The sequence below is a fragment of the Primulina tabacum genome, chromosome 14 (genome assembly GCF_025594145.1).
Source record: "Primulina tabacum isolate GXHZ01 chromosome 14, ASM2559414v2, whole genome shotgun sequence".
NCBI classification, from domain to species: Eukaryota; Viridiplantae; Streptophyta; class Magnoliopsida; order Lamiales; family Gesneriaceae; genus Primulina; species Primulina tabacum.
The window spans coordinates 7,484,866-7,556,954 of NC_134563.1; the positions used below are offsets into that span (position 1 = coordinate 7,484,866).

Consider the following 72,089-nt stretch of genomic DNA (forward strand, 5'->3'; position numbering starts at 1 on the left):
ACTCGTGGAGTCTTCCTGTATAAGCTACCATTGGCTGCCGCATCTAGCATGGAACGCACAGACGGATCAACTCCGTTATAGAAAATCTAACTTCTTCAGATGAAGAGAAACCATGTTGAGGACACCTCCTCAACATCTTTCTAAATCTTCCCCAAGCTGTACGTAATGTCTCTCCATCCTTCTGGCGAAAAGATGAAATATCCGTACGCAGTTGTGCTAGCTTGGTGGGTGGAAAATATTGATTCATGAACATTTCCACCAAACCATTCCATGTAGTAATAGAACCAGCTGGTAGATCTCTAAGCCATTCTGCTGCTTCACCATGCAAAGAGAAAGGGAATAGTCTCAATCTTATGGCATCCGTGCTCACTCCTTTGAATTTGATTGTGTCACAGATAGATAGAAATCCCTCCAGATGTGCATTAGGATCCTCGGTCTGCGATCCTCCAAATCTCACTTGATATTGTATCATTTGAATGATGGATGGTTTCAACTCAAAATTATTTGCTTCCACAGTAGGACGAGTAATGCTTGAACCATAACCTCCAGTAGTTTGTCTAGTAAGATCATAGACAGTGCGATCATCTTCATCATTATCCATTGCTTCAATCCCTGCTGTTTCAACTTTCTTCTCTTGTTTTAATTGTTCTTCAACGTCAAAGTCTCGAGAATTTCTCCCTTTGTGCTCTACGTCTCCGTCGAAAAGTATTCTCAATCTCTGGATCAAATGGCTCTAATTCTGTGTCTCCTATAGCACGGCTCATGCACAGCTAGATAAATCCTGAAGATAAGAAACAAACTTCAAACGTATGAATATGCGTAGAATCAAAAATTAAATAAAAACCTAATCTCAAGAAAATAATAAATCCTAATATTAAACAATTCAATCTCCGGCAACGGCGCCAAAAACTTGACCGACGATTTTGGTTGGGAATAAATCTAGCAAGCGGACTAAGTCAAGTAATAGTATTTGGAGATGAGTCCAGATATCGTACCCACAGAGATCGATGTTTAAGTACTAGAATATGAATTATTTTTCCTAATTTAGGCAATTTAAATGATGGGAGATAAATTAATTAAAACTAAATAACACAATTTAAATAAATTAACTAAAGCAAAACTAATCCAAAATATTAATTTAGACGAAAATTCAAATTATTTGGAATTGACTAAGGCGCACAACGGTACCGAGACAACTTATAATCTACATGTCAAATTCATATGAATTAAATTAATTATTTAATTCACGACGGAATTTCCAAAATTATTTATTAAACGATTTCTCGAATTAATAAACCTAAATCTAACAGTCCAATTATTCCTAACTGAATTTAATTAGATTCAACCGCCTTAGATCACTGTGAAATTCCAGTTTTCAACCTAAAGTCACACACTGAAATCGAATAGTATTTCTAGTCAATTTAACAATGTGTTGATTGATGTGTGAAGCAAATATTAATCTATCGACTTTCGGTTTTAGATTAACCAACAAATATTCTATTTAATTGGCCAGGTTAAAAGAACACGTGATAAATGACATCAATCAATGAATAAAATAAATAATCGACTTGAATCAAACTTAAAACATCAAAAATAATCTGTCTCGTCCCTATCGTGGCCTTAGTCCTATAAAAATCTACTTCATAAGCTTAAAATAAAAGTCAAAACCAGTGTTTAAATTCAATGAAGAAAACATAGTTAAGAAAGAAGGAAAGAATTCTCTGTGATTTGTAGCGTGTGTGAGGAATTCCTCCAGCTTTTGTCTTTTGTCTTCTTCCCTCCTTTCCTTCTTCCACGCTGGTGCTACTTCACAGTAGCATTCTGTTCCTTTCTTCCGCGGTCTTCTGCGCTTCTTTCTTCCTGTACGTTCTTTTATCCTTATCAATGAGCCTCTTCCTCCCAATCTTTATAAGGCCCATCTCAACTAAAAGGAAGTGTAGATAAGATCTTTATCAATATTTTCATAGATTTTTCAAGATTTCAATATCGTCAAGGAATAAAAATATTTTATTTCCTTTCTTTTGATATTTTTTCTTTGAAGTCTTGTAAATTTATTTTATCTCCCAATTTAAACATTTTTTACTCTTATTCAAATCTACAATTATCAATTCAAACAACCACATAATTAGGAATAAAAATATTAGATAAGGGCAAATATTATTAAATCAAATCCCTAAAATATTTACAAGATTTGGCCATATCAGTACTCTCCTCCTTCTTATTATACTGCCCAGGAAAATGAATTCAATAGTCTGCAACAGGGAATGATGACTGTTGCAGAATATGCTTCAAAATCTTCTACTTTGTTGAAATATGCACCTCATGTAGCTGCAAATGCAAAAGAGAAATATAACAGGTTTGTGAATGAATTACATCCTGCTATATATACTTTTGTCATTTCTGGTTTGCCTACCAGCTATGCAGATGCAATTGAAAGAGCCAAAGCAGCCGAAGCTATATTAAAGCGAGGAGGTCCTCAGTACGTTCCTCCACCTCAAGTGTCAGCTCAGAAGCCTACCTTGCGCCCAAAAGGAAAGAAGTTTAAAAGGACTGGTTCTGCTGCGTCCTCATCTTCTTCTACTTCTCGTGGATCCCAAAGAGGGAGTCTCGTTATTGCTCCGTACTGCGGCCATTGTGGAGGCAAGCATACTATTGAGTAGTGTCGGGGTAAGTTTAGTACTTGTTATCATTGTGGGCAGGAAGGCTATTTCCCTCGTGTATGTCCGAATAGGGGTACGACTTCTTCCCAACCCTAGCCAAGATTTAGAAGTGGCTCGAGTATGATGAAACTTGTTGTTCCTGGTCCCTCTTTTAAGCAGTCGAATGTTCCACGATATCGAGGACTTGGTAGCCAGACTGTCCAAGGCCCTCCTCAAGTTAGAGTGTATGCCATGACTGAAGATCATGCAAAAGAAGCTCCTGGTGGTGTTATTGCATGTATCTGCATGCTTTGCGATTATCCTGCATGTGTTTTATTGATACAAGAGTATCTCACTCATTCATTTCTCATGCATTTGTTGCATCTCATGATATTTTGTGTAATCCCTTGTATGATAAGTTATCGATAGCCACGCCAGCAGGAAAGATTATTTTATCTGAGAAAGTTGTGCATAATTGTGTACTAATATATGATGATAATGTGATATTTCTGAATCTAATTGTCCTTCCAATGCACGACTTTGATTGTATTGTTGGCATGGATATCTTGACAACCAATCGAGCTACTGTCGATTGTTTTCATGGAGTGGTTCGATTTCGACATGTTGATGGACCCAAGTGGAACTTTTATGGCAAGGGTTCCCAAGCTAAAATTCCTTTGGTATCCTCTTTGGAAATGTCTCGACTTTTGTGTAGTGGGAATGAGGGTTATCTTGTCTATGATGTTGATGTTTCTAAGAAGGAGCGCTCTTTATCTGATATTCTTGTTGCGAAAGAATTCCCGATGTATTTCCCGATGAGATTACTGATTTTCCGTCTCATCGAGAATTTGAATTTAGTATTGATCTTATGTCGGGGACTGTGCCTATTTCGAAAGCTCCTTATCGCATAGCACCTTTGGAATTAAATGAATTGAAAGAACAATTGCAGGATCTATTCCGAATTGCACTAGAAAATTTGGAAGAAGTTTTAACATTGGAGATCAAAGTATGAGAGACGGCTCAAACCTTTTTGGAAAAGGGGTTGGCCGAAATTTTCAACCCTTTTGGGAGAGGGGATTTCGAAATTATGGTGGTGGAGGCTAGGGTTATGCCATGCTAACTCCTATTTATAATTAAGCAATCACCTAATAATCATAATTAACATTAATAGGCTTGATTAATTAATTGGGCTAGTCTAACTAGTTTAATTAATTAATCAAAGTCCATTAAGAAATTTAATTATTTAGTATGTTGGACTTGTACTCCTACAAGCCCATTAAACATATTTCCCACCAATTTTAATTTAATATTTAATAAACTCAACTTTTGAGCTTAATAAATTAAATCGATTATAAATTCAACATTTGAATTTATTGTTTAAATTATAAATTCAACTCCTTGAATTTTATTACGTCCAAAATTTAATATTTAATAAACTCAACTTTTGAGTTTAATAAATTAAATTCTCATATTTTATAAATTCAACTCCTTGAATTTATTCTTCCAATATTTAATGGGAACAAACGATCAAGTGCTTGTGTGACCCTCAATGGCTCAGGGATACAGCTAGCCGTGAGTTCATAACTCTTTGTGATTCAGGACATAATCCTTTATTCGAGCTTACGCTTATTTGCCCCATTCTATATATCAACAATTGATCATGAGCATGTCAGAAATCATATTTCTGATTAAACCCATCGAATCATGGTAAGAGCGTCTAGTAGTATCGCATTATAATTCCTTAGCTATCACTGATAGTGCCTGCAAGAACAAGTCGATTATGATTAGCGTACAATACGGTCCCTTCATCTCATATATCCCGATCGAATCTGCAACCATTGGTTCATCGAGGGTTGCATAATAATTCGATGACTATGTGATACATATAAATAGTGGCATCACATGTACTATTGGAGAACTCCTTCTCTAACGTACATCTCATATTCTGGCCAGAGATTCCACGCATTATTATTTCATCAGATCAAATAGGATATCCACACCTATAGGTGAGCGGTGAATCCCCGACTACAATGTACAGGCTCCTACATGTGTCGCAACTGTACCCAATCTCGCCACCTGATGACTCTCCTGGAGCCGATAAACGAGTCAAAGCACAGCCCTAGCATATAGAGCCTTAGTGTTGTCCCAAAAAATGAATTTATTCTCTGTGTTATCTTCCAATTGCCATCTGCTACACGAATATAAATTTACAGGTTGAAGTGCTAGGCACTAGCCTCAACTAGTGCATATTGCATAGTGATTTCTTAACATTCCGGTGGAAGTTAATATTAGAGTAGATGTCCTGCAAGTTAATGCTTGACTATAGAATTTATTGACTCAAATGTAATAAACAATCTTTATTTTAATATAATTTAACTTTTTATGGTTTCATTTTGCTTTATTTGTATACTCATGCAATCAGTATAGATAAAATCCATTATTATACTTTAATACAAATGAATCGTAATTCGATCTTGAAAGGGGTTGGTTTGTTGGGTTGATTGGCACTCATTTGTAAACATTGTATATTCTAAATTCGTTACTAGATTCAGCTGCTTAAAAATAAGGATAAAGCCGCTTGAGCTTGAGACTAGCATATGTGATGTTGTGTACTGTGTTTCATGGTAAGGGTATAGAAATGTCCAATCATATATATGGGTAATCATATGATGATTGTATCGAACAACCCTTCCTCTGACTTTTCAAGTGGTTATCATTCATCGAGAGAAAAAGTCTGTGATTTTGATTGTACATGATTAATCCTTACGACCTGATACAATACTGAGACTCTACATACTAGGATTGTGCTTTGAGTCGTTTACCGACTCCACGAGGATCACAAGGTGACGAGATTGGGTGCAATTGCGACATATGTAGGAGCCAGTGCATTGTAGTCGGGAATTCACCGCTCACCTACGGGTGTGGATATCCTATGTGATCAACGAAATAATAGTGCATGAAATCTCTGACCAGAGTGTGGGATGTACATAAGAGAAGGAGTTCTCTAGTTGTGCATGCGATGATATTATGAATATTTCATGATTATATCATATAGCTATCGAATTAATATGCAACCATCGGTGAACCAATGGTTGCAGATTTGATAAGGATATATGAGATTAATGGACCGTACTGTACGTTAATCATAACCGGCTGGTTTTTGCAGACACTATCAGTGATTCCTAGGGAATCATGGGACAATGCTACTAAGCGCTCTTACCATGATTCGATGAGTTTATTCAAAAAAAAGTTTTTGACATTCTCATGATCCAATGTTGGTACATGGAATGTGGGCAATTAGGGTAAGTCCGAATAAAGGAAATTGTCCTGAATTACAAAAAGTTGTGAACCCACGACTAGCTGTATTCCTGAACCATTGATGGCCACACAAGCAATGATATACTTGTTCCCGTTGAGATAATGAATTCAAGGAGTTGAATTTATAAGAAATAAGTTTGATATAATCAATCGATAAGCTTATAAATAAAGTTTATAAAAGCTTATAGAAATTTTGAGATCTTGACTGCTAAAGACAGTCAAAGTGAGTGCACCTGCCTTATTTAGACAGTGGTGATCTAGATATTAAAGTTTACATCATAATAACAAATAAGTTGAAATTGTCACATCGATGATGTTTATCGTCGATCAAAATTATGATGATATTAATGTAGTGGGAGCATGGATCATGGGCTTGTAGAGCATAAGCACATCATGCTAATTTATTAAAGTTCATATGTGATTTAATAATTAAATTATATTTTAATTGAGTTACAATATAGCCCATTAAATTTTTATAAAATATGGTATTGATTTATGTAATATGGAAATATTATGATACCATAATTTTAGTAACTTGTACACAAAGCAAAATAAATTAACGCATGGTATTCTTGAAAAGATATATGTATTAAACGTCGAGATTGGCTATGATTTGGGCATGGATTTTAAAATATTTAGTTAATTTAATTAATTAGAGTAATTAAGTAAATGAAAGATTAAAGAAATAATAAGAATTTTTATTCTAATGGCATAGCATTTTTCGAGACATGCAAGGAATTTTGCAAGAAAAACCAGCTCTCGAAATCCTTTTTCAAAGCAAGAAATCAGACATTTCAAGTTTGAGAGTTGTATCGGTTTTTAGTGTTATATATCTACGTAAAATAACTTCTAAATTTCTAGTGCAAGTCAGAAGAGATACAATTAATCTAATCCTAGACCTGATTAGAAGATTAAAAAAGAAGATTTGAAGAAAATTCGTAGAGATTCTCAACAACAGCTATATCCGCTAACACCGGAATAGTTGGAGCCCAGTAAATTATTCACTAAATGTATTTTCTAACTCTCTATGAATGTTTATTTAATTTAAACCATACTAGTATCCAAAAAATATTTTGAATCTCAAATAAAATTTTAAAACCCCCGCTGCCATTTGGACACGAGAAAAACGATGTCCCAACAATTAATTTTGCGAATGCTTAGGAAAAAAGACTTTTGTAGAGCTTCTAGAGGCATATTCAGGGGGTGTTTATTGAATCATGGATTTGCAGTTCTCATGGGATTTGGAACACTGCAGAATATAGGTTCAAGCAGTTTTGAGACAGATGGTAGGAGGGCCAACTATACAATGCTAGGAGTTTAAAATTTCGGAATTATTGGTGTAGGAGAATCTCAGCGGACTTGATAATTCACTAATTATATTGTGTTGATAAAGTCGGAAGCTTTTGACAAAACGAAACTTGTTCGTGTTTTTAAGTTGAGATCACTAGGTAGCATGTCAATACTGGCATCCTTGCACACAACAATGAAAACTGCAATGGAAACAAACAAATTACCATCCCTAGAGTTTCTTTGCTGCTCAATTCTTAGTTCTTAACACCACCAAATCATTATTCACAAAACCAATGTTGCAGAGTATCAAGATGCAGATCTCCATTGCATCTCAATCTGAATCCTTCCATTCTTTGAGTCAATAAGATGGTATCTCTCATTGATTCGCTTGTTGTTGACAACATCTGATAGGTGTATGTTCACGTAACCCAGAGTTTCCTAAGAAACAAAAATTCAATATTGGTTAGTTGTATCGGAGCATTCTGCTTTCAGACTTTAGTGATATAAGTATTATGATCTTAAATAGTCGGCCGAGATGAACATTTTTTTGATTGTACTCCAGAAAAGTCTCGCAGAGGGGTGACTACCCTGTCACACGCTAAATTTTTGGAATTTGTGTGTAAATTTTCTAATTTCTCAAGTTCTGCCCTCCTCAAATCAATTGAGTCAATCCACTTCCCACTCCCCTAGATTCAGTCTCACTCTTCTTTTGAATGAATTCCCATATCTGCTCCTATTTGTTGTCCATTTGAAAGTATGTTAATCTGCCTAAACAAAGGATGTAGATTTAATGCAGGAGACGTTTATTGGTCACGAGAACTAATTTAATGTACCTTGGGGTGTAGTAGACCCATTCTTTTAGAAGTACTGATCACTTCGACATGAATCTTGTCATTGGAGGGTGGTTCATCTAGCATAAACTGAAACTCTTCCTCCCATCTCGGATCTCTGCTTTTCTTTATGGTCTGCCAAATTCACAGTATAAATAATGACTAAGAATAGACCACTATGATCCAAACCTTCAAACACTAGCCTTTTGATATATAATCTTTCATCTTTTATCCTCACCTATTTTATGTCAGCCTTTTTTAATTGGTTATTCAGATTGTTGGGAGATATCCAATCCCATAGATGTAGTTTACCTTAGTTTTTCTCTCCTCTCCTCGAAAGAGCAGACGTGCTGATGGATTTGTATGGTTCTTCCCTTCCAAATCTTGAGCTTCGTGGAATATTATGACCAGCAAACCACCTTCTTTCAGCGTTCCTTTTGGAGCCTTCTGCACTGAATTTGAATCTTCAACATTGGTGGGCACCTCGTTATCTTTGAAAGGTTTGTATTCAGCTTCAATTACAATCTGTCCTCGTGATTTTTCATTCTGAGCATCATTTGGGTTCAGATTTTTAAGAAGATCAAGTGTCAAAACCTTTGGCTCCTCTGGAGTCAAATCTTTCAATGGGATTACATTCAAGCCCATCTTGTCATGAGATCCAACCTAAACATATGCAATCAACATGGTAAACACATTTCTCTACAATTAAGGCCCTCTATATGCTACAACGGAGGCAGATGTACATCAAACATATTTATCACCATCAAATCATGTAAACTTGTTTAAGAATTATGAGGGAGTAATATGATCCAATACCTGTTCCCAGTCATAGACTGAAAGATGTAAAACTTGAGCTTCAGGGTCCTTGACGACAAAAGTGAATTCTTCATTCCATTCGGGGTTCAAGTTTTTATGTTTCACGGTTGTTATCTTGGACGGAAGCTTGTCGTCGGCGAGTTTTAACTTCACATAAGGGTCAGATGCGCCTAAAAGGTCTTTCTTCTTGAGCTTCATTGCTCTGAGAACCTTCACATTAAGTATTCCTACTGGTTTCTTCATTGCTCTGTCAGTTCGCAAAAGCCGAATCTCATTAGAAATCATAGAACTTCAAAGAGTTGGAACACTTTTAGCTACAAGTCATGAAAACACGTCGTTCGTACTTTGTGGGATCCATGATCTGAACTTCCAGTCTTTTAGGCCATAGATACATATTTGCAACCTGATCTTTGATAAGTTCCTGAAGCAGCATAAACACATATGACATACACATCACAATACCCCCTTACTTTGTCAGAAAAATCGCCAAAGATCTTGAAAAATTGTTTGAGAGAGAAATAACAAGACCTGGACAAATCTGTATAATCCAGGAATAGACATTACATCTACACCAATTAGCTTTACTCCAAGGTCCACATGAGGCTACAAATTCCGAATTTAAGGCAAAGACAAGTTATCATGAACTAGATTCATGTAATTGATAGTTCACTTGATAGGCGTTAAATCTCGCCTACAATACTCGAATTTTTCAAGAGAATTAGCAGCAACAAGAGATGAAACCTATCATGACACACCTTCTCCATCAGGGAAACATGTATATTTGCAAAACAAGGAAAGCTTGGAACCAGCGGCTTTAAAGTGATCCGGGGGTTAGCAAATACTTGCAAGTCAATAACCTGAAATGCCCAGAAAGGAAAATCGGATCACTATAGCTGGAAGTCATGTATCATAGAAGGAAACGAACAGAGAAATTTTTAGTAGTTCGTAGAAGAGACAGTACCTGGACTGTAGCTTTCAACCCGAATGCTTTGGCAGCAACGAGGATGTTAGGATTAGCTGCCCATTTGAAGCCTAGCTCCATTATCAGTTCTTTCTCTTCTGTATTGTACACTTTCATTCCTGCAGTTTCCAATTTTATATTTGATGGTAATAAATCACATACTTGGAACAAAAAACTAACTTATGGCGAAAACAAAAAAAAATTCAACTAATTAACGATTGAGATCTCCATATGAACCAAATTTGGTAATACAGAAACCATCACATTGTTGACAGTGTTAGAACCCTATAAACTGTTTTTATGGATCATATGCGGACACGGTTGCTCATCGCCTATTAATATGATGTTAGAGTAGATGCTTTGTAAGGCAACGGTTGATTAAATAATTTATTGACTAAAGTGTAATAAACAATCTTTATTTTAATATAATTTTCTTTTCATAATTTCGTTTTACTTTAATTGTATACTCATGCAATAAACATAGATAAAGATCTTGATTATACTTTAATACAAATGAATTGTACTTTTATCTTGAAATTTATTTGTAAACAGTGTATATTCTAAATTAGTTTTAATTGATTCACCCGCCTAAAAACAAGGATAAAAACAGTTTGAATTTGAGACTAGTATCTGTGATGTTGTGTACCATATTTTATGGTAAGGACATAGAGATGTTCAATCATGTAGATGTGTAATCATATAATGAATGTACCGAACAACCTTCCCTCGAACTTTTCAAAAGGTTATCATTCATCGAGAGGAAAAGTTCGTGGTTATGATTGTACATCATTGGTCCTTACGACCCCAAGATAATACTAAGGCTCTACATACTAGGATTGTGCTTTGACTCATTTACCAACTCCGTGAGGGTTACAAGGTGGTGAGGTTGGGTTCAATTGTGACATGTGTATGAGCCAGTGCATTGTAGTCGGGAATTCACTACTCAGTTATGAGTGTGGATATCCTATGTGATCTAATGAAATAGTAGTGCATCAAATCTCTGGCCAGAGTATAAGATGTACATTAGAAACAAGGGTTTTCTAGTTGTGCACGCAATGACACATGATGCAACCCTCGATGAACCAATAATTGCGGATTTGATCAAGATATATGAGATGAAGGGACCGTACTCTACGTTAATCATAATCGATTGGTTCTTACAAGCACTATTAGTGATACATAGAAAATGATGGGGTAACGCTACTAGACGCTCGTACCATGATTCGATGTGTTTAATCAGAAAATTGTTTCTGACATTTTCATGATCAAATGTTGGTACTTAGAATGTGGCAAATAAGGATAAGCCCGAATAAAGGACAATGTCCTGAATCACAAAGAGTTGTGAACCAACGGCTAGCTGTATCCCTGATCCATTGAGGGTCACTCAAAGTACGAGATCATTTGTTTCCATTGAGATAATAAATTCAAAGATTTCAATTTATATAAAATAATGAGATAGTAAATTCAAGGAGATGAATTTATGATAATTAAATTTGGAGAGAATAAATTCAAAAAATTGAATTTATGAAAAGTTGAAAGTTTAAATATTAAACTCAAATGTTGAGTTTATATAAGATTAAATAAAATATAATGGAAGTATGCAAAATGAGCTTGTAGGAGTACAAGTACAACATGCTAATTAATTAAAGTTCTTAATGAAATTTGAAGTATTAATTAATTAAACTAGTTGGACTAGTCAAATTAATTAACTAAGCTCATTAATATTTAATTAAAGAAGTCTAAACTTATAATTAAGGAATTTAAGTTATGGACTCATGATTAAAAAAAGAGACACAAAACCTAGCCTCCATGGGTTGCAATTTTAAAAAAAGTCTCCTCCAAAACCTCTCAAGTTTTCGGCCACCTAGAAGAAATTTGGGGTTTGAGCCGTCATCTTGGTATTCGATCTCAACTTTAAATTTTTTCTAAATTTTCTTGTGAAATTTAGAGGAGGAACAATTATTCTAGTTATGGACTTGATTGGAAATAGAAGAAATAAGATTTCGAGAAGATCGTTCGTAGGGAAAACTACAAGAGCTATCTCTGTCAATCTTGGAATAATTGGTGCCAAGTGATTTATTCACTCAAGGTATATTCATAAACGCCCTATGAATTTTTATTTTGTTAAAACATACGAGTGTCCAAAGATGATATTTGAATGTCAAATAATTTTTTTTTAAAAAACTTTCGCTACATTTTGGACACGAGAAAATCGATTTTCAATAGTGGTATTAGAGTCGGGTTCTCTATATTGTATGGTTTAAGTTTCATGTTGCGTATTTTATTTCTAACCTCACAAGAAAATTTTTCAGAAAATTGATGCACCATTAACATTTCGATTTTAATAAGAAAACAAAAAAAATTTCGAACTACAACTGTGCGCGGAGATTGCGCATAGCTTCCGCAACTGTCCGATCTGATCAGGTAGCAAGGGCGGGTGCCTGGGAACATCTCGGGCACCGTGCTATGTCATGGGCTTGAATTTTTCGGGTCTAAGGTGTGATTTTCTGATTTTACAAAAATTTGGATGAAATTAATATTTTATAAAAAAAATTTCAATTTTTTCTAAAAAATCAAATTTTGGTAAATTAATAATTTTTTTAAAATAAATAATTAGAATATGATTTTAATTTTTTATGATAAAAATACGTTTTACAAGAAATAAGTTATTTAATAAATTAGAAATTAAATAAAAGGTGTTTATTTGATTTATTAACTTCTTCAATAATTATGGTGGATAATGATAAAATTACTAGATGCAGTTATTATATAATATTAAATGTATGAAGGATGATCGAGAGCATTGATCAATATGATAGGTGTATGTTATGATATTTTACTTTTTAATTCATTTTGTTAATATATGATATTATTAAAGTGGACCTGGTTTGTGGCTTGTTTCCACCCCCGGAGATGTGTCTCTTATGTGCTATGGCTATTCAAATGTAATTATTAGAAATAGTGGGAGATCAAGACCGATGAGCCCGATGCACAAGATGAATAAATGTAAAATATTATAAGCTCTCGTAATAAATTGCATCTTCATCCCTCTATTCGCCTAGGTTATGGGCCTGGATCCATGTTTAGTTCACATGGATCTAATAGCATTGGTGATCGATCATCCTTATTTATTTATATTATTGAATGTAATATTATGATATATATGCGATATATAGCAGTATGCATGTAATATTATGATATATATGCGATATATAGTAATATGCATGTATTTATATTATTAAATAAAATATTTGCATAAATCATGCAAACATACAAACTCGTGGGTTATAGATACATCAGAATTTTTTAGTAATATGCATGTATTTATATGCATGTATTTATATTATTAAGCCCTTGTTTCAAAGATTTTTAGTAATATGCATGTATTTATATTATTAAGCCCAATTGAAGTGGGTTATTACATTTCATTGTAATGAATCAGAATTTTTTAGTAAATTCATATCTTTGAGATAGAAGGGGTGACATAGGAGCAGTTGAAGTCTCCGAACATCCATAAAACTCCTCGTGTCCATCATTTTATTCATTTGGAGTAACAAGTGCCAGAAGAGCTTTGATACTTTGAAGCAAGCTCTTATCACAGCGTCAGTGTTAGCCATGCCAGCAGGTCAAGGAAATTTTGTACTATACACCGATGCATCTAAGCTCGGTCTAGGCGCAGTTTTGATGCAGCATGGTCGGGTTATAGCTTATGCCTCTAGACAGTTGAAAGGGCATGAGAAGAATTATCTGAATCATGATCTTGAGTTAGCTGCCGTTGTCTTTGCATTGAAGATATGGAGGCATTATTTGTACGGCGAGAAATGTCAGATATTTACTGATCACAAGAGCCTCAAGTATTTATTCACGCAGAAAAAATTGAAAATGAGACAAAGACAGTGGTTAGAGTTAGTGAAATACTACGATTGTGAGATTAGCTACCATCCGAGGAAAGCTAATGTTGTGGCATGACGCCTTGAGCAGAAAGGTTGCCTTCGTAGCACAACTGTCAGTACAGAGATCTCTTCAATCAGAGATTCAGAGTTTTGGGTTAGAGGTTTATCCTAAAAGCAGAGCTCCTAAGCTATCTAATCTGAAAGTCCAATCTTCTTTGTTGGACCGAATCCGTAGAGTTCAACCTTCAGATGAGCAGTTACAGAAATGGCGACTGAAGAATAAAGCCAAGGGTAGTGTACTCTACACAGTGTCCGATGGTATTGTGAGGTATAGAGGAACGATTTGGGTGCCTAGTGTTGATTCGATCAGAGAGGATATTCTGACAGAGGCACATGCATATCCATATTCCATCCATCCAAGAGGTACCAAGATGTACAAGGATTTGCAGATTCTGTATTGGTGGTCAGGTATAAAGAAAGACACCCGCCGTTTTGTGTCTGAATGTCTCACTTGTCAGCAGGTGAAGGCAGAGCATCAGAGGCCAGCAAGGATGCTTAAGCCACTACCTATCCCCGAGTGGAAGTGGGAGAATATCACCATGGACTTCATTGTGGGTTTGCCGAGGTCAGTCAGAGGATCCAATGCCATTTGGGTTATAGTGGATCGACTTACTAAGTCGGCACACTTCTTGCCAGTGAAGACGACTTTCTCCATGACGCAGTATCCAGAGCTCTATATCAGGGAGATAGTTCGATTGCACGGGATCCCAGTTTATATTGTGTTCGACAGGGACCCGAGGTTCAAATCATTCTTTTGGAAGAGTTTGCATGCATCCATGGGGAAGAAGTTGCTATTCAGTACAGCTTTCCATCCTCAGATAGATGTCCAGTATGAGCGAATGATTCAGATTTTGGAGGATTTGTTGCAAGCTTGTGTGATCGATTTCCATGGGAATTGGGAATCGAAGCTACCTCTAGTGTAGTTTACCTACAACAACGGTTTTCAGTCGTCTATAGGTATGGCTCCTTACGAGGCACTGTATGGAAGGAAGTGCAGATCGCCGATTCATTGGGATGAAGACTGTGAGAGACCAGAACTTGGTCCAGAGATTGTTCAGCAGACTGCAGAAGTGGTGGTCAACATCCGAGACAGGATGAAGACCGCCCAGAGTCGTTAAAAATGTTATGCTGACAAGAGAAGAAGGGATCTCGAGTTTGCCATAGGTGATCATGTTTTTGTGAAGATAGCACCTATGAAGGGTGTTATGAGATTTGGGAAGAGAGGCAAGCTCAGTCCAAGATTTATTGGACCTTTCGAGATTCTTGACAGATTTGTGACACTAGCTTATCGTGTAGTCCCTACCGCCGAATCTGGCCGGTGTACACAATGTGTTCCACGTCTCGATTCTGAGGAAGTACCTAGCGAATCCTTTGCATGTTTTCAGCTATGAGCCGTTGCATCTTGCTCCAGATCTGTTGTATGAGGAAAGAGCTGTCCAAATCCTAGACAGACAGAAGCGGAGACTTCAGAACAAGGTGACCAAGCTGGTCAAAGTCCAGGTGGCTGAATCAATTAGTGGAGGAGGCCACTTGGGAGACCGAGGCAGATATGAGAAATCGCTACCCGGAGTTGTTTGGCAAGACTTAATTTCGAGGGCGAAATTTATTTAAGTGAGGGAGGAACTGTAGAGCCCAAATTCAGTACATGTAAACCCATGCATTTATTTAATTGTTAAATTATTTATTTAAGTTTAAAATGATTTTTAGCAATGCATGATTTATTAAATTGCATTATTTTAATTATTTATTTTTATGTGATGCACGTTAAAAATATTTTCTTGAGTTTCATGTTTCAGGACGATTATTCGATGCGGGATCGAGGAAAAGAGATCGGAGACGATTTTGGCAATTTTAAAATTTGGTATTTTATTTTAAGTTGGGTTTGGGACATTTTAAAAGGTTTATTTAATTTTTTAGCATTTTAAAAGCCTAAATTAATTATTAGGTGATTTTATGACTTTAAAGTTTTTAAAGATTTGTCACTTGTACATTTTATTTTAAATTAAGAGATGTTATTTAAAGTTAGAGGAAGGTTAGTATTTTAATTAGTTGTTAATTATCAATTAAGCACATAATTTCTCCTAATTACCTACACTAACTCACGCATACACCCACATTTACACACACACACACTTACGTTTAACACACACACAATTCACTACCCTTCATTTTAGTTTTTTTAAAAGAAAATATTAGGGTTTTTGGAGAGCAAGAGCAGCCGCCCCTCCCTTTTCAAGAATTTCAGCAATTTTCATTAGCTTTTCTTCAAGAAAATTGTTCCACGATCGTACCGGATCAACCCTCGCACCATTCCCGCTACGGTATCGTCGGTTTGGTAATTTCAATTATCAAAAGGCATGTATATTCTGTTGTTCCTGCGTCGATCTCGTCATAATATGTGTTGTGATGTTTATTATGTGTAAAAATCTATGTTTGATGTACAAAGTTTGAGCAGAAATTTGTTGAATCGATTTTGAAATAATGTTTAGATCTAAAACTCTAATTCTACTGTCATTTAGTGTGCTGCGAATTTTCGGTTGCTTATCTTGAAAAACTTTCAACATATAACACGTAGAACTTTTTGATACCTTCGATTTGACAGTAAATTCGTAAAATTTTGACAAGAAACGAGTGATTTATGATTGTTTTTGTGGTACTGCTCAAACTGTGATTTTATAAAAAAATGTGTTCTTGACATGTTCTTGAGTTTCTTGTTTCGCAGGCTTCGTTGGAAATCGCCGAGTGTTCCTTGCTATGTTCAGTAGTGTCCAATTGGGTGATCATGTGAATTTTGGGGTGTTGTCTCGGGTTGGTGAGGTTGTGCATGCATTAGAAGTCATAGGGAACTCTTGGGCATAATTTTGGGTTGAGTTGCGAAGAACTAGCACCGCAACGCCGCACTGCGGGCGCCGCAGCGCTGTCAATACGCACTAGGCAGCACCGCAGCTAGGCGCCAGTCTGGCGCTGCGGCCAATACGCACTAGGCAGCACCGCAGCTAGGCGCCAATCTGGCGCTGCAGCGCTGCACTGCAGAATTTTAGGCTTCGAATTTAGGTGCTCTTGCTTCTTTTGGGTACTATTAAGTCGTTATGTCCTAGTATACTAAAATTTAATTTAGATGTTATGAAGTTTGATTGGGGAACGTTTAACTATGTTTTAAGCAAGGTCTGCAGGTCTGCACCGTCTATTGTTTGGGGACATTCATACTTCTTGACAAGATTTGTTTCAGGGTCGAGTCGGGAGTTAATATGTTGTTTATCACGATCAAGTCCCGAGCATTTCCAGAAGGTCATAAGTTAGTAAGTCAATGGGTGATGCATTCGATAGGCATGATTAAATTGTGGAAGTTAAGGTTCATGGTAGCGCATTAGCATGTGCAGCAAGAACTCGAGCGAGATCCAACGAATCCTTCAACGTCATGTAAGTATGTTCGGCGTGCAAAAAGAAAATACTTTTAAGTTTTTGCAGGCATGCTAAATGTCTTGTGACCAAATTATGAATGGGTTTGAAAGTCGGTGAACGTGGCCGAGGACCTCTCCAACCCGGTAAAGCATGACCGGGTTTAGATCAGGATTGGAAAACGGCATGACCAGGGACCAATCCACCCGTTAAAGCATGAACGGGGATCTCATGTATGTGGTAGTGGAGTTTCTCTGCCAGCCCAATACTGTGGTTTAGTCTGATCAGGCACTTTTATGTATGGGTCACTTGCTTCGAAACATATCTCTACGAAAAAAATGATAAAGTTTATGTATGTTCAAGTATGTATGATGCAAGCATGTTTAAGAAAAGTTTTACGTTGATGACACGTCTATGTTATGCATGTAGGTTCAAGCTTCTGTATGCATGTTCAAGTTTCAAATATGTACGCTCTATTTTAAAGATGCATGTGGTTTTATTACGTATTACTTGTTTCTTCCAGTTTATACATGTTGAGTCTTTTGACTCACTAAACTTGATTGATGCAGGTGAGGATGACTTTGAGGAGACGAGGGGTGGGGACCTGTGAGCCGGCTTGGACTGAGCAGGAGGCTAAACCCGAGGACCGCCCATGTTTTTTTAGAAATTATGAAATGTTCAAATACTTTGATTTCACGTTATAGTTTACGATATTTAGACAAGTGTTCCTAGCAAACTTCATTTATGATCTTTTTGTTGCAAATGTTTTGAATGATCGGTTTATCAATTGATTGTGTACCAAAATTTGAAAGTTTATTTTGTATTTAAGAAAATTTTTAATTTTCCGCAAATTTCAAGTAGTTCAAAATTTGGTACGTTACAGTGAGAAGCATCATAAATGAACTGAATGCACTTGAAAAAGTGCATTCAAACAAAGAAATTGATCTAAAGGTGATGTGTGGCCTTCCCAAAGAATTGGATGTCAAACTATGGCCATGCGGGAATCAAAAGACCTCAACCAGGAGGTGGAACTAAAGGATTTGTTTGCTGACATGTAAGCCTATGAATTCGAAATGCAAACAAGATAGTCCTACAAGTCAAAAATGCCCTCAACGCTCTGATACTGGAGCCAAAATTTTCAGTTGAGAAGACAGTTGAACAGCTAATCTATGAAACGATGTCATTGTTCTTCAGAAAATTTGGAAGATTCATGAAAAATAATCAAGGATCATTCCTAAGAAATTACCGACATGAATGAATCAAAAGAAGAACCAAATGCATGCTACAATTGTGGAAAAATTGGTCACTTTATAGCTGACTATCCCAAATAAAGAAGGACAACAAGTGATTAGTTGAAAAGGGAAATGAGCCATTTGAGCACATGAGAAGATCAAAAGATGACAAGAAATCATCCAGGAAGAAGCACGAAGCCCTAATAGCTAAATAGAACAAATCAAAATGGGCAGAAACTAATAGCGAAGCATCAGAAAATGAGATCAAGCAGCTCCAGTGATGAAGAAGAGGTGATGCTTCATGACTAATGATGCTCAACTTGTATCTAGTAGGGAGCAGGTATTTGATTCAGCTCTACTGATTTTGCATTGGTATGATTTATTCAATATTTGACAAAATGTTATGAGTGTGAATTTTCCGTAGTCGAATACGCGATGTACGGCCAAGGCGAGAGAACCAGGGACGATTTTGATGAGATGTCTATTTTTAGAAGTTTAGGAATTAGAAACTCGAGATTTAGCAACCCAAAAAAGGAAAGTGGAAAATTTATAAATAGTAAGGGACGAACTTAATCGGTAATGAACTTTTGCTAGAAAATGAGAAGTTTCAGACTTACGATACAAGAAACGAGTGGCACCAAATATTTTTAGAATATTTTTTGGACTTCTAATGGATAAATTTTGGATTTAATTAACTCCTTAATGGGCCCAGAATAGTGGTGATTAATTAAATTATTATAGGGCATTTTATGTAACATAAAAGCCCACCTAGCAACTAAATAAAGACCCTAGCCTACCACCCGTAATCACACGCCTCTTACACCTTCAGCACACACCACACACACTCACTCAAACCCTAGGGTGGCCGAAAGTTCATAGCTAAGGAAAGAAGGAGGTTTCGTGTCCCGTTCGTCTCTCGTCGCACCGTCGCTCGTATTTCGTAAGAACAAATGATCAAGGAATGTTTTCAAACCTTTCTTTATGCACCAATCAATCCATAATATTGCACGTATTTGATTTTGTGTGAAAAGTTCATAAGGGTGATGGCTTTAAACTTTTATGCATGTGTACCTCATGTTTTCATAAATAATTCTTGTCGTTTGTGAAAACTGTTGGAGGAAGGATACAAAACAAGAGATTTAAGAGTCTTTATAAACATCTAATAGTAAGTTTTGAAGGGACTATAGTCGAAGGAGATGCCTCAAGGGCAGCACCACAGGCACGCAAATTGCGTGCAGGCCGAAAGGAGAAAAGAGGGTCGGGTTGGGGCTCCTCGGCCAAGGGGGTAGCATGGTGTCCTTACCAAGGTATGGATGGAAGTTTTAGAGCCCTAGGAAGGTCTATGACGGGTTCGGTCAGGGCTTGGACAGGCTGGTATAGAGCTGGAACCGAAACTTCAAAACCTGCACGTATTGGGCTACTTTGGTGTGTCACAAATCTATGGGCTAGGGGATGGTGTAAAGGGCAGGACCAGGGGATTGGGACATGCTTAGGGTCTTGGTGAGGGGCTGGGATAAGCCAAGAGTCAAGCCAAAGGCTACGACAACCACTGAGTGTGAGAGGGCTGATGCTGCGCAAGGGGTACGAGCGATGCCTCGCTGTTGCGCAAAATCTAGGGTGTATGGTTCTTGGTCTATGGGCAAAAGAGCCTTATCATGGTCATAGTTAGGGTCTACAAAAGAGTTCTACGGCCTGTTTTGGGTCATTTCGAGCCATGGTCCGTTCGGAGTCGTAAATTGTCTGAACGTGTCAAAATAAAGACGAAATGGACCTAGGTTAAATCCTTTCTTCAAATTTTGGTTTGGCTTGGGTTTGGGAAGTTTCAGCAGCTTAAATTGGGTCTTAAGATGTTAATAATGGTCTGGTCTCAGGTTGGTTCAAGTTGGAAGAGTAGTTTTGTCATTTGTTTGCCAGAAAATGCAAAAACTGGGCTAAAAGAGTCATTTGGTAAGTGAATCGAATCGTTCTCGAAACATTGATCCTAAGATGAAATCTCCAGCAAGTTTTTGGAAATTTTTGGTATTTTTAAAATTGTGGAATCGAATCAGTACCCCTAAGTCAAAGTCCTGAGGTCGTCCGGGTAAGTATAGGGTTGAATTGTATGCGGACAGTTCGAGGAAATTCGAGGGCGGTTTGCAACTTCCTAAAACAATTCCATATCATGTTAAATGCTATTTTTGGAAATTTTAAATATATGCATGATATATTCTATTTTCATAAGTTTTAACGTATCTGCATGTTTATGCTATTTTTAGCAGTCTCGACGTATATGAATAATATAAACCATTTTTGGATGTTTTAAAGAATATGGAAATTTTATGCATATTTTTATGAAATGATAAAGTAAAGAAAAATATTTTTGAGAAATGTGAATTGATCGTGACGTGGTGACCTTGCAATGAAAAGGGAGTGAACAGTAAAAAATGATGGCTGGAATCTCAATAATAATGAATCTATTTAAAAAGTGAACGGTGAAGTTATTTTATGATAGTCGGAGAGATCGTTGAAGAAGTGGACGTTGAACCCGACAGCCTAGTAATATGGTTTATGAATTGATCAGTCGACTGAATTTTGTCACTATCGAGGATCAGACTTTACTTAAAAACTATATTTTAATGGGAAAGTTTATATTTAAGTATGGCTTCAAAAGTTTCATATTTTGAAGGTTTCGAGTTTGCATGACAAATCTATTTTTAGTCAACGTAATTTTTACACACGTGATTGTATACTTATGTATTTGCTATATTAGGGTTGATCATGATGAGTCATTAGAATCACTAAGTTTGAATAGTTGCAGGTGATGATGATGTTGAGTCGTGAGGTGCGAACTATCGAGTAATCCGGGAGGCGCAGGGCATACCTGAGGACCTAAAAATTCTGCATATGTTAGAGATTTTAAGGATTTTACGGATTTTGACTTTTATTTACATACATATAGGATGCTAGAATTGATTGAGTTTAAATTTAGACTTTTATTGCTTATTTTACTCATTCCACATGAATGGTTATGGATATTATGGAATTCATTAATTTGACTATTATGCTAGTTTATTTCTGATGAATTAATTATGCATGTTTTAGGAATTACGAATATTGTTTTGAAAAAAAACTAGTGTAAATTAAATGAATTTAGAAGTAGGATCGTTTCAGTCAATATCAGAGCGGTGGTTTTCGAAAAGGGTTATGCCTGCTGCCGTTTCTGAGGAGCTCGAAAAGTCACGCCTCAAGTATATGAGTTTTATTGCTTTAAAGTTTTTAATTGTTTAGATATATCTGCTTACATGACTATCAGAGATAAAATTTAGACGCATTTTATTTTAAAACTGCATGTTGCTTACGTTTTGGGTTGGACGAATTGTACATACATGCCTCCTAGACGAGTTCTTCGCAAAGATAGAGAGGATAGGTTGGGAGGAGGATTCAGGCAGGAAGAGATTCCACCGACTCCACCTAATCAGGATGCTAGTGCTCGTGTGCTAGCTGGTATGGATCGACTACTGGAGCGGTATGTTGGGAATGCTGCAAGGAGTGAATCTGGCGACATTGACGTGGGAGGGCCTTCAAGCGGGTAGTCTTTACGAAGTATTTCACCGTCGATGTTCGTTCGAGGTTGAAGAGAGAGTTTATGAGTCTACGTCAAGGGGATTCGTCTGTTGCTGACTTCGTCCAAAAGTTTGACCGGGGCTGTTACTTTGTGTCCCTGATTGCAAATGATGATGCAGAGAAGCTACGTCATTTCTTGGATGGTTTGAGGCCGCCAATCCATCGGGATGTGTTGTTGGCAGATCCGATCGACTATAATGCGGCTGTTGCCAAAGCCTTTCGAGCTGACAGTCACTGAATGACATTGAGTGGGACATGTTTGAGAACTTGTTATGGCACAAAAAGTTGAACCACCTAAATTTCAAAACCATTGTACAACTGAGTAACCACGAACTAGTAACTGGTTTGCCAAAGATTAGGTTTTCAAAAGATAAAATCGTGACTGATTGAAGCTTGTTAAGTTAGAATTATTCAAATTTTATATCTGATCCCGTTTTTGCATAATTGCTTGATTTCAGTTTCTCAAATAAATGAAAATGGAAGAATTACCTGAATTTATGGTCAAACTACTCACGAACTTACACATGTTTGAAATTTGAAATTTCATGAAACATATTTAGAAAATACCTTTATGAGATTTCACTTTACAGTTTCTAAATTTCGTAACTCCAAAATCTCGAAAGCAAATCACTTGCACTCCCTTTCCTTCCTCACGGATAAATAAAAATTAAATTAAAATGGCAGCCAAAACTCCCGCATTTTTCTTTAATGCTGTTTCAATCTACTTCGACTCCATTTCCATTGTCAAGGATGATGTAGTTATCATAGTATTTCAGAAGATTGAAGAATTTATGCTTCGTCATTTCTTGGGGTTGGCTACTCAAGAAATATATTCATTAAATCTCCTATCTATCTACGAGTCCAGCTCAGTGTCTGATGATGGGAAGATTCAGATGAAAGTCAACAATCACTCGATGATTGTTGATGAAGAGTTCTTCAAGAATCTGTTCCAACTACCAGCTGAAGGACTCTCAAGCTTTTCAGAAATAGCTGATTCTGATACCGAAGAGATGCAAACCCTACTACACAAAGCCAAGACAACCTGTGACGGGACGAGCGTTCGTGATGCAAGCCAAGAACGCATATCCAGACACGACGTTAATCAGCGGTAGCCTAGTTGCTTAACGATTTTACATTTTCTTAATAGCATAAAATGTTAAGTTGGTTAGTAGAGAGCCTTGGGGAATAAGGAACTTAGACGAACCTAGGTTGAATGCTCTAAATTTACGAGTTTAAGGGATGACCTTGAATTTTAGTAAATTTGGGCATAAAATGTAAACTTTATCAAGAAAGGGTTAAATTGAATTAATTTAGGGAATGATTTTGACATAAACCAAAACTATGAGGACTAAATTGCAATAAACCAAGAGCCTATAGTTTAATTTCTAGAAGCCGAAAATTCCAGGGACCAAATTGTAATTCTAGAAGTACAGGGACTGAAGTTTAGATGGCCGAAACTTCTAAGGTGAAATATGGAATTTTCAAAAAAATAATTCAGGGACTAAATTGCGAAACCCAAAAATTTCATGGACTGTTTTCCGGATTTTGGAATTTCCAGGGGCTGTTTCGAAAATTTTTGTGAGTTCAAGGCTAAAACAGATTTTTTTTTTCAAAAGTTTTAGGGCTTGAATGAATAAAACTGAAAATATTATGGACTTAATTGCATTAATTCGAACTTAAGAGGGGTGAATTTTTATAATTTCGAACTTTTTTGCGTCAGAATGCGATAGGTCGATATTTTTGGGGACAAATTGGAGTAATTTTTGAGAATTTTGGGTTATTGTTGATGGAATTTCATGAATTTATTTTGTTTGAATGGTTACGTTGGTATATTTGTCACATGAAAGATATTTTTATCAAGTGTAGCTACATATGCACTGCTAGATTCTGGAGCTACACATTCATTTATATCTGAGATTTTTGTCAAGTGACTGGGAATTGTATCAGAGGCCATGGATTCGGGTTTCAGAGTTTCGAGTCCTTCTGATGATCAGATGTTTATTTCGAGGATAATGAAGAATTTGGAACTTCGTTTGTAGAATAATGTTGTTCAGACAGATCTGATTGTGTTACCGATGTCTGAGTTTGAAATCATTCTGGGCATGGACTGGCTTTCGTCGAATTGAGATTCGATATATTTCCGGCAGAGGTCAGTATCTGTTTGACCGCCCAGCGAGAAATCTTTTATTTTTGAGACAGCAAGGAACAAGCAGATGTCGCACATCATTTCCTGTATCCGTGCAAGGAAAATTGTGAAGAGAGGCTGCCAAGCATTTCTGGTGAGTATTGTGTCAGTATCTGAGCTAGTCAGTCAGAGACTAGACGATATCAAGATTGTCAGAGATTTTCCTAGCATCTTTCCTAAGAAAGTTTCTGGCATTCCACCAGACAGAGATGTGGATTTCTCTATTGAGCTGATACCGGGTACATTGCCAATTTCTAAGAAACCTTATCATCTAGCACCTGCAGAGATGAATGAATTGAATGATCAGATTCAGGACTTGCTGGACATGGGTTTTATTCGATCGAGTTTTTCTCCATGGGGCGCACCGGTATTGTTTGTGAAGAAGGACGGCAGCATGCGACTCTACATTGATTATAGAGAGCTGAAAAGAGTCACCGTCTAGAATAAGTATCTCATACCTAGAATTGAAGACTTATTTGATCTGCTGCAGGGAGCATCAGTGTTTTCAAAGATAGATCTTCGTTCAGGATCACCAGCTGAAGGTGAGAGTGGCAGATGTTCACAAGACGGCTTTTAGGACTCTATATGGGCACTACGAGTTTATTGAGAGGTCTTTCGGGTTGAGTAATTTACCACCGATCTTCATGGATCTCATTAATCGCGTATTTCAGTAGTATTTGGATCAGTTCTTCATAGAGTTTATGGATGATATACTGATATACTCGAAGAGCAGGGAGGAGCACAGTCAGCGCTTGAGAACAGCACTGTATGCATTGAACAACAAACATTTATATGCCAAGTTCAGCAAGTGCAAGTTTTGACTCGACAGAGTTGCGTTCTTGGGCCACATTATTTCCAGAGATGGAGTTGAGGTTGATCCCAGCAAGGTCGAGGCAGTCAGAGATTGGCAGGTGCCTAAGAGAGTGACGAAGATCAGTAGTTTCTTGGGTCTAGCTGGGTACTACTGGAAGTTCATTCAGGGCTTCTCGACTATTGCGGCACCCATGACTGCCTTGACGAAGAAGAATGCTAAGTTCATTTTGGGATCAGCTTGTCAGGAGAGTTTTGAAAGTCTGGAGCAAGCTTTGACTTCAGCGCCAGTTCTAGCGATGCCATTAGGGCAAGGAGAGTTTGTGTTATACACGGATGCTTCGAAGCTTGGTTTTGGCGTAGTTTTGATGCACCATGACAGAGTGATAGCCTATGCATCCATACAGTTGAAGGTGAATGAGAAGAATTACCCTACTCATGACCTCGAGTTTGCAACAGTAGTATTTGCTTTGAAGATCTAGAGGCACTATTTGTATGGGGAGAAGTGCAAGATATTCACTGATCATAAGAGTTTGAATGGCTTCTTCACCCAGAAAGAGCTGAATATGCGACGACGGAGATGGTCAGAGCTGGTTAAGGACTATGACTGTGACATTAGCTACCACCCCGGAAAGGATAATGTGGTCGCAGATGCACTGAGTAGGAAGACTGCAGTGGTTGCTCAGACGACAGTTCAGAGGTCATTGCAGGCAGAGATTCAGAGATTTGAGCTTGCAGTGTACGCCAGGGGTGATGCTCCTAATCTTTGTTCTTTGACAGTTAAGTAGACAATGAGAGACAGGATTCGAGAAAGTCAGTCATCTGATGAGCAGTTGTAGAAGTGGAGACTGAGAGATGAGTCTAAGGGTCTGATATTGTATTCAGTCAAGAATGGCATAGTCCGATATCGTGGCTGACTGTGGGTTCCTAGTGGAGATTCACCGAGCGAACATATTTTGAAGGAAGCTCACAATGCCCGTATTCTATCCATCCAAGGAGTACAAAGATGTATAAGGACTTGCAGTCCTTGTATTGTGGCCGGTCATGAAACGAGACATTTTTCGTTTCGTGTCTGAGTGTTTGACATGCCAGTAGGTTAAGGAAGAGCATCAGAGACCTGCAGGAAAGCTTAAGCCACTCCCTATTCCCGAATGGAAATGGGAAAACATCATGATGGATTTATGACAGGGCTACCGAGAACAGTTGGAGGGTATAATGCCATTTGGTTGATAGTCGACCAGCTTATGAAGTCAGCACATTTTCTATCGATTAAGAAGACTTTCACAATGACTCTGTACGCAGAGTTGTACATCATAAAGATAGTCAGATTGCATGGGATTCTAGTGTCTATTATTTCATAGAGAGACCGAGGTTTACATTTTCATTCTGAAAGAGTCTGCATTAGGCATTGGGTAACAAATTGATTTTTAGTACAGCTTTTCGTCCTCAGACTGACGGCCAGTCCAAGAGGGTGATTCATATTCTGGAGGATCTACTCAGGGCTTGTGTAATCGATTTCCAGGGTAGCTGGGAGCCAAAATTATATCTAGTGGAGTTCACATACAACAACACCTATCAAGTGTCTATAGGTATGGCTCCATACGAGGCACTTTATGGGAGGAAGTGTCGATCACCGATCTATTGGGATGAGGTAGGGGAAAGAGTAGAGTTGAATCCAGATGTTGTCAGACAGACTGCCAGAGCTATTAGTCAAGATCCGGGATATGATGAAGACTGCTCAGAGCCGTCAGAAGAGTTATGCGGATAAGCAGCGCAAAAATCTAGAGTTTGCAGTGGGTGACCACATGTTTGTGAAGATAACACCTATGAAGGGTGTTATGAGATTCGGCAAGAAAGGAAAACTTAATCCGAGGTTCATAGGGCTGTTCGAGATTCTTGAGAAGATTGGAACACTTGATTATAGAGTGACGTTGCCACCAAATCTTGCCGGAGTGCATAATGCATTTCATTTCTCGATGCTACACAAGTACATGTCAAACTCTTCACATGTGCTGAACTATGAGCCTCTGCAGATTACCCTGAACATGTCGTATGAAGAAAGGCCTTCACAATTCTTGGATCGACAAGAAAGAAGGCTTCAGAACAAAGTTCTTCGAATGTTCAAAGTCAAGTGGCTAAATCATTATAAGGAGGAAGCTACTTGGGACACTAAGACCGATATGAAGAGTCGCTAGACAGAGTTATTCGGTGAGTTCCTAATTTCGAGGACATAATTTTATTTAAGGAGGGGAGGAATTGCAATGTCTGAAATCCCCATGCATAAAAATTTATAAATTGCTAATTTAAATTAGTTAAATGATTTTAAATGCATGAATACGATGTTTTATTATTATTAAATGCTTACATGTGTTTTGATGCATGATTTCAATTTTTAGGGATTTTCCAGACGATTATTTGATGTTTGGTGGAGGAAAGGAGACCGGGGACGATTGAGATAAATATAATTTTTTTAATAAATTTTTTTATGCTCGAAAATGTGTTTTAATTAATGTCATTTTTATTAAATTGATAGGAATTGAATTATTTTTCGAATCTAGCCGTATTTTATTTTAGAAATCAATTTTTGTCAAAACGTGGGACTTTTTGAAGGCTCGTAAATTATTTTTTAACAACTTTTTAAAACAAAATTTTGACGTAGAATAAATTAGGCCTAGTTGGACCTAATTAATTAATATTAGTGTATTTTTAACCCACGAAATAATTATCCAAAAAGGCCTAGTCTCCAACTCAACCCTATTTTCAAAAATATTAGACAAAAGCTAGGGTTTGGAGAAGCTGTTGTAGCCGTGTCTTCAAGCAGTCCAAAGAGGAGAATTTCGAAGGATTTTTGAAAAAGAAAGCATAGGAAATCATCTCCCGATCGCCTCTACCGTTCCATCGCACCAAATATTGAGTTTCAGGGTAGTTAAATCGCAAAGGCACGTCTTTAACCTATCCTTTATGCACCATTCAGACTTTATTATGCGTGTTGATGTTTTTATGAATGAAAAATTATAATTCTCGATTTATACATGGATGTTCTACTTTTATTTCCCTGATCAATGTTTTCTTGCATGTTTCGGCTTATTTCAATTGCTTGTGGATTGGTCTGGTAAAGGGCTATCATGGTATGTATTAAGTGATGTCTAGGAGTCCTTCGCGTAGATGCATGGTCTGGTTTAATGGCTCGTGCAAGGAAGGGGTCGTTCGGGCCACCCTTGATCATAGATCTAGGGTTCGGCCGAAGAGTTTAGGGCGAGGGGCCGTGCATGGGTCGTGTCCTTTCTGTTGTGTGGCACGTGGAGGTCAGTAGGGTCATAAGGTTGTATTGTTGGGGTCTGGTAAGATCCAGTCGAGAACTGGTCGAGGGATGATCGAGCTAGGGGTCATGGCTGCTTGGTTGTTAGCGGAGCCGAGATTAGGATGCTGGTACAGCTGGTTTCTTTGGTCTGGATCGAGTCTAGGAAGGTCAAGTAAGGTATAGTTGAGTCATGGCTCGAATGTAGGAAATTTTCGTTAAGTTTCGAATTAATTCAGGTTAAAAACAAGACTTCGGTTTAAGTTTTTTTAGTCGAATTGTAAAGTTAGGATTAAGGCTCAAGTTGATGCTTGGGAAATATTTTAGAGCAAATTTTAATCTTATACGATAATTTGGGTTAGGCTCGAGTTAAATTTTAAGGTAAAAAATCAAATGAACAGTTAGGGTTTCATGGGTAATATGGTCATTTTTCTGAGGAGAGTTAGAGGTCTTGGCAGCTTCCTGAGCAATTATTTCATTATAAAATGATTATTTTAAACGTTTATGAAATTTTAATGTTAAATGATAAATTATGCATGCTTGGTAAAAGAAAAATGATGTAGAGTGCATGATATTTTTTTGGTATAAGTGATGGAAAGGGAAAATATTTTTGAGGGTTGTGATTTGACTGTGACATAGAGGATACGTGGGAATACCGCGAGGAAGAAGGCCCTCGAGGGAGCCCGTTTACGGGAGAAGGCCCCGGAGGGAGCCCAATATCGGATTTCAATTTTATCCAGCGATGAAATTTGCTGACGCCCCGCCAACATGTACCATAGTTTATAGATTGATCAATCACATAGAGGATATAAGTTGATAGCTAGTCACATTCAATTATTAAACTTCACCCAAAGGAGTTTATTATTTATATGATGAGGAAAAAGATTTATGATGAGGATTTCCTTTATGCTCATGAAAGTTGCATATGCGCATGATTTTTAAATGAATTGTATTTGAGTGAAATTGTTTTTATAGACGATTGTGCATGTATATATATTACTTGTTATTATGGTTCGGATGTGTTGAGTCATTATGCTCACTAGATTTGAATGGTTGCAGGTATGAAAATGAGGACGATGGTGGCTTTGACTCTTGAGGCGGACTGGGCTGGGCAGTGCATCCTGAGGACCTTGCATTTTCCGCATATATGGTAAAACAATATTTTATGATATTTGGTTTATGAGGTGTTGTACAGGAATGTTATATTTTAAATGATTGATTTTTTGTTGGTATGGTTGAAAGCATGGTTTTCGATTGGTTTAGCGATTTCTTCATTACGAAATATTTGGATGTTTAAAGGATTTTTAGTGCAATTGCATGTGCACTTTTAATTATAGTGTTATTAGTCGAAAATTATTTGTTTGTGTGTGGGTAGGTTTCGTATATTAAAAAAAAATCATATGTTGTATATTTTAAAGTATAAAATGAGTTTGGGATGTTTTAAATGGGTACAGTTTAGAACTGTAATCCTTGCCAAGAAGTTGAAAAAAAAATTAGTTCTCAAGTGCTTCATTTCACTGGAGTCTGTAGTGATGATGGCAGTACAGGCTACTTCAGTCGCCCAAGTTATGGAAAGAATGATATAATTTTTGATTTAATGATAATCAAAAAGCTGACTGAAGTAATGGCTGAGCTGAAAAAAAATTAGGATCTAGTTGGACCAACTGCGTATGCCAACAGGGCATTATTTTTGCAACTGGACTGTGATCTCATTTCCCTCCAACTCAAGGTCATGAATTGGGAGATTGGATAGAAACTGCACATTCAAGTTGACACCAGCAGGTCGAACTGAGGAGTTTATCTCAACTGTTGTTGAGTCTGCCGTTGAATAAGCTGATGTGGAATCAGTTCGAGAACCATTTGTCGAAGAAACAATAGACACTGCTCTTCCATTAGTATCTGAATTAGCTCAACCTTCATCCTCCACAACTTTAATCACTATACCAGTTTCTGAACCAGCAGCTCAACTGACCACATACACATAAGGAAAGCTATCCTTAGCAAATTTGGATGAGCTGTTGTTATCAGTTGCTGAAGAAATTCAGCAAGAGCATAGGGAAGACCAAGCTGCTAATGAAGATATAGTCGAACCAGTGGCTGAGGAAGTCAATGGATCGAAACCTGAAGCTGTGGTACAAGATGAAAGAGTTCAATTGGGAACTGAACATATTACAATTTGTAGAAGCCAAGTCATAAGTCCAGGAACCATCAGTCTTATTAGAACTGATCTCCAATATTTTCATGATTCCAGAGACTTTATTTATTTCAGAAGCTTCACACAAACTGATCTCCACAAAGAAAACTTGTGATAATTTTGTCTCACATCTTAAAAATTAAAGATTTAAAATGAGTTTATAATGAGTTACACTGGATTTCTATAACAACTTGAGTTAATCATTTTCGTAAAACGAGGATGAATACGAAGTAGTTGCTATAGGAGCCCATTGCGCAGTCACGCAGGCGGGGGCACGGGCTCGGGGAGTGACAAAACTGCTGAGGCACCAAGTGGTCAACTTATCACCAGGATCAGTCTCAGAGTTTATTTGTACAAGAAGAGGCATTAAATGAAGTAGCTGAAGACGTGGACCAAGATGATTGCATATGAGCACTAGCAGTTGTAAATATCAGTGGGAATGGAAAATGTAAAGCCCCAGCTTTTGCTAAAGAATTCTCTCCTGAACAACCAATTGCGACTAACATAATTCTTGACAGCATACTATTCAGCTTACAAGATCTTGGATCTACAGTCTCACAAGTCAAGTCTACAAAACTTCGGCATTCCTTAAGTCTTGACACTTTTAAATACCCTACTATGAAAGACTTAAAGAAGCTGATGAAGTATTTATCTGCTCCATTCTCAACAGTTAAAAAGATGAAAAGAAAATCAGTTACGACACCTAAATTGATCATCTCCAAGGATCTACCTAGAAACGAGATTGATTTTTTGCTTACAAGCCTGTCAAAGAAAATTGATTTTGTACAAAATCAGTTAGCTAAAATTTATGCTCAAGTCAGTTCAGCATTCCTTCTCTTTTCCATAGTGGTGGGTGTTGACAAAAAGGATGAAGAACATAAGAAGACAACAGAGACAAGCAAGAAGAGCAGTGATCCAGATAGTACAACTAACAAAGTACCAGTTGACAAGAAAGTCCAGAAATGACCAAGTGTCTGGCATCAGTTATACAATCTGAGGAGCATCTGTATATACATTATAACTTTTATTTTGAAATATTTATGCGAATATGTACTTACCTCTTTCAAAATTAATGAAAATTTCTTTCTTATTTTGTACGAATCTGTACATTTCTGAAGATTTATTTTATCTACAGTTTCAGAAAATCAGTAAATATCAAGAATATCATGATAATCCAGTGAAACAGTTCAGAAATATAATTATTGTCAAACACCGAGAAGGGAGAAATTGTTGGAATTTATAAATTTTAGACTTTGAAAAACTGATCAGAAAACTTGAACTAAAGCAATAACTAATATGAAAGAATGTAACTGAATTAAGGAGATTTATCAATTATGGACCAAATAGAACTGAAGTAATCAGACTAAAGTTCCCAAAATATTTATTAAAGTGTCAATCTACTGCATCACAGATTGACGAACTGATACAAGATCTGAAGAACTAAATGTGTTATTCGCAGAACTAATAAAGCTTAACAGAATACTGAACTGGAACGTTCAAACTGAAAAGATATCAGTTAGAACTGATGTAGTCCAGCTGAACTAATTATTCGACCAGTTTGACTCCTGATCAGTTATCCACGTCATAAGTTTCAATTTGAATCTCAGTAGATAAACTGACAGTCTGTTCCAAAGCAGAACAGATAAAACAGAATAGTTTGATTCATTGTATCTCTGTTCGAAAAAGCCATCTACATGGACTAAAAAATGATTCAACGTCTATTAGTCATTAAATACATTCAATGTGACCGTTGAAATAGAATACTATATATAGCTGATGCGTTCAGTTGGAGAAAAGGTTAACGAACAATCGACGAACAACTACAATGAGAACAAATCATCTAGTTGTGATTCACCTTTGATTTTATTCAGTTTGCAAATCGTAAATTCTAACTCACACCTCATTGATTTATTCGTAGCATTCAGGCTACTTATTTGAGCTATTCAGTTATCAATTGATAAGTGAAAAGAAAACCTAAGAGTTTCAGTTTGCCATTATTTATGTCCAACTTAAATTGGTTATTACATTTCATTGTAATCAATCAAAGTCTTTTAGTGAATTTCTATCTTTGAGATAGAAGGGGTGACCTACGAGCAGTTGAAGTATCTGAACATCCATAAAAATCTTTGTGTACATCATTTTATTCATTCACTTATCACAATAATGTAGCCATAATATTCAATCTATCTTTCATTTTGTTTCCGCACTACTATTAGTTAACGGGTCGAAATTGACATACTAGAATTCAGGATCAGTTCCTTGAAGAACTGATTCTGTAATGTCCAAAATTCAGCCCACGTAAACCGCATGCATGCAAATTATATAAATTGCTTAAATGATTTATTAAATTGATATTTAATGCTTAAATAATACGTAGTATATGATTGAAGGTCTAAGTTCTTTATTTAATGAAATTTAAAAATTTTATTCGAATGTTCAATTCGATAATAGGCTGGGGAAAAGAGACCAGGGGACGAATTAGATAAAATAATTTTTTTGATAAATGTTTTTAAGACTTGATAAAATGATTAAATATGATTACATTTTTCTAAAAATGCTCGAGTCCAAATTATTTTATGGGACGAGCTGGATTTTATCTGGGAAGCCGGTTTTAGCCAAATAAAGTAATATTAAAGGCCTAAAAATTATTATTTTTGAAACAAATTTTGTAAACTTTTATTTTTCAATTAAATAGGTCTTAATGAGCCTAATTTATCTAAGATTAGTGGGCCTAATTACTCCTAAACCAAAAAAATCCAAAACACTAACCCATTAAACACCTAAATTTCAAAAATAATAAATAAAAAAACCTAGGGCTCTTGAACTCAAAAGCATCCGAAAATACACACACACTTCACACACAAATTTTAAAAAATTTGGAGAGAAAAATCAAGGAGTTTTCGTCGCTCGTTCGTCCCTCTTTGCAACCCACACCATTTTAAACGCAAAGGCATACTCCTAATCTTTATTAACGCACCATTCAAATCATATTATGCATGATTGACATTTGTTAGCATGAAAATTATTTCAGTACAAATCGCTTAATGTTTTGATGATTATTTTCAAACTTTTGATGCTTTTATACATGTATGATATGTATTCTGAATCCTAAGGGGTATGCTGCCAATACAAGACGTTAAAGGGCTAGGAAAAGTGTCTCTTAAGGAACAAAATGAGGGCTGGATGAGCAGGTAAGGAGTCGTGCATGGTGAAGGATAGAACCTAGGGTTTTATGGGTTTCGCTTGAGTCTTAGGGCTTGGATAGGAGAGGTGCTGCTCTAGGGCTTGACTAGGTTGGGTCACAGTCCCACGTAGGCTGCATCTAGGGGCTAGGAATAGTCCAAGCATGGCTGGACTTGTGGGCACGTGAGGAAGGGGCCACGATCGGGGGCGTCATCTACACTAGGTTACTGCGCACGTGGCTCGACGAGGGTTGGGGCTTGTGTGGTTGCTCAAGGTGGTCTAGGAGGGTTCAAACATTGTCTGGGTCCGGTCTGGTCCATGGTGGCTCGATGGTGGCTCGGGCTTTTGGGGAAGAACATGGCTTGTTGGGAGATTAAGGCCCGATTTTGGCTAAGGAAGGGAAAGAGGCTCGAACCATGGTTCACGGGGTGTGGTTCAGTGGCTCATGAGGGTATTTTAGGTATGAAAATTCCATGGTTAAAGTTTGGGGAAAAAATATTAAATTTAGAATTAAATTGGAATTTAAAATGCTTCACGATTAGTAAATAGGAAAATAAATCTAAAGGCTCGGGTTTATGTCTAAGAAAAATACTAGAAGTTAAATTTAAACTTACACAATGATTTGGTATAGACTCGAGTCAATAAAAGTAAGAAAACATCAAAATCGAGAATTTTATGGGCCAAGGTTAAAATGATCATTTTACGTCACGAGTAGTTGGAAAGGTCTGGCAAAGCCCCAAAGAATCATAATACATGCTAGATTATATTTAAAACATTTTATGTTAAAATATGTAATTTTATGATATATGCTAAAGTTGTACGCTTTTTCCTTGAAATATGCTATTTTACGAATTCTGAAGGACACGATATTTTATGAATAAAAAGGAAAGAAAATATTTTGAAGGATGTGAATTGACTGTGAAAATTATGATATAATATGATCGGAAATATTGTGAGGGACAAGGTGTTAGAGTAGGTGCACGTCGACACAAGTGTTGGCCGAGTGTTCACAATGAAACTCTATGTATAAACAGTCTTTATTTTAATAATATTTAAAATTATTATTTTGGCACTTCTTTATCTGTATACCCATGCTAGTTGCATAGATAAAGTCCTCGAATGTACAAATAGTAGAAAGAATATGAGATGCTCATATGATGAGTATCATGAAACTCATATTTGGAATACTGTATATTCTAAACAGTTCCTAGTCGATTCAGCCGCCGCTAAGAAGGATATAGGCCGCTCGAGTTTGAGAATAGTATCTGCGATGTGAGTACCATGTTTCATTGGTAGGGGATATTGTGATGTCCGAGCATGCAGATAGGTGCTCCTGGTAGCGTGCACTGAACAACCCTCCATAAAGAACTTTCCAAGTGGTTCTCACTTATCGAGTGGAAACGTACTAGTTTATGGTTGTACACCATTAGTCCTTATGACCCGGGACAACATTGAGACTCTATGTGCTAGCATTACACTTTGACTTGTTTACAGACTCTCATGGGGTCATCAGGTGGCAAGGTTAGGTGTTTTGTCGAAACATATAGGAGTCGATGCATTGTAGTCGGGGATTCACCGCTTACCTTTGGGTATGGATATCCTATGTGATCTCATGTGTATGTAGTTTGAAATATCTGATCAGAGTATGGTGGTAATTATGAAAGGGGTTTCATATATTACACCATCGATGCAACTACGATATGACACATAGTATCGATTCATTGACAACTCTCGATATACCAATGGTTGTCAAATCGGTCGGGATATATGAGTTGAAGGGACCGTACTGTACGCTAACCATAATAGAATGGTTCTTGCAGGCACTATCATTTGATACCTAGGGAATCATGTAAGCGATGCTGCTAGGCGTTTAACATGATTGGTTGGGTATTATCAGACTTGAGTTCTGATGTTCTTGTTATCAAGGAGTTGATAAGTAAGAATGGAGCAATTGGGGTATGCTCGTATAAGGACATGTTTAGTCCGAATCACATGAAGATGTGAACCCACGACTAGTTGTATCAATGAACCATTGAGGGCCACACAAGTGCTAGCTTTCTAGATCCCGTTGAGAAGTAAAATAGTTCAATGTGTTGAACGGCTTATAAAGGAGTTTATAAGCGTAAGAAAAAATAGAAGTATGACTTCTATAAGGAGAATGTAACTTTTAATTTGAGGAAGTGTTCCTAAATTAAAAGTTGGCCAAGAAAATAATGTATTTTAAAATTGTGATTTTCATAAACATTATTATTGACTAAATTAAATTAATTCAAGTGTTGAATTAATTAAACACTAGTGGGCCTAGTAGAGTCCAAATAATTAAATTAATTCAAGTGTTGGATTAATTAAATAACATTGGGCCTTGTAGAGCCCAATTAGAAATAATTATTAAACTAGTGGGCTTGAGTAAAATCAAGTAAACTTTAAATGGACTCAAATATGTTTGGGACATTTAAATAAAAGTCCATGAGCCTTGTAACTTGTTACAAGCCCAAGTCAAAAGCATGCTTGGGAGGTGAAGAGTTGGGGAATACTTTTTCATTAAAAAATTGCATGGCATGCTCATGCACCTTTTACTTTTTCACACACCAAGACAACTCATTCATTCCTTCCCTCCCATCTCACTTGGCCGAAATATTGGTGGATTTTGCTTCAATATTCTCTCAAAAATTTTGTTATTCAAGTTGTTGAGGAATTCATATACTTTCAAAGAAAATGCCTTACATTTTCTAGTGCAAGTGTAAGGTGGTTCTAGCTTGCAAGTGGTGGGCTTGATTTTGAGCAAGGAGTGCTCATTGGAAAGCTTGTAGATTGGGTCATTCCTTTCAAGAGCTTAGTTTTTAAAACTAAGTTGGATCCATCATCAATCCTTTGTGATTGATAGGTAAAATTTTCTTAAACACTCTATGTATGACATCTTGGTGTTTTTCGTATTTGCTACACATTATAGCATTAGGGTGCTCGGTTTTCTCGTTGAAAAACATTTTTGAAACTTCCGTTGCGCTTTCGGGCACCTTAATCGATCATCTTTCAAGTGGTACCATGAGCTATGGATACTATTTTGTGTAGCATATACATAATATTATATTGAGGTCGATTTCTAACCGCATGAGATGAGTTTTTGCAACAAAAATCAAGGCCGTCTTTGGGGAAATTTTGGGCAGCAAGGGCAGCCCCAAGGGCTGCCTGAACCCCCTTTTTTTCAAATAAATTTTTTTTTAATTTGGCCGGAATCCCGCGACGGCGATGACGACTAGGGTTTCCAAAAGTGTTTTGGATTATCAAAGTGTTATGGGCCTTGAAGTTGTTGGACCATGAGATAGCAAACATATTTGTGAAATTTAAATGGGCCAAAATGTTTTTGGTGAAAAAACGATTTTTTGGGCCCTTAAGTTTAAATCCACAAAAGTTGTACATATTATCTCATGAAATAAATAATTGAAGTTGAACTTTAATTATTTATAGTAAATTGTGATTTACAAGAAATTCGGTTATAAATAAATTAATTAGAAAGTAGACAAAGGATTTTGTATACTTTGTTAATTTAGTTTATAATCGTGGCGGTTAGTGATTGGATCAAGATATATAATATTGGATCAATTAATTACTGTGATAATTAATTGATGGTGTATGATATGTGATATTATGCATGAAGGATGATCAAAAGCCCAAGACCAATTTGCTAGGTGTATGCTAGGATATTTTGTGTTGAATGATTGTAATAATTATCAATTTATAAAGTGGACTTGATTTATGGCCCATTCCCACCCCATGAGATGTATCCCTATTTGCCATGGATATTTATTTGTAAATATTAGAATAGTGGAAGATCAAGATTGGAAGATGGTGGCCTTGATGATTATGAAGATCGAAGACATGTAAATATTGGAAGCTTATGTAATAGTTGCATTTGCATCCCATGCATTTTCCTGGGATTGGACCTAGGCCCGTGCTTAGCTCACACGGGCCATTAGTATTGGGGCGATTGATCATCCTTATTTTGTTTACTGTTTATAATATATGCATGATATATTATAAATAATCAGTATGTGCGTTATTATTATGATAATAACAAAGTTGCAATGAATCAGGCAAACATACGATCAAACATGGCGAGCTTTTAAATAAAATTAATGATAAGACCTTTCAAAATTAAAAACCCTCATTTTGAATAAGATTCAAAATTAATATCAAGCCCGAAAAGGGGAATTATAAAGTTGTTTATAATTTTCATGTCTTCCATCGACAATGGGTGCATGATGAACGCTACCCGTACTCGGGGCTCGGCTCATATTATTGGGGGAGCCCTGGGTGCCGGAAAGCTGTGACATCCATTGACATGGTGATGTGAATTACGTGGAACTCCCATGATTTCGGCTCATATTATTAAGGGAACTCATGGCGACCGTCCATTAAGGTTCAACATCGATGGGTAAGGCTTGACACGTAAAGATGAACGACGTCATATTATTGGGTCCTAATCAAACGTGAGACAAAAGTTTACGTAGAGGGTTGCATGGTGATGCAATTGAAAACTACCTTTTAGGAATTGTGATTGGCTGATTTTATTCGGGATCATAATTCGCTAATTGGACCTTGCGTACCTACTGAGGAAAGGAGTTTCTCGTTTTCACTAGAGGGTAGTGAAAGATGTCAAAACAGTGGGAGTAAACATTTATAAAGTAAAAGTCTATACTTTATATCTTATTAAATATTTTAAAATAGTCATTAACATTTATCTGTTTTACTTTTCAATACTTTTTGACAATGTTTTTGATTCGCAATCTACTATCTGTAATACTCGACAAACACGTATTAACCGGACCTAATTACCTCAATTGGCTAAGAAATCTAAAAATCGTCTTGAATTCGGAAAGGATAGCGTATACACTTACTAAGTCGCCCCCTGTTGAGGCTCCGACTGACTGCACTCCTGAGGAATTGCAGACTTACAAGGAATGGTGTGACCATGACTTGAAAGCCAAGTGCTATATGAAGGCTTCTATGAAAGATGAGAAGTCGGTTCTTTATGTTGGCTCTTCATCTGGTACGAAGACTGGTCCACCTGGGAAGGGAAAGAAGCGTTCTTTCCAACAGTCCCAAGAAGAACGTGCCCTTGAAGAGGCAAGCTCCGAATCCCGTTGTGGCAGCCACACCAATAAAGGCTGACAAGACTGCTGATATTTATCATCACTGCAAAAGGCCTGGACATTGGAGGCGTAACTACAGAGAATATCTTGCCCAGAAGAGTTCTGGAAACGGTATGTTCTATATTGAAGTAAACATTTCAATTAACTCTACTTCTTGGGTATTGGATATCGGCTGTGGCTCACATCTCTGTAATGATTTACAGAGGATGGGAAGAAGTAGGAGACTTAAAGAAGGTGAGACCTTCTTGAGGTTGGGCAATGGAGCAAGAGTTGCTGCCAAGACCGTGGAAAATGTTTACTTATTGTTGAACAATTATTTTAAGTTGATTTTAAGAGATGTTTTGTTTGTACCAGATTTGGTGAAAAACATTGTCCATTTCTATGCTTGATAAAAATGGATATTCTTGTTTATTTAGCAAAGGTATTTGCAACATTTACAAGAATGAATGTTTAATTGGTACTGGAGAACTTGAAAAACGATCTCTATAACTTAAATTGAAAGATATTCCACTAAACAATGTCCAAGCAATAACAACAACAAACAAGCGAAACTAGATACTCTAAATTCGGCACAATTATGGCATGCTCGATTAGGACATATTTTCCATAGAAGGATGAACAAGCTAGTGAGAGTGGGCATGTTTGATATGTCTGATATTAATGCCTCTCACGACTTGTGAATCCTGTCTAAAAGGAAAGATGACCAAAATTTTCTTTAAGGGCCATGTGGAGTGAGCCAAAGGGTTATTGTATTTGATCCATACCGATGTGCGCGGTCTGCTTACCATCACCACTAAGCATGGACATGCCTACTTCATCACCTTTACCGATGACTTTTCGAGGTATGTGTATGTGTATTTGATGAAATACAAGTCTGAAGCCTTTGAAAGGTTCAAAGAATTCAGAAGTGAAGTAGAGAAACAGTTGGGACGAAGCATCAAGACACTTTGATCGGATCGAGGTGGTGAGTACTTGAGTGCCGAGTTCCAAGAGTATCTTAAGGAGAATGTGATTCTCTCGCAGTGGACTCCGCCCGCTACACCACAGTTGAATGGTGTTACGGAGCGTCGTAACCAGACTTTGATGGACATGGTTCGGTCTATGATGGGGTTCACGGAGTTTCCGCCATCCTTTTGGGGATATGCGCTTGAGACAACGGCACTGTTGTTGAACAATGTCCATTCAAAGGCAGTTGATAAGACACCATATGAGAAATAGATGGGTAAGCCTCCCAAATATTCTTATCTTAGAATATGTGGATGCCCTGCTTATGTGAAGCAGTTAGTGGGAGATAAATTGGATAGTCGATCCATTTTATGTTACTTTGTGGGATATCCAAGGAATTCTGTTGGATATTATTTCTATCATCCCCAAGAAACAAAGGTGTTTGTTTCTAGGAATGCAACCTTCTTGGAAAAAAATTTCTATTGGATAGAAAAGGGGAGATGATAAAACTTGAAGAGGTTCGAGAGACACCCACAATTGAAAAACCCAGACCCGAAGAGCCAAGAGAGGAGATACTAGCTCCTAGAAGATCCGAGAGAGTCTCAAGACCACCTATGAGGTATGGTCTGCTTCTTGAAGAGGGCCATGATGAGCCTAACCATGGATGTGATCCAAGGACATTCATGGAAGCGTTATCTGATGCCGATTCATCTAAGTGGCTTGAAGAAATGGAATTTGAGATGAATTCCATGCATTCGAACCAAGTGTGGAATCTCGTGGATCCACCTGAGGGAATTGTTCCCATAGGGTGTAAATGGATTTACAAGAGGAAACTTGGGGCGGATGGGAAGGTATTGACCTTCAAAGCGCGATTGGTAGCAAAAGGATATACTCAAAGACAAGGAGTTGACTTTGAGGAAACCTTTTCTCCAGTTGCAATGTTCAAGTCCATAAAGATATTGCTAGCCATAGCTGCATAGTATGACTATGAGATATGACAGATGGATGTTAAGACAGCCTTTCTTAATGGGGATATTAAGGAAGAGATTTACATGTCTCAACCTGAAGGGTTTACATCTGTCGGAAGTGAGCATATTGTATTCAAACTTCAGAGATCTATTTATGGTCTAAAGCAGGCATCTAGGAGTTGGAACCTTAGATTCGGTAATACAATCAAAGAGTTTGGTTTTACTAAGAATCCTGAGGAACCCTGTGTGTATAAGAAGGTCAGTGGGAGTGCTGTGACATTCCTGGTGCTTTATATTGATGACATTCTACTCATTGAAAACGATGTAGGAATGTCGCAATCAACTAAAATATGGTTAGCGAGTAAGTTCTCGATGCAAGGACTTGGGTAAAGCATCTTTTCTATTGGGAATACAGATCTATAGAGATAGATCGAGAAGATTGTTTTGTCTCACCCAGTCCACATACATTGATACCATCGTGAAGCGTTCTCGATGGATGAGTCCAAGAGAGGACATCTACCAATGTGTCATGGCGTGTTCCTATCCAAGTCTATGTCTCCCAAGACTGATGCAGAGATAGCGGCGATGACACGCATTCCGTATGCATTTGCAATTGGTAGCATCATGTATGGGATGATATCTACACGTCCTGACGTGGCTTTCGCACTAAGTGTAGTGAGTAGATATCAATCGAACCCCAGTCTTCCACATTGGAAAGCTGTGAAAGACATCCTCAAGTATTTAGAAAGGACCAATGAATTGTTCTTGGTCTATGGGGGTGGGGAACTGAAATTGGAAGGCTATACCGACTCTAGCTTCCAAACCGATATCGATGACTCGAAGTCAACCTCTAGGTTCGTATTCATGCTCAATGGTGTTGTTGTCTCTTGGAAGAGTTCCATGCAAGACAGTACTGCGGATTCCACCACTGAGGTCGAATACATTACTGCATCAGATGCAGCAAAGGAGGCTGTTTGGATAAGAAATTTCGTCCAAGAGTTGGACGTCGTTCCTATGGAGTTGCTCCTGTCCCGATGTTGTGTGACAACACGGGAGCTATAGCTCAAGCAAAGGAGCCAAGGTCTCATCAAAAGTCCAAACATGTATTGAGAAAGTACCACATCCTCCGAGAGATTGTGGAAAGAGGAGATGTCTCGATTGACAAAGTCGGCTCCGCAGATAATGTTGTTGATCCACTAACTAAGCCTTTACTTGGACCATTATACGTGAAGCATCGCGAATCGATGGGTTTGAAGCATATGGGTAGTTGGCTCCAGTGCAAGTGGGAGATTGTTAGAGTAGGTGCACGTCGAGCCAAGTGTTGGCCGAGTGTTCACAATGAAACTCTATGTATAAACAGTCTTTATTTTAATAATATTTAAAATTATTATTTTGGCGCTTCTTTATCTGTATATCCATGCTAGTTGCATAGACAAAGTCCTCGAATATACAAATAGTAGAAAGAATATGAGATGCTCATATGATGAGTATCATGAAACTCATATTTGGAATACCGTATATTCTAAACAATTCCTAGTCGATTCAGCCGCCGCTAAGAAGGATATAGGCCGCTCGAGTTTGAGAATAGTATCTGCGATGTGAGTACCATGTTTCATTGGTAGGGGACATTGTGATGTTCGAGCATGCAGATAGGTGCTCCTAGTAGAGTGCACTAAACAACACTCCATAAAGGACTTTCCAAGTGGTTCTCACTTATCGAGTGAAAACGTCCTAGTTTATGGTTGTACACCATTAGTCCTTATGACCCGGGACAACATTGAGACTCTATGTGCTAGCATTACACTTTGACTTGTTTACCGACTCTCATGGGGTCATCAGGTGGCAAGGTTGGGTGTTTTGTCGAAACATATAGGAGTCGATGCATTGTAGTCGGGGATTCACCGCTTACCTTCGGGTATGGATATCCTATGTGATCTCATGTGTATGTAGAGCCCAATTAAAATAATTATTAAACTAGTGGGGTTGAGTAAAATCAAGTAAACTTTAAATGGACTCAAATATGTTTGGGACATTTAAATAAAAGTCCATGGGCCTTGTAATTGTTACAAGCCCAAGTCAAAAGCATGCTTGGGAGGTGAAGAGTTGGGGAATACTTTTTCATTTAAAAATTGCATGGCATGCTCATGCACCTTTTACTTTTTCACACACCAAGACAACTCATTCATTCCTTCCATCCCATCTCACTTGGCCGAAATATTGGAGGATTTTTCTTCAATATTCTCTCAAAAATTTTGTTCTTCAAGTTGTTGAGGAATTCATATACTTCTCAAAGAAAATGCTTTACATTTTCTAGTGCAAGTGTAAGGTGGTTCTAGCTTACAAGTGGTGGGCTTGATTTTGAGCAAGGAGTGCTCATTGGAAAGCTTGTAGATTGGGTCATCTCTTTCAAGAGCTTAGTTTTTAAAACTAAGTTGGAGCCATCATCAATCCTTTGTGATTGATAGGTAAAATTTTCTTAAACACCCTATGTATGACATCTTGGTGTTTTTCGTATTTGCTACACATTATAGCATTAGGGTGCTCGGTTTTTTTGTTGAAAAACATTTTTGAAACTTCCGTTGCGCTTTCGGGCACCTTAATTGATCCCCTTTCACAAGGTCCCAAAGGGAGCCTGGCGATCGTATTTCCACTTACGACGAGGCCTAGTGCCCGTCCCCATGCGCAATGGTGAGCTAAGACTGAACAGTCGCCCACATGATGATACGATTACAACTAATCACTTTTAAAGATCAAACTTCAACCAAAATGATATACGATGATGGAAAGTTTTACGATTTATGATTTATTTATGTTTACAAATTTATGCTAGCTATTTTATATAAAAGTATGATTTTTATGCTTGTTCCTGTATATGTATTATTTTGTTACTCGCGTTTAGAACGTTCTGAGTCATTATACTCACTAGGTTTCGATGGTTGCAAGTGAGAATGAGATTGAGGGAGGCGCTGACGCTTCAGTGGATCGAGTCCGCCATTACACTCCCGAGGGACATTGATTTTCCGCATTTACTTATTAGTATTTAATGTTTTTACGAAAAGATTTTGAGGATTTTCTATTAGGGTTTCATGCCCTATTTTGAAGTTTAATTTTGGATATTTTTAAATGTTGACGCATGATTTTGGTTGTTGACGTTTTATGGATTTTTATGCATTTAAGAATTTGGAAATATTGGGTTATTTTACATGGCATGTTTCGAATTTTATATAAAAAAAATTGAAGTGGGATTTTTAAGTTAAAAAATAATGTACGTTTCAAATTCATATCCGAAAAGATTTAAAGAAAGAAGTGTTTATTCAACCCCTTTTTTCTAAACACGTCATCTATATTAACCAATCCTAATAGCTTTATATGTTCATGAGTTGGTTAAAAACATTATTTCTATTTCTATGCTTGATAATGATGATTATTGTTGTGTTTTTGCTAAAATCATTTGCAATATTTTAAAAAATGAATGTTTGATTTGAAGAAACGAATTAATGAATGATCTCTATAACTTAATTAAAAGATATTCCATTGAACAATATCCAAGCACATATGAAAACAACAACAAACAAGAGAAAATTAGATGATCCAAATCCCGAGAAAATATGACACGCTTGACCCATATTTTCTAAAGAAGAATGCACAAACTAGTGGGAAAATGCATGTTTAACTTATCAGACATAAATTTTTACCTACTTGTATCCTGTCTAAAAGAAAAAACGACCAAGAGTTCTTTTAATGAAAATGTGTAACGTGCACATGGTATATTGGATTTCGTCCACACAGACATTTGTGACCCGCTAAGTGTTAGCACAAAATATGGGTAATCCTACTTTGTTATCTTTATTGATGAATATTCGAGGTATAGATATGTCTACTTGATGAGACACAAATATGAAGCATTTGACAAAATCAAAGAATTCATATCAGAAGTGGAAAAACAATTAGAAAGGATTATTAAGATACGCCGATCTAATCGAGGTGGAGAATACTTGAGTACGGAATTCTTGGATTATCTAAAAGAGATTTGGATTCTCAAACAGTAGAATTCACATATGAATGGTGTTTCTGAACGTCGTAATCGAACTTTGATGGACATGGTTCGATATATGATGGGATTCACAGAATTTCCTACAAAGTTTTGGTGCTTTGCGCTTGAAACTGTGGCAATGTTGTTGAATAATGTCCATACAAAAATAGTGGATAAAACACCATATGAGATATGGATAGGAAAAAACTCCCAAATTTGCTTACTTGAGAATAAGGTGATACCCTGCTTATGTAAAGCGGTTAGTTGGAGACAAATTGGATAGTAGATCCTTTTTGTGCTACTTTGTAGGATAACCAAAGAATCCTGTTGGAGATTATTTTTATCATCCAATGAAGCAAAAATGTTTGTTTCAAGAAGTGTCACCTTTCTAGAGAAGGAATTTCTATTAGATAGAAAAAGTGAGATGATAAAACTTGAAAAATTCAAGATACTCCATCAACTGTAGAAGCTGAACCTAATCCCCAACAACCATTAGTTGAAGTACATGCACCTAGAAGGTCTGATAGGATTATTAGACCACATGCTAGATATATGATTCTCATGAACAATGACATGATGAGACTTGTGATGGATGTGATCCAATGAACTTCGAAGAAGCGATATCTGATAGTGATTCATCCAAATGGCTTGAAGCCATGTTAGTCTGAAATGGACTCTATGCATCCAACCAAGTCTGAACATTAGTGGATCTACTTGAGGGAATCGTTCCTATAAGATGCAAATGGATCTACAAAAGAAAGCTTGGGGCAGATGAGAAGGTACTGACCCTCAAACAAAGATTGATTGCAAAAGATTACACTCAAAGGCAAAGAATTGACTGTGAAGAAACTTTTTCACCAGTTGCTATGTTTAAGTTCATTAGAATACTACTAGTCATAATAACATGATATGATTATAAAATATGGCAAATAGATGTAAAGACAACATTTCTCAATAGAGACATTAAAGAAGATATTTATATATCACAACCTGAAGGATACATAACAGTATGAAGTGAGAATAAAGTATGCAAACTTCAGAGATCAATGTATGGTCTCAAGCAGGTGTCAAGAAGTTGGAACCTCCGATTTGACAACACTATCAAGGAGTTTGGTTTTTCTAAGAATCTTGAGGAACAATCTGTGAAAAAGTTATTGGGAGTGTAGTGACATTCCTAGCACTTTATGTTGATGATATCCTACTCATTGAAAATGATGTAGGATTACTGCCATCAACTACAATATGGTTAGCAAGTAAATTATCCATGAAATACATGTGTGAAGCATCCTATATATTGGGAATACAAATCTACAGAGAAAGATCAAAGAGGATGTTGGGGCTTACTCAAGCCACTTATATTGATATAATTTTGAAAATATTCTCTATGGAAGGGTTTAAGAGAGGATACTTACCAATGTGTCACGCTGTTACTCTATCTAGAGCAATGTGCCCCAAAACTGATGAAGAGATAGAGATGATGACACGTATTTCATATGCGTCAGCCATTGGTAGTATCATGTATGTTATGATATCAAAACACCCTGATTTTGCTTATTCACTGAGTTTTAGAAGAAGATATCATCCAAACTCTTGTTTAATTCATTGGAAAGTTGTGAAAGATATTTTTAAGTACCTAATAAGGACTAAGAACTTGTTCATGGTCTATGGGGATCAGGAATTAACATTGGAGTGCTACATAGATTCTAGCTTCCAAAGTGACGTAGATGATTCGAAACCGACTTCTGGTTTTGTATTCATAATCAATGGTGCAGTTGTCTATTGGAAGAGTTCCAAGCAAGACATCATTTCAGATTCCTCCATAGAAGCTGAATATTTTGCTGCATCTTTTGCAGCAAAATAGACAGTTTGGATGAGGAATTTCATCCAAGATTTGGGAGTTATTCCTAATGGAGTTGATCCAGTCCTGTTGTATTGCGACAAAACTGGTTCCATGTTACAAGCAAAAGAACGAAGGTCTCATCAGCGATCCAAACATGTACTGAGTAAATTCCGCATCATCCGAGAGATTGTGATAAGATGAGATATTTCAGTCAAGAGAGTCTCCTCTGCAGATAACGTTGCTGATCTACTAACAAAGCCATTGCTTGGACCATTGTTTGAGAAGCATCATGAAACAATTGTGTTGGAACATTTCATGTTCGCAATCTTAATTTTATTGTTAACAAAACTTGTTATTGTATTTCTAACATATTTACTCACATGTGAAGTTGCAAACACAAGAAGGAAACTGAAACTGAATTTATCCAAACTGAATTTCTGGCGAGTTTCAGTTGATATCTCTCAATTAGATGATTCAAATGAAAATATGCCAACATGACTGATCAAAAAATAAATTTAGAATAAGTCATATTTCACGTCAGTTGGACAAAATCGGATGTTATCTAGGTCAAACCTCTCTAAATGACTAAACTGATTGTACAAAAACAACAATCAGTTGGGTATGAGCAGTTGCAGCATTTTGACCCTATATCGCAACTAGGTTATGGAAATGAATCGATTCAATATGTGTTGGAAATATAAGATGATTATCTACAAATCATCTTCAGAAGTCAAAGTCTGAATCGAAGCATAATATGCTAATAAATGACGATGAGCTACTGGTTTTGAACAAACTGAAATCAGCCTTGCTGATTTCAGCACACTAGCTGAAACTGAACGAGTTGAGCAGCTGACCAGTTGAACTGAACTAGTTGATCAAAGCTGTCCAGTTGACCAGCTGACCAGTTTAGGCTTGTGAAAATATCCAGCAAGGCGAATTTGACCGTTGCAATTTCAAAAACAGTACCAGAAACTTTCCAAATAGTCATATTCTTGTATATAATGTATATATCATTTTTGGGGCCTATAAATACAGCATCTTGAAGATCAATCAAGAGCTTTAAAGGTGATTCAAAGCATGGGCAGTTAGCATGAATAAATTTGCTAGTTGAGAGCAAAAGCCCTTATGTGAGGATAAATTTGCGATGTACACTGTAAGAATTATTCCTCACACATATACAAAAGAGTTGAACTTCAAAGATTAGATGAGTGAGTCTTCACACAAAGACGTAAAACAATGTGTTTGTAGTCTTTGCATATGAGATATTAAACAATATGCTGATTGTTATGTGCTGCCTACAATCTTGAGTGCTAGGAGTTCTAGTTGGGTGCTGTTCCTTCTGGATTGGATTTGTACAAGGTGTTGTATAAATCAAAGTCTTCTAATGAATCCTTCCCAAGGGCAAGAAGGGTGACGTAGAAGAAATTGAAGTCTCCGAACATCCACAAACAAATTTGTGTCTATTTATTTATTACATCTACTTATCATCTCCATTGTTTTACAGATACATTGTTGAAGAATTTTTGTGTATGTTCTTCAAATACCAAAATATTGCTTTCCAAGTGTTTGATAAAATGCATCAACCAAAATTTTTTTACTCATTCAACTTGAATATTTTTTAAATGCTTTACAAAATAATTAATCGATTTCTAAGAAGGATATTCTGAGTGTCTTCCGCTTGGTTTAAAAACCAAACTCGATTTAATTCATCGATGTTCAATATTTCAAGAACCGAGCTATTGTAGCTCCACGATTTTCTCCCAAACATATCATATATAGTGGTATCAGAGCTGATTATTCTTGAAAGAAAATTGAAACTCATTTTTGTGTCAAAATTTCGAATATTTCAGATTTTTTAAACATATATGCCCAATACTGAATTTTCGTGCAGCTTGCATAAATCGTGGGAAAAATGGCATACCTCCTTGCTCGAGTGTCCAAATGACAAACCACGTTTTGCGTTGCAAAATAGACTCGTAGAGGATTACAAAGTTATAAAATTTACAGACTATTTATGCTCGAGACAGTACTTTTCATTGTTGCATGATATGTATATGTACCTTGTTATTACGGTTGAAGTATGTTCAATCTTTAGACTCACTAAGTGTGATTGATACAGATGAGCAGTTTGTTGATGAGGAGACTGGAGGTGCTGATGACTGAGTGGACTGGGCTGGTGGCGCACTGGAAGCCCGAGGACCTTGTGTTTCTTCAACATATTATGATTTTTATAAGAGTTATGGTTAAAACAGTTCAACTTAAACGTTTATGATTTATTCGCTTTGAGGATGAGTAGCTGTCTAATATTGTGTTGATGCTTTATGTTAAACATCAAATGTTTCCGTTAGTCACATTTTCAAGTTAACACTGCAGTCAATTTTATACAGGAGTGGGTTTTATTTTAATGCATGGTTTGAGAAGTATATATATTTATGTGTATGTGTCTTCGGTCAAATGTAGTATGCTCTAAAAAATAAAAATAAAAATTTAGCAGTATTTTAGTAGTAGACGTTACATGCATACCAAGTGTTTGATAAAATGCTTCAACCAAAATATTTTTACTCATTCAACTTGAATAAATTTTAAAGGCTTTACGAAGTATATAATCCGTTTCTACGAAGAATTATTTCGAGTGTCTTCCGCTTAGTTTGAAAACCAAACTCAATTTAATTCATCAGTGTACTATATTTCAAGAAGCGAGCTATTGTAGCTCAACATTTTTCTCCCAAACTGATCTTATCAGATAGGATTAAAGTTTGTGGGTAGTTGGCTCGAGGGCAAGAGAGAGATTGTTAGAGTAAATGCGTTGTAAGCCAACAATTGGTTAACGAATTTATTGACTCGGGTGTAATAAACAATTTTTATTTTAATAAAATTTAAATTTCATGGTTTTATTTTACTTTATATGTATACTTCAGGCAATAAACATAGATAAAGATCTTGATTACACTTTAATACAAATGAATCGTACTTCGATCTTAAAACTCATTTGTAAACACTGTATATTCTAAATTTGTTTCTAGTCGATTCAGCTACCTAAAAACAAGGATAAAAGCCGTTTGAGTTTGAGACAAACATATGTGATGTTGTATACCGTGTTTCATAGTTAGGGCATAGAGATGTCCAATATTGCATACGGGTAATCATATGATGATTGTACCGAACAATTCTCCCTCGGACTTTCCAATGGTTATCATTCATGAAAAAAAAAGTCTGTGGTTATGATTGTAAATCATTAGTTCTTATGACCCTAGACAACACTGAAGCTTTACATACTAGGATTGTGTTTTGACTCGTTTAACGACTTCGTGAGGGTCACAAGGTGGGGAGGATGAGTGCAATTGTGACATGTATAGGAGCCAGTGAATTGTAATCGTTGATTCATTGCTCATATACGGGTGTGGATATCCTATATGATCTAACGAAATAGTAGTGCATGAAATCTTTGGCTAGATTATAATATGTACATTAGGGACAAGATTTCTCTAGTTGTGTATACGAAGACACTATAAATATTTCATGAATGTATCACATAGCTATCGAATCTAAAATACAACCCTCGATGAACCAGTGGTTGCAGATTCGCTCGAGATATATGAGATGAAGGGACCTTACTATATGTTAATCATAACGATTTATCTTGCAGACACTATCAGTGATACACAGGAAATCATGGGACGATGCTACTAGACGCTCTTGCCGTGATCAAATGGGTTTAATCAGAAAATTGTCTCTAACATTCACATGATCAAATGTGGTACATAGAATGAGACAAATAAGAGTAAGCCCGAATAAAAGACAATGTCTCGAATCACGAAGAGTTGTGAACCTACGACTAGCTGTATCCCTGAATCATTGAGGGTCACACAAGTACTGGATCATTTGTTCTCTTTGAGAAAATAAATTCAAAGAGTTGAATTTATATAAAATTATGAGATAGTAAATTCAAGAAGTTGAATTTATGATAATTAAATTTGGAGATGATAAATTCGATGAGTTAAATTTATGGAAAGTTGAAAGTTTAAAATATTAAACTCAATGGTTGAGTTTATGAAATATTAAATTAAATGTAATGAGAGTATGTATAATGGGCTTGTAGGAATACAATTACAACATACTAATTAATTAAAGTTCTTAATGAATTTTTAAGTTTAATTAATTAATCTAGTTGGACTAGTCAAATTAATTAACTAAACCCATTAGTGTTTAATTTAAAAAGTCTAAACATATAATTAAGAAAACTAGGTTAAGGACTCATGATTTTAAAAGGAGACACAAAACCCTAGCCTCCATTGGTGGAAATTTTTGAAAAACTCCTCCAAAATCTCTCAAGTTTTCGACCGCTTAAACGAAATTTTGGGTTTCAGCCGTCAACTTGTTCTTCAATCTCAACATTTATTTTCTTTTATATTTTCTATTGCAATTTAGAAGAGAAACAAATATTTCAGTCGTGGACATGATTAGAGATTGAAAAAAAAAATCTCAAGAAGATCGTTCGTAGGGAATACTACAAGAGCTATATCCACTAATCTCGGAATAGTTGGCACCAAGTGATTTAATCACTCAAGATATATTAATAAATGCCCTATGAATTTTATTTTGTTCAAATCATACGAGTGTCCAAAGACGATATTTGAATGTCAAATAAATTTAAAAAACGTTGAGTTTTGGACATGATAAAATCGATTGCAAACATATGAAACTGTTATTCAATAAATAAACATGCATAATCGAAAGTTCGAGGCGGAGGGACGTGATTAAGGGTGATAAAAGTTTTAGATGATATCAAGAAATCAATGCATCAGTATGAGAGAGTCTACAATATAATTTGTGTCTAGACTTTCGACTCCTCAAGCCATATTGGGACCAGATTAATCTAAAGTCGAGTCGAGTCGAGTCGGACTCGATATAGAGATAAGTTCTTCCAACATCTCTATTCTCCGTTTGCAAGAATCAAACATCATGTTATATTTTTTTAAGGAGAACTAAACTTTTTGCCACTCAAACTAACGTACGTCAGGCGATAGTCTCGCCTATTGGTCGAAATAATTTTGTATAAAACCGATTCGATATTGCTTAATATTTATAACCAAACTACGTGCTTTTGAAAAGAGATGTGGATGTGGGAGTATCGAAGCTGAACCTTGAAATGTCGGCGGAAGGGAGCCCAAAGTCAATGCTTCAAAATCTACTGAATCGATCTTGTATTTTGGAATTTGCTCTGCTATGACTGGTTCTGCTATTTTCTTTGCCATCTTACATATTGCCTGAGGAACTTAGAATCTCAATATAAACGGTAAGCAACGTCGAATTAAGCACATGATACCAGAAGGTACCTTATCTAAATAAGGCCACATATATTCTATGAACTTGTTCAGCCAATCAATCTGCTAAGAGATGTATTGAATTAGAAACTATGAAAACCGGACATAAACAAAATGAATGTAAAGTTAGAAGTGTACCCGGTCATAGTCTGGATTTTTTATCCAAAGAGGTATCTCTGGGATCAGTTGTTGGACGGTTTTAGAATCTAGCTCGGTTAGAGGACGAATATCGGGATCCTGCAGCGTTCATTTCGAACCAAAGTTCGTGATCCATAATAGAAAGAATATGTTACCAGGCTAAAAACTGGCAAATGTTGACAAATTTTAACAGCTGTTAGACATAGTTATCAGGCACGTATAGGCGTGCTTGGGTATGATAAAGCCTAAGCACGCATATGGCACAAGACGGGGCATAATTCTTATCCAAGTGAAGCATCCTGAAGAACAATATGGTATAATTTATGTTGAAAAAACTTTGCCTTGCAGAACTTTATCTTGCATTTCACCTTGTTTTTGTGATCTTTGTATTCACAAAGTTACTTGACCATGCAAAGCACGTCTAAATTGGTGCTTTATTGTGCACTTCATCGAAGGACTTAGTCTTAAATTGTTTTGAGGCATAAATATTGAGCCTCAAGGAGCATCACGTCTAGATCGGCGCTTAACAACTTTTCTATACATATGATTCATGGGCTTAAGATATGTCATCAATATAAGATAACGAAGTATCGTCTAAATTTCAAAATTCTCTCGACGCCTGAAGTGTTTTAGGATATAAACCCAAAATTTTCAATTATTGGTTTATTAGTGGGAGAAATCCTCAAAGTTACATGTCACTTCGCGGACGATTTTCGGTCGTTGACTATCAATATCCGATGGTACACCTTAACAGAACTTATTACGTGAACGTGAACAATATCGCCAATACTGACGTGATAGTACGTAGCTCTTCTCTGGCTTCTCTTCTAGTGTTTTGATTTAAATCATGTCTCCACAAATTAATGGTCGACGTTACCTTTCCTTGTGCAAAACTGTTTATATAAATACACGATTCATGTATATGAAATTGTTTGAAAGAAAAGTGACCTTCACATCATTTGATTGAGGGAGAATGAATAGGTAGTATCCGATCACAAGCCCGACCGTGAGCCCGATTCCGAACGCGAAAGCACCCAATATCGTACTTATAATGCCCATCGCCAACATTCTTTCGCAAAGAATAGACAGTGAAATTCAAGAATGGCATCTGATTATGGACATTTTTCGAGATCAAAATTAAATGTTGATTCAAAGGCGAAATTTTTGGTCCAAGAATGTGCAAACGCTGGAAGAAAACGCACACAAGATGGAAAAAGATTGAATTTCTAGAAGTTGATGGGACGAAAAATGAGGTTGATTATGAGAAAAAGGGAGCAATACAAGGTGAAAATGAATGCATATTCAACGACCCCATGCCTTATGGATCAAAACATAACGGCTTTGTTACTATTCAAGAGCGCATCCCATGCTTTGGACTTTTACCCTTAAAAAAACGATTAAGTGCTTGTTTTGCCAATTCAAGAGCCAGAGGTTGATTTTTCATTCATTATCATTTTTGGTGCCCCATCAAAATATGGTGTTTGGACTAGTACCCTGTTGACTAATCGGTTTTCTCGTGTCCAAATCGCAACGGAAGTTTAAAAATTTTATTTTAACTATCAAAATGTTTGGACACTCGTATGGTTTAAATTGAATAAACATACATATAATTTTAAAGAATATATCTTTAGTGAATTAATTTCACTTGACACCAACTACTCAGATATTAGCGGATGTAGCTCTTATTGTATGTCCCTACGAACTTTCTTCGAATCTCCTTCTCCGATCTCCGAATAAGGTCCACGATCGGATTACTTCTCCCTCTTCTAACTTGCACTAGAAAGTATAGAAGATATTTTGCGTAGAGATAGAACACGAAGAAGAAATCGACTCACTACCTATTATTTTGGACAAGCCCAATTTTTTTCTTTAAAGAGAAATAGAATTTTGAGAGCTGAAAATTTTTGTTGCAAAACCCCGAAGGTTTCGAATGCATCCTTTATTTTATTATATAAGAATAAGACAAAATTATTTCAATAATAATCTTCCTTTTACTTAATTAATTAGATTTAATTAAGTTAATCAAAAATTCTTATTTTTATGCCATTCTTGGCCAATCTCGAATTAATACATAAATTTTGATAATATTAGGCATCAATATTATTTTGCTTTGTGTGCAAGTTTTTAAAATTATTGTATCATAAATATTTTCATATTACATAAATCAATATCATATTTAATAAAAACTTAAAGAGCTATATTTTAATTCATTAAAATACAATTTATTTATTAAATCTCATTTGAACTTTAAAAAATTAGCATGATAGGTTTATACTCTTACAAGCTCATTATTCATACTCCCATTACATTAATCTCATCATAATCCCGATCGGTGATCAAATATCATCGACGTGATAATTTCAACTTGTTTGTTATTATGATGCACACTTTTGTTTTGTGGGGATCCGGGCTCTAACTCAATTCTTTTCGGGATTAATCGGATCTTTATTCAAAAATGTGGGTCAAAATTTTACTTTTTAACATTAATTCAGATGTATATAAACAAGCACAAGATAGTTCTTTATTTTATTTCAATAAACATAATTACATGTCTTGTTCTAATACATTCATACAAACCAGTGTTTAATACAAACTACAACCACAAGTAGTACAAGTCTAGTAAGAAACAACTAGTAATCTTCGGCGCGCGAAGTCACCACGCTATCTCGAACTCATCTCTGTCGTGACCCAGATCCTGCCCCACCTGTTGTTATGCACATATACAGACATAACAACAGCCGGAAACTCCGGTGAGAACAAATCCCAGTATAAAACATGCATGCATGCTAATACATAATCATAAATCATGCATGAAAGCAATAACAATGGGTTCCATAGTCTATGAAACCAATCTATATGAGCATGCAATTCAAATCAAATCATGTCTTGACTCGACTCGACTCTACTCTAGGGATCTCGGTGTGAATAAGACGTCACTATCTGTCACCTACCCTCCCAATCGGGGTAACTGTACATCTTATTCCTAGACTTCGGCCCTGTCTGTATCGAATGTCTACAATCGGATTGAATCTGATCCGAAGCGTCGATACCACCGAACGTCTAGTTTGGCAAGTCTGCCAATAACTCTTCTATCTCAAATGCTTGAATATAAATCTATAAACAAGGCATCATCATATCAAGGGATTAGAATATAAGTCCATAAACAAATCAAAATCATATCAAAAGATAGACAACAATTCTAGTATGTGATTTGGTTGGGAAACTCAAATTGAATCTCATTTGAGTTGTGTCTTCCACAAACAAAACATGAATTATACCTTCTTGTCGTCGAAATAAATCGAAGTCTCGCAGTAGGGATATCGAACCTGTCAATCCAAATCTGAAATGACAATGTTGAGATGCACAATATCAAATCACAAATCAAACTAATACTAGTACGGTTCAATATCAAATCTTGATACAATTCGACGGTATAACGGCATAGTTTCTCGATACCGGTCCATTCAAATCTCAACATATCTCAACAAATCCTAATCCTCAACTCATAATCAGCACAATCTATGTATCATATCTCAAAATCTGCATAAGCTCATACATATATATGCTGGAAATTCATAACAATTGCATATGCCCTCATTTTCTCGATCCGTTTACGTTTCTACGATGTCCATAATCTCAAGAACATATGATTATAAGCATAACAGAATTTCCCCAACACGTAAACTTCAAAACATGCTGAAACATAACCAAACTTACATCCTTTGATAGCCCTTGAAGAGAGGAGCTCAAAACCGAAATCGGATTAAAGTTTGGATGTGTGAATCTTTCAAAATCACAAGCTTAAGAGCACAAGAAAAGTTGAAGCTTTCTCCCCTGAATCTCTCGGTTCTATCTGTTGAAGAAGGAAAGGAACAAGGACAACTCATTATATTGCATGGTTAAGGGCAAGTGTTTAATTCTTCAGCAAACACGTATGACCGCGGGTGCGGTAGCTCATATACCGCGGCTGCGCTCAAGCTTCGGCAGGCTATCCAAAAATTCAGAAAAATCGACCGCAGGTGCGGTCACTTCAGCACCGCGGGTGCGGTGTTGCTACTGTAAAAATGGCCAACTCTCTGCCCATCAACCGCGGGTGCGGTGACCCTACTGTAAAAATAGCCAACTTTCTGTCCATCAACCGCGGGTGCGGTCTTGTTCATAGCGCGGGTGCGGTCTATACTTCATGCAACTCTTCATAATCTCATTTAATGCCTCTCATTACCTGTCATGCATTCTCATATCTTCGAATATCACACATCAATGAAGACTAATGAATCTCAAGCCTTACATTTCTCCCCCTCGAAGAAATGATTTCGTCCTCGAAATCGCAGGCCATCAATCATATCATAAATGAAAACAATATAATCAAAAGCTGAATAAACACTCACATCATGTAAACAACTCGGGATATTTCTGTCTCATATCTGCTTCTGTCTCCCAAGTCTCTTCTTCAGTGCCATGACGACTCCACTGGACTTTCACTAGCGGAATAGTCTTCGTTCTGAGCTGTTTTTCTTTCCGATCGAGAATCTGTATCGGTTGCTCAGTATAACTCAAAGTCTGATCAATCTCAGCTTCGTCAGGCTGAATGACATGAGAAGCATCAGGCATATATCTACGCAGCATTGATACATGAAATACGTCATGTATTCCAGATAGAGAAGGAGGAAGAACTAGTCGATAGGCTTCGATCGCCAATCTTTTCAAGTATCTCATAAGGACCGATGTATCTAGGAGACAACTTTCCACGCTTGCCAAATCTGACAATGCCTCTGAAAGGAGAAATCTTCAAAAACACTCTGTCTCCTTGTTCAAATACTAACGGTCTACGTCTAATATTGGCATACTTGGCTTGTCTATCATGTGTCGTCTTCATTCTCTTCTGGATTATCTTTACCTTCTCAGTCATTTCACGAATCATATCAGGCCCAAGTTCTGGTACCTCAGATATATCATCCTAGTATAGAGGAGATCTGCACTTCTTGCCATATAATGCTTCAAACGGTGCCATCTCTATGCTCGTTTGATAGCTGTTGTTGTACGAGAATTCACATAACGGTAGTGAATCTTGCAAACTAGTGCCGAAATCTAGCACTACAGCTCTCAACATGTCCTCTAAAGTCTGGATTGTCCGCTCTGACTGTCCGTCTGTCTGGGGATGATAGGCAGTACTCAAGTGCAATGTCGTACCTAAAGCTTGCTGCAAACTGTGCCAAATTTGTGAAGTGAATCGTGGATCACGATCTGATACAATAGACTTCGGCACACCATGCAATCTGACTACCTCCCTGACATACAACTCTGCCATCTGATCGTGTCGATATGTCATTCTGTATGGAATAAAACACGCTGATTTGGTCAATCTGTCAATAATGACCCAAATCGCATCATAGCCCCGGGATGATCAAGGTAATTTCGTCACGAAATCCATGGAAATGTGATCCCATTTCCACTCAGGAATAGATAAACTCTGAAGTAAACCTCCGGGCTTCTTTCTCTCGACCTTTACCTGTTGGCAATTCAAGCACTTAGACACGAATTCTGCAATATCTGACTTCATCTGTTTCCACCAGAATTGTGTCTTCAAATCGTTGTACATTTTCCTGCCACCAGGATGAATGCTAAACCGACTACAGTGCGCTTCTGACAAAATCTGTTGCTTCAGCTCTGCAACATCTGGCACTACCAGACGGTTATTCACATACAGAACATAATCATGTACCCGATATTCAAACTGATGTCCTGATCTGACCATCTGAATCGACTTCTGCACATTCTGATCAGTTCTTTGGGCTTCCTTGATTCTCATAATCAAATCTGGCTCAACCTGAATTGAAGCAAGTCTCAGCGATCTACTATCTGTGTCAAATGCTAAACCAGACAAACAGCAATCTTCAATTAAATTTGAAACACCTATCGTCGACAAGGATAAAGTACAAACTTTTCGACTTAAGGCATCTGCTGCTGCATTTGACTTCCCTGGATAGTATTTGATTTCACAATCAAAGTCTTTCAACAAATCGAGCCATCTGCGCTGTCTCATGTTCAATTCTGACTGAGAAAACAAATATTTTAGGCTTTTGTGATCAGAGTAGATCTCAGATTTCTCGCCATAAAGATAATGACGCCAAATCTTCAATGCAAATACGATCGCCGCCAATTCAAGATCATGAATGGGGTATCTTATCTCGTGTGGCTTCAGCTGTCTCGAGGCGTATGCGATCACATGACCTCGTTGTATAAGAATACATCCCAGTCCTCTGTGAGATGCATCACAATATACAACGAAATCGCCAGTACCTGAAGGAATCATCAAGACAGGTGCACTGGTCAGTCTCTTCTTCAACTCTAGAAAGCTAGACTCACAATCCGCAGACCACACAAATGGCGCATTCTTCTGTGTCAACTGGGTAATCGGCTTCGCAATACTGGAGAAATCTTTAATGAATCGTCGATAGTACCCTGCCAGACCCATGAAACTGCGTATCTCTGGCACAGAAGTCGGTCTTGGCCAACCGATCACAACTTCAACTTTACTCGGATCTACAGAAATACCGTCTCCAGATATGATATGACCCAAGAATACAACCTGTCTCAGCCAAAACTCACACTTCGACAGTTTAGCAAATAATCTTTCATTTCTCAACGTTTGCAACACAATTCTCAAATGATCGGCGTGCTCAGTCATACTCTTGGAATACACCAAAATATCATAGATAAAAACAATCACAAACTCATCTAAATACCTCTGAAAGACACGGTTCATCAACCCCATAAACACCGCTGGAGCATTCGTTAAACCAAAAGGCATGACAACAAACTCATAATGTCCATACCTGGTTCGGAATGTTGTCTTCGATATATCAACATCTCTAACTCTCAGCTGGTGATATCCAGATCTCAGATCGATCTTGGAATAAACAGAGGATCCCTGCAACTGATCAAATAAATCATCGACACGAGGCAATGGATATTTGTTCTTTACCTGTCGCCTTGTTCAGTTGCCGGTAGTCGATACACAATCTCATTGAACCGTCTTTCTTTCGTACAAAAAGTACTGGAGCACCACAAGGATATACACTGGGTCTGATATATCCCTTGGCTAGAAGATCTTCTAACTGTGCTTTCAATTCTTTCAATTCTATCGGCGCCATCCTATACGGAGCTCTCGAAATAGGAACGGTACCCGGAATGAGATCAATGCTAAAATCTACCTCTCGAACTGGAGGTAATCCTGGAATCACGTCAGGAAATACATCTGCAAACTCCCATACTACTGGCAAATCTGCCAATGCCGAGCTCGATTTCTGTAGATCTACAGAATAAATAAGGAACCCCTCTGCTCCTTTTTGCAACAATCTACTCATAGTCAAAGCAGACACTAAGGGAATCCGAGATCTGGAACCCTTACCGTAGAATTTCCACTCTTCTGTCATTTCAGGTCTGAATCTGACAATCTTGTGAAAACAGTCTACGGTAGCTCTGTACTTAGTTAATATGTCAATCCCGACAATACAATCAAAATCAGATAAGCCAAGTACAACACAGTCTAAATCGATCTCATGCCCTTCAAACTGTAGCATACAATGTCTACCTGAAGTCACAGATATCAGACCATTTCCCAACGGAGAAGAAATAGATACTACAGTAGACAATGACTCGACAGGTAATGAATGCAATAATACAAAATGCTCAGATATGAATGTATGGGATGCACCTGTGTCTATCAACACATATGCAGGATAACTGCAAAGAAAACAGTTACCTGCAATCACATCGTCTGGTGCATCTTGGGCTTGCTCCTCCGTCAATGCAAACACCTGAGCCTGTTGTCTGGGAGGTTGGCTCACTGTCTGGCCACCTCTGGCTCTAGGTTGGGACTGTGTAGGCGTGGGCTGGAAGGAATGGACAGAGGAAGCTTGCTTCTCAGGCTGAGTCACTGATGTAGATGACCCAGCACTCTAAAATCTCTGTGCACCTCTCTGGGGACAGACTCTGGCGAAATGTCCCTGTTGCTTACATATGTTACATCTGCCCATTACTCCCGGACACTGTTCTGTGGCATGTCGGCCTCCACAAGTAGTGCAATACACGCCTGTCACATCTGTACTCTGGCCAGGACCTCTCTGTCGTGGCCCGCTGGAGCTCGATGAACTGCTTACCCTTAGCTTTCAAAAAATCCTTCTTGCCACTAATACTGCTTCCACTATCAAATCGAGGAGGAGGTGGTGGAAACTGGGCGGTAGGCTGCGGCGATCTCTGACTCTGAGCACTATAAGAAGCTCCTCGCTGCCTGATCAAGCCAGCCTCTGCTCCTTTTGCTCGGTTCAGTGCATCAGAAAAGGTGTTGGGTCGTCCCGCGTTCACCAAAGTAAAAATATCCGGGTTCAAACCATTGATGAACTGGTCCGCGACCGCTTCGTCATTTCCTGCCACGTGTGGCGCAAATCGGAGCAAAGAAGAAAACTTGGCAACATACTCTTCTATGTTCCACTGCCCCTATCTCAAATTGGCAAATTCAGCCCCTTTGTCTTTTCGATACGACACTGGAAAGAAACGTTGATAAAATTCATCTTTAAATACTTTCCAAGTAATATCGATACCTCTATGCTCCAGGGCTCGTTTCATTGTAAGCCACCAACTTTTTGCCACTTCGTGTAATTGATGCCCAATCAATTTCACTCTCCGTTCATCTGTATAGGCAAGAGATTCAAACAACATCTCTATATCGTCTAGGCAGCTCTCACAATCCACTGCATTTTCCGTGCCCTTCAAAGTCGGAGGATGGAATGATTGAAATCTCTTCAATAAGGTTTCCATAGGTGTAGCTGTAACATCCATCTGAGTACCTGACGTACTACCCTATTCTGGCACTTGCTCTGCAGCTGGTTGTGGTATCCTTCTAGGCGGCATAATCTGATTATCAAACAGATTAGTATACAATCTATATAATCTGTCTCAGCCCTCCTCTGATCAAATACCTCTGATCCAGAATCGGTTCTGATTCAGTCTTTACAAGTACATGCTGTAAATCAATTCAGATAACAATACAACATGTAATAGGGAAAGCAATAAATCATGCTAGCACATCAAAAACAAGGAAGGAGACTCGATCTACCCCGCTCATTCTATTCTATCTCAGTCTACAGAACCTACTGCTCTGATACCACCTGTTGTGGGGACCCGGGCTCTAACTCAATTCTTTTCGGGATTAATCGGATCTTTATTCAAAAATGTGGGTCAAAATTTTGCTTTTTAACATTAATTCAGATGTATATAAACAAGCACAAGATAGTTCTTTATTTTATTTCAATAAACATAATTACATGTCTTGTTCTAATACATTCATATAAACCAGTGTTTAATACAAACTACAACCATAAGTACAAGTCTAGTAAGAAACAACTAGTAATCTTCGGCGCCCGAAGTCACCACGCTATCTCGAACTCATCTCTGTCGTGACCCAGATCCTGCCCCACCTGTTGTTATGCACACATACAGACATAACAACAGCCGGAAACTCCGGTGAGAACAAATCCCAGTATAAAACATGCATGCATGCTAATACATAAGCATAAATCATGCATGAAAGCAATAACAATGGGTTCCATAGTCTATGAAACCAATCTATATGAGCATGCAATTCAATCAAATCATGTCTTGACTCGACTCGACTCTACTCTAGGGATCCCGGTGTGAATAAGACGTCACTGTCTGTCACCTACCCTCCCAATCGGGGTAACTATACATCTTATTCCTAGACTTCGGCCCTGTCTGTATCGAATGTCTACAATTGGATTGAATCTGATCCGAAGCGTCGATACCACCGAACGTCTAGTTTGGCAAGTCTGCCAATGACTCTCCTATCTCAAATGCTTGAATATAAATCTATAAACAAGGCATCATCATATCAAGGGATTAGAATATAAGTCCATAAACAAATCAAAATCATATCAAAAGATAGACAACAATTCTAGTATGTGATTTGGTTGGGAAACTCAAATTGAATCTCATTTGAGTTGTGTCTTCCCCAAACAAAACATCAATTATACCTTCTTGTCGTCGAAATAAATCGAAGTGTCGCAGTAGGGATATCGAACCTATCAATCCAAATCTGAATTGACAATGTTGAGATGCACAATATCAAATCACAACTCAAACTAATACTAGTACGGTTCAATATCAAATCTTGATACAATTCGACGGTATAACGGCATAGTTTCTCGATACCGGTCCATTCAAATCTCAACATATCTCAACAAATCCTAATCCTCAACTCATAATCAGCACAATCTATGTATCATATATCAAAATCTGCATAAGCTCATACATATATATGCTGGAAATTCATAACAATTGCATATGCCCTCATTTTCTCGATCCGTTTACGTTTCTACGATGTCCATGATCTCAAGAACATATGATTATAAGCATAACAGAATTTCCCCAACACATAAACTTCAAAACATGCTGAAACATAACCTAACTTACATCCTTTGATAGCCCTTGAAGAGAGGAGCTCAAAACCGAAATCGGATTAAAGTTTGGATGTGTGAATCTTTCAAAATCACAAGCTTAAGAGCACAAGAAAAGTTGAAGCTTTCTCCCCTGAATCTCTCGGTTCTATCTGTTGAAGAATGAAAGGAACAAGGACAACTCATTATATTGCATGGTTAAGGGCAAGTGTTTATTTCTTCAGCAAACACGTATGACCGCGGGTGCGGTAGCTCATATACCGCGGCTGCGCTCAAGCTTCGGCAGGCCATCCAAAAATTCAGAAAAATCGACCGCAGGGTGCGGTCACTTCGGCACCGCGGGTGCGGTGTTGCTACTGTAAAAATGGCCAACTCTTGCCAATCAACCGCGGGTGCACTCTTTCTTGGACCGCGGGTGCGGTGACCCTACTGTAAAAATAGCCAACTTTCTGTCCATCAACCGCGGGTGCGGTCTTGTTCATAGCGCGGGTGCGGTCTAGACTTCATGCAACCCTTCATAATCTCATTTAATGCCTCTCATTACCTGTCATGCATTCTCATAACTTCGAATATCACATCAATGAAGACTAATGAATCTCAAGCCTTACATGTTTCGAGATCACCAATGTCTATTTAAGGCAGGTGCACTCCCTTTGACTGTCTGTAGCTGTCATGCTCTCAAAATTTCTAAAAGCTTTTATAAAAAATTTACTTATAAGCTTATCGATTGATCATATCAAACATATTTCTTATAAATTCAACTCATTGAATTTATCATATTAATGAGAACGAGTAAACCAGTGCTTGTGTGACACTCAATGGTTCATAAATACAGCTAGCTGTGAGTTCACAACTCTTTGTGATTCAGGACAATTTCCTTTATTTGGGCTTACCCTAAATTGTCCTCATTCCATGCACCGACATTTGATCATAAGAATTTCTGAACTGATAGAGCCTGCAAGAACCAATCGGTTATGACTAACATACAGTACGGTCCCTTCATTTCATATATCCCTATCAAATCTGCAATCATTGGTTCATCGAGGGTTGCATATTAATTCGATAGATATGTGACACAATCATGAAAGATTCAGTGTCATCGCATGTACAACTAGAGAACTCTTTCCCTAATGTACATCTCACACTCTGGCCAGAGATTTCATGCACTATTATTTCTCTAGATCACATAGGATATCTTTCCCTAAATCACATAGATTTCATGCACTCTGGCCAGAGATTTCATGTACATCTCACACTCTGGTCAGAGATTTCATGCACTATTATTTCTCAACTAGAGAACTCTTTCCCTAATGTACATCTCACAATGCACTGGCTCCTACACATTTCACAATTTCACCCAACCTCGCCACCTGTGACCCTTGCGGAGTCGTCAAATGAGTCAAAGCACAATCCTAGTATGAAGAGCATCGGTGTTGTCCCGGGTCATAAGGACTAATCATGTACAATCACAGCCACAAAAGTTTTCTCTCGATTAATAATAACCACTTGGAAAGTCCGAAGAAGGGTTGTTTGATACAATCATCGTATTATTACTCATCTGCATGATTGGACATCTTTATGCACTTACCATGAAACATGGTACACAACATCACATATGCTTGTCTCAATCTCAAGCGACCATTATCCTTGTTTTAGGTGGCTAAATCCACTATGAACGAATTTTGAATATACAACGTTTACAAATGAGTTTCAAGATCGAATTACGATTCATTTATATTGACTTTATCTATGCTGATTGCATGTGTATACAGATAAAGTAAAATTAAACCATAGAATAGTTAAATTATATTAAAATAAAGATTCTTTATTAACCTTGAGTCAATAAATTCCCTAACCAACCGTTGGCTTGCAGGCCATATACTCTAACAATCTTCCACTTTCCCTAGAGCCAACTACCCATAAACTTTAATCACATTGCTTCGTGAGGCTTTTCGAACAATGGTCCTGGAAAAAGCCTTGTAAGTGGATCAGCAACGTTATCTGCAGAGACGACTCTTTCGACTGATATATGTCCTCTTCCCACAATCTCCCGGATGATGTGGAATTTTCTCAGTATATATTTGGATCGCTGATGAGACCATGGTTCCTTTGCTTGTGCAACGACACCAGTGTTAGTACACCGGGACTAGATCAACTCCATTAGGAATAACGCCCAACTCTTGGACAAAATTCATCATCCAAACTGCCTCCTTTGCTGCAGATGAAACAATATATTCAACTTCAGTGGTGGAATCCGCAACGGTGTCTTGCTTGGAGCTCTTACAAGAAAAAGCCGCACCATTGAGCATGAATACAAAACTAGAGGTCGATTTTGAATCATATACATCACTTGGAAAGCTAGAATCAGTGTAGCCTTCCAATTTTAATTCTCCACCCTTATAGACCATGAACAAGTTCTTAGTCCTCCTTAGATACTTAAGAATATCTTTCACAGCCTTCCAATGCATTGGACCAGTGTTTTCTTGATATTTGTTTATAACACTGAGAGCGTAAGCAACATCAGGGCATGTTGATATCATACCATGCATGATACTTCCAATGGCTGACGATATGGAATACGTGTCATCATCTCTATCTCTTCCTCAGTCTTGGGGCACATTGCTTTAGATAGAGTAACACCATGATACATTGGTAAGTATCATCTCTTGGACTCTTACATAAAGAATCTCTTCAGAATGATATTGATATAAGTTGCTTGGGTGAGCCCCAACATCCTTTTTTTATCTATCTGTAGCGTACCGTACTTTTAAACTATTTAAAATTTGCGGAAAAATAAAAAATTTCTTAAATATAAAATAAACTTTCAAATTTGCATTAAAATAACTTGCTCGTCTAAAAACATTTGCAATAAAAACAAACAAAACCAAGTTTGCCAAAAATAATAATCGTTTAAACATCATAAATCACTTTATGAAATCAGAGTATTAAAAATCGTCATGCATAAAATCTTAAAACATAGGCGGTCCTCGGATTTAGTCCTCTGCATAGTCCAAGCTGGCTCATTGGTCCCCACCCCTCGTCTCCTCAAAGTCATCCTCACCTGCATCGATCAAGTCTAGTGAATCTAAAGACTCAACACGTATAAACTGGATATAACAAGTAATACGTAATAAAACCACATGTATCTTTAAAGTAGGGCTTACATACTTGAAACTTGAACATAATAGCATAAACATACTTGAAACTTGAACGTAATAGCATAAACATACTTGAAACTTGATCGTAGTAGCATAAACGTAGACGTGCTATCATCATAAAACTTTTCATAAACATGCTTACTTCATACATACTTGAACATACATAAACTTCATCATTTTGCATAGAGATATGTTTTAAAGCAAGTGACCCGTACATAAATGTGCCTGATAAGACTAAACCACAGTACTGGGCTGACAGGGAAAATCCACTGCCACATACATGAGATCCCCGGTCATGCTTTACCGGGTGGATTGGTCCCTGGTCATGCTTTACATCTTTCCAATCCTGATCTAAATCCGGTCATGCTTTACCGGGGTGGAGAGGTCCTCGGCCACGTTCACCGACTTCCAGACCCGTTCATAATTTGATCACAAGACATTTAGCATACATCAAAAACTTAAAAGTATTTTCCTTTGCACGTCGAACATACTTACTTGGCGTTGAGGGATTCGTTGGATCTCGCTTGAGGCCACTGCTGCACATAATAACATGAGTTCGAATATCTATCTTGCATAATTTAGACGTATAGTCATGCTCACACCCAAAAATGACAAAATGTTCTAAATCTCTCGGGACTTGATCTCATTTAATCATCGTACTAAATTATAACATCAAACCCCAAAACAATCCCTAAAAAGCTAAAAACAAATTAAAAAAGGACACGGACCCCGTGTAAGAGTCTGTGTAGGTGCTGGAAATTCAAATTTTGAAGGAAAAAGGGCACGGACTCCGTGTCCGGGTAGCCTCTGAACTTGCAAACTCGCGAAAATTCATTCTTCCAATCCAAGCCTATGAACCATGAACTAACACCTCGAGACTCATCCTAGGATGCTATTACATTGATTCAAACCCGTACAAACACCCCAAATGTCCCCAAGCATCGACAAGCAACTTCAATACAACAATAACCCGTAATTCGACATCGTTTCTCTTCCTACAACTTCTATTACATCCCAAGCCAATCCCAACCCAAACGAACCACCAAACAACACCTAAATACATCCCATAGCATATCTAAATGCAGTAGCACAAGCCCGGCGGTGCCCAACGAAGCCTGCAACTCAAAAAGTTCAAATCATGATGAACATCATTTTCATAATATCGCAGGTTTGAGCAGTCACACGAAAACAACCATAACTCACTTGTTTCTTTCCCAAAAATTACGAATTTTATATCAAATCGAAGGTATCGAAAAGATTTATGTTTTTTGTGCTGAAAATATTTTCAGAAAACGAAGCGAAATTACATAGGAATTGAATTGACAGCAAAAACGTGTTTTTGAGATCTAAAATGTTTCAGAAACCGATTCAATGCATAATCGCTCAAACTTTGCTCATAATAATCAAACTTTCAAGCATAACATACATTAAAATATCTACTATGATGAGATCGATGCATAAAACGAAAGAATATAAAAGCCTTTTGAAATTTAAAATTACCGAACCGACGATACCGAAGCGGAAACGGTGCGAGGGTTGATTCGAGACGATCGTGGAACGATTTTCTTGAAGAAAGCTGAACGAAAATATGCTGAAAAACTGAAGAGGGGGGTCAGCTGCACTCTTGTTCTAAGAACCCTAATTTTCTCTTCAAAAATGAAATGAAATAGAAGGCCAAGAGTTGTGTGTGTATCTAACGTGTGTGAGTTTGTGTAAATGTGGGTGTGTGCGTGAGTTTGTAGTTAGATTTAGGAAAAGAAAATGCTTAATTAAATAATTAACATACTAATAAATTGCTAACCCACCTTTACTTTACTAACAAATCCCAAATTAAAATTTAAAACACAACATTGATAAATTTTAAAGGTTTTAAATTCCTAAATCACCAAATAAATAAATTTGGATTTAAAATGCTAAAATCTAAATAATTCATTTAAAATGCCCCTTTCTAACTTAAAATAAAATACCACATTTTAAAATTGTCAAGATCATCGCCGGTCTCTATTCCTCGATCCCGCATCAAATAATCGTCTGAAACGTAAAACTCAAGAGAACATTTTAACGTGCATCACATAAACATAAATAATTTAAAATAATATAATTTCATAAATCATGCATCTCAAAAATCATTTTAAACTTGATTAAATAATTTAACAATTAAATAAATGCATGAGCTTTACGTGTAATGATTTTTGGCTCTACACTATCTTCATAAAATTGTATTCCCAATACATAGGATGCTTCACCCATGTCTTTCATGGAGAATTTACTTGCTAATCATACTTTAGTTGATTGTCATAATCCTACATCATTCCCAATGAGTACATTATCATCAACATAAAATACTAGGAATGTCACTGAACTCCCACTTACTTGAAAGAAGATCGGTTACGGGTGCCCGAAGAGCAGCAGAAGTTTCAAAAATCATATTTTCAAGTGAAAAATTCGAGCACCCCACTAGGAGTGTAGCAAATGACAAATACAAAATCATACATAGTATGTTTAGGATTTTACTTATCAATCACAAGGATTGATTATTGGCTCCAACTAAGTTGTAACAACTTAGCACTTTAAGGTTGACCCAATCTACAAGCTTCCTAGAGCACACCTTGCTCAAATTGATTCTTTCTTTCCAATTAGGTCCACCACTAGCTTCAAAGATCCACTCTACTCTTGCACTAAAAAAGTAGAGTATTTTTCATTGAGAAGTGTATGACATAATCATCAAAAATAAGAAGCAAAATTTTGATGAAAAATAAGGTGAAGTTTCGGCCAAGGTGGGAGGAAAGAGAGGGAGAGTTTTTCTTGGTGCTTGAAAAGGTTGAAGTGCATGTGAGTGACATGCCTTGTTTATTGAAAAAATTGTCTCTCAATTCTTCACCTCCCCATGCATGTGTTTAGGTAAAAAAAGATGCACAAGGCCCATGGCTAATATTTGACTATCCCAAACACATTTGAGATCAATCAATTAATTAAATCTCACTTGAACTCATTAAAGCCCACTAGTTAAATATTTTTTATTCAAGATAATTTCCATTTGGGCTCTACAAGACCCAATGGTATTTAATTAATTCAACACATGAATTAATTTAATTATTTGGTCTCTACTAGGTCCATTAGTGTTTAATTAATTCAACTCTTGAATTAATTTAATTAAGTCCATAACAATGTTTATGAAAATCAGAATTTCTAAATACATTATTTATTTGGGCCAACTTTTATTTTAAGAGCACTTCCACAAATTAAAAGTTACATTCCCCATAATCCTCTTATAGAAGTCATAATTCTATTTTTCTTTGAGCTTATAAACTCTTTTATAAGCCTATCAACATATTGAATTATTTTTCTTCTCAACGGGGTCTAGAAATTTAGCACTTGTGTGATCCTCAATGATACAACTAACAGTGAGTTCACATCTCAATGTGATTCAGGACTAAACATGTCCTTATATGAGCATACCCCAATAGCTCCATTCTTACTTATCAACTCCTTGATAATAAGAATGTCAGAACTCAAGTCTAATAGTACCCAACTGATCATGTTAAACGCCTAGCAGCATCGCTTACATGATTCCATAGGTATCAAATGATAGTGCCTGCAAGAACCATTCAATCATCGGTTAGCATACAGTGCGGTCCCTTCATCACATATATCGCGACCGATTCGACAACTACTGGTATATCGAGAGTTGTCAAAGAATCGAACTATGTGTCATGTCGTAGTTGCATCAATGATGTAATCTAAGAAACCCCTATCTTAATTACCACCAACACTCTGATCAGAGATTTCAAACTACATACACATGAGATCACATAGGATATCCATACCCGAAGGTAAGTGGTGAATCCCCGACTACAATGCATCGACTCTTATATGTTTCGACAAAACACCCAACCTTGCCACCTGATGACCTCATATGAGTCGGTAGACAAGTCAAAGTGCAATGCTAGCATATAGAGTCACAATGTTGTCCTGGGTCATAAGGACTAATGGTGTATAACCATAAACTAGGACGTTTTCACTTGATAAGTGAGAACCACTTGGAAATTCCTTTATGGAGAGTTGTTCAGTGCACTCTACAAGGAGCACCTATCCGCATGCTCGGATACCACAATGTCCCATACCAATGAAACATGATACTCACATCGGAGATTCTAGTCTCAAACTCGAGCGGCCTTTATCCTTCTTAACGGTGGCTGAATCGACTAGGAACAATTTAAAATATACAGTATTCCAAATATGAGTTTCATGATACTCATCATATGAGCATCTCATATTCTTTCTACTATTTGTATATTCAAGGACTTTATCTATGCAACAAGCATGGTTATACTGATAAAGATGTGCCAAAACAATAATTTTAAATACTATTAAAATAAATATTGTTTATACATAGAGTTTCAATGTGAACTATTGGCCAACACTTGGCTCGACAGGTATCTACTCTAACATAACTTTCTTGTACACACATGGTTCCTCAGGATTCTTGGCAGAACCAAATTCCTTGACAATGTTGTCAAATCTGAGGCTCCAACTTTTGGACGCATGCTTGAGACTATATATTGATCTCTGAAGTTTGAATACCTTATGTTCACTTCCTACTGATGTGTATCCATCAGGTTGAGACACATAAATATTTTCTTTAATGTCTACATTGAGGAATGTCGTCTTTACGTCAATTTTTCATATCTCATAATCATACCATACTGCTATGGCTAGAATTATTCTAATGGAATTAAACATAGCTACTCGTGAAAAAGTTTTCTTATAGTCAATTCCTTGCCTTTGAGTATAACCTTTTGCTACCAGTCTTGCTTTGAAGGTCAATACGTTCTGATCAGCCCCAAGCATTCTTTTATAAACCCATTTGCATCCTATGAGAATAATTCTCTCAGGTGGATCCAGACTTGGTTTGAGTACATAGAGTCCATTTCAGATTGCATAGCTTCAAGCCATTTTGATGAATCGGTATCAAAAATTGCTCCTTTAAAGTCCATTGGATCACATCCAACACAAGGCTCATCATGGCCTTGTTTATGAAGAAGTGTATATCTAGCAGGTGGTCTAATAATCCTATTAAACCTTCTAGGTGCGTGCACTTCAACTACTGGTTGTTGGAGATCATGTTCAACTTCTAATATTGCGCGAGTATCTTGAATTTCTTCAAGTTCTATCATATCGTTTTTTCTGTCTAATAGAAATTCCTTCTCTAGGAAGGTGGAATTTCTTGAAACAAACATTTTTTGTTGGAACATTTCATGTTCGCAATCTTGTTTGATTTTGATGTTAACAAAACTTGTTATTTTGTTGCTAATGAACTTACCTAAGTGTGTAGTTGAACGTAACTGAAGCTATCGAAGAATGAAAACTGAAAGTACCAACTGATTAATCGAACTGAACAAGTTCAACTGATGAATCGTAAACCCGTTCAACTGATTGTCCAGCTGATAGGTAATTCAGCAAAAGACCTTTAGAAGCTTGACCAGCTGATGAAGGGTTCAACTGATGAAGAGCACAGCTGACCAGTTCAACTGAAAGAATGAAATCAGTTCAATTGATGAGTCAATTGATTTCTTCAGCCCAACTGAAAATCAATTCAGATGATCGGTTCAAAGAATCAGTTAGAACCAATCAGTTACAGAAAACGACAAGCGTATTCAAAGGAATCCAGCTGTGTACAAAGGTACAAAAGCAATTGTCCAGTCAAAGGACAATAATAGACGTTGCATCAATGTTTAAAGTCAAAAAATTCCAGAATGGCTGTTGGAAAGTACATACATATTTCGAGGAACAGATTCAAAATGCAACGGATAAAATAATTGAGTCTCATTATACGATCAATCTTCGCGCCTATAAATAAAAAAAGAAGATCAGTGAAGAATATAACAAGCAACATAACAACAAGAGTGCGTGAAGAATAAGGGCATGAAAAAATCCTTATCAGCTTAGTAGAAGTAATCATCACAGCTGTGAGGGAACACTTTAACGTGTTATCAGCTTAGTTTAGAATCCATTTTCCCTCAATGTGTGAGAACACCTTCCAGATGTATTCTGTAGCGCCCAAATTCAGTACACGTATAACCCGTGCATTATTTAAATTGTTAAATATTTTATTTAAGTTTAAAGTGATGTTAGTGATGCATGATTTATTTAAATTGCATTATTTTAATGTTTATGTGATGCACGTTGAAATGTTTTTAAAGTTTCATATTTCAGGCGATTATTCGAGGCAGGATCGAGGAATAGAGACAGGTGACAAGTTTGGCAATTTTTAAAATGTGCTATTTTATTTTTAAGTTGAGGACGAGGCATTTTTAAAGGATTTACTAAGCTTTAGTATTTTTAAA

At 37.1% G+C, this 72,089-nt stretch overlaps 1 protein-coding gene across 2 annotated transcripts; it reads right to left on the reverse strand.

Moving 5' to 3' along the window:
- Positions 1–7,406: 7,406 nt before the first annotated feature.
- Positions 7,407–53,372, reverse strand: LOC142525591 (synaptotagmin-2-like). 2 transcript variants are annotated; one of them, XM_075629910.1, is made up of 12 exons: positions 53,058–53,372; positions 52,110–52,208; positions 51,984–52,034; positions 51,791–51,914; positions 9,855–9,973; positions 9,649–9,750; positions 9,422–9,496; positions 9,238–9,314; positions 8,894–9,140; positions 8,390–8,740; positions 8,081–8,212; positions 7,407–7,685 (listed from the first exon to the last, which is right to left on the reverse strand). In XM_075629910.1, exons 1-12 carry the CDS (start codon positions 53,175–53,177, stop codon positions 7,554–7,556), a joined length of 1,629 nt encoding a protein of 542 aa, XP_075486025.1. In that variant the 5' UTR covers positions 53,178–53,372; the 3' UTR covers positions 7,407–7,553. The 2 variants fall into 2 exon arrangements, with proteins under 2 accessions (XP_075486025.1, XP_075486026.1); XM_075629911.1 differs by lacking the exons at positions 51,791–51,914; positions 51,984–52,034; positions 52,110–52,208; positions 53,058–53,372 and adding an exon at positions 10,071–10,141.
- Between the last annotated feature and the right edge of the window lie 18,717 nt (positions 53,373–72,089).

Bases quoted from the DNA above. Each gene is read 5' to 3' on its own strand.
- LOC142525591 (XM_075629910.1), bottom strand. From the start codon at position 53,177: ATGTTGGCGATGGGCATTATAAGTACGATATTGGGTGCTTTCGCGTTC. The intron at 9,497-9,648 runs GTGTGTCATGAT...CGGAATTTGTAG, and splicing joins ATGTTTCCCTGATGGAGAAG to CCTCATGTGGACCTTGGAGT. The intron at 8,213-8,389 runs GTAAACTACATC...TGAATTTGGCAG, and splicing joins GAGAGGAGAGAAAAACTAAG to ACCATAAAGAAAAGCAGAGA.